This window comes from Phocoena sinus, chromosome 4 (genome assembly GCF_008692025.1).
Source record: "Phocoena sinus isolate mPhoSin1 chromosome 4, mPhoSin1.pri, whole genome shotgun sequence".
Lineage (NCBI taxonomy): Eukaryota > Metazoa > Chordata > Mammalia > Artiodactyla > Phocoenidae > Phocoena > Phocoena sinus.
The window spans coordinates 135,202,979-135,273,884 of NC_045766.1; the positions used below are offsets into that span (position 1 = coordinate 135,202,979).

General features: G+C 46.2%; 4 protein-coding genes across 9 annotated transcripts; 2 read left to right on the forward strand and 2 right to left on the reverse strand.

Annotated features, from left to right (window-relative positions):
• Positions 1-12,648: 12,648 nt before the first annotated feature.
• KCNE2 (potassium voltage-gated channel subfamily E regulatory subunit 2) lies at positions 12,649-18,369 on the forward strand. The gene is made up of 2 exons (XM_032631135.1): positions 12,649-12,752; positions 17,692-18,369. Exon 2 carries the CDS (start codon positions 17,704-17,706, stop codon positions 18,073-18,075), a length of 372 nt encoding a protein of 123 aa, XP_032487026.1. The 5' UTR covers positions 12,649-12,752; positions 17,692-17,703; the 3' UTR covers positions 18,076-18,369.
• Positions 18,370-22,678: 4,309 nt separating this feature from the next.
• Positions 22,679-45,273, forward strand: SMIM11A (small integral membrane protein 11A). 6 transcript variants are annotated; one of them, XR_004349756.1, is made up of 7 exons: positions 22,679-22,778; positions 25,329-25,431; positions 25,610-25,692; positions 26,323-26,425; positions 30,484-30,661; positions 42,373-42,467; positions 45,080-45,273. XR_004349756.1 is itself a non-coding variant. In XM_032631254.1 (6 exons), exons 4-5 carry the CDS (start codon positions 26,414-26,416, stop codon positions 30,646-30,648), a joined length of 177 nt encoding a protein of 58 aa, XP_032487145.1. In that variant the 5' UTR covers positions 22,679-22,778; positions 25,329-25,431; positions 25,610-25,692; positions 26,323-26,413; the 3' UTR covers positions 30,649-30,661; positions 45,080-45,273. The 6 variants fall into 6 exon arrangements, 5 of the variants coding, with proteins under 5 accessions (XP_032487145.1, XP_032487143.1, XP_032487147.1 ...); XM_032631254.1 differs by lacking the exon at positions 42,373-42,467; XM_032631252.1 differs by lacking the exons at positions 42,373-42,467; positions 45,080-45,273 and adding an exon at positions 32,935-33,113 and having other exon boundaries at positions 22,680-22,778.
• FAM243A (family with sequence similarity 243 member A) lies at positions 42,748-43,920 on the reverse strand. The gene has a single exon (XM_032631251.1). The coding sequence runs from the start codon at positions 43,596-43,598 to the stop codon at positions 42,828-42,830; it is 771 nt and encodes a 256-aa protein (XP_032487142.1). The 5' UTR covers positions 43,599-43,920; the 3' UTR covers positions 42,748-42,827.
• An 11,710-nt stretch (positions 45,274-56,983) lies between the features above and the next one.
• On the reverse strand, positions 56,984-62,335 carry SMIM34A (small integral membrane protein 34A). Its single transcript, XM_032629375.1, has 2 exons — positions 61,416-62,335; positions 56,984-58,184 (listed from the first exon to the last, which is right to left on the reverse strand). Exons 1-2 carry the CDS (start codon positions 61,471-61,473, stop codon positions 57,715-57,717), a joined length of 528 nt encoding a protein of 175 aa, XP_032485266.1. The 5' UTR covers positions 61,474-62,335; the 3' UTR covers positions 56,984-57,714.
• Positions 62,336-70,906: the final 8,571 nt, after the last annotated feature.

Below are 70,906 nucleotides of genomic sequence, written 5' to 3' on the forward strand. Positions count from 1 at the left end.
ACAAATTGGTCACCCTACTCAAAACTTCAAGACGCAAGAGGGAAGAGATATGGGAACATATGTATATGTATAACTGATTCACTTTGTTATGAAGCAGAAACTAACACACCATTGTAAAGCAATTATACTTCAATAAAGATGTTAAAAAAAAAAAAAAAACTTCAAAGAAAATAGAACTAGGAAGAAGAAAAGCTCCTGGAGAGGAAATATCTGAACTGGGAAAAATGGGAGGTCGTTGGGACATGCAGCATATATGTAGCAGTTGTATTTCTCCTTTCATGTTTTAGGAGAACAAAGAAGCAGAAAGTAATTTATCCACATAGAAAGAAACAGGGAAATTAGTAGGTTAGGAGGAATTGGGCATTGACAAGCAAAACAAGAGAGCTTCAGTTCTTAAAATATTCTCAAACAAGCTCCACAGTAAACAAAGCTACAGATAGGTTTTAATTTCATCTCCACAGAAAACTGCAGAGAAATCATGGCTTTTAATCACTCAAAATGCTGTACGTGTCTGCAACAGTTACCCTTGTCTCAGGAACATTCATATAAGGAAAAGTTGTAGTTAAAATAAGCAGCAATTCAAAGCAATTAATGTTTAGTGTGAACGTTCTATCTTCTACCTATATGCTGTATTTCTTTACTTTTTGCTGTAAAGTGCAACCCTTTTAGAATGATGCGTGGATGTTCATATTTAGTGATTTGAAGAAAGCAAGGATGTCTTCTCTTTTAATAAAGAGCTTAATGTGCTAGAAATACTATAGTTGAGTGGGAAGCACAGGATTTGAGAATCAGTGGAGGGCTTCTGTGAAAAGTCCAGCTGGTCCACGCAATGAAAAAAAGCTCAGCTTTGGCGCCACCTGGTGTCAGCTACATAAATAAGCGTGAGGCACGTTGTTCATTTAAGCTCGGAAAATGACAGGAAAGGCCATTTAGATCACCAAAAACATTTCATGAATTTTTGTACTGTAATCAGTTGTGCAACAGAATGACCCAGACCTGGTTCTTTCATTCTAAAACTTTTGAGTCCAAGATTATGACTTCTGGTAGCCATTTTTTTCTCATCTGTCAGGTGTCAGACGGGGCTTGCAGGTTGGGGTTAAGACCGGAAGTGCCTTGTACATTTCCTGGCACACAACAGGTGCTCAGTAAATGGGAGTAGCTGAGCTAGTGACAATGGCTGTTGACATTATTGTTGGGCAGGGGACAGGGTGAACCTGGGAAAGCTAACTGTGGGCTGTGACTTCAGACCGTATTTGAGCTTCGGTGATGTTAGTAATTTCCGAAGCGAGGTTAATGCAGTGGTGCATTAGAGCCGTGTGAGAATCTTTAAGTGCAGCTGGAGCCGGGTTTCATCAACGGCAGCAAAGCCGAGGTTGAACTTCCCAGGCAAGACTTTTCCCTGAGGCTTGAACACAGATCTTCGGTCCTGCTCTACCTTTGACAAGTTTGCAGAGACATCAGAAACGTGAGACGGCTCTGCCTGAGATTGTCAACGGGGCAAACAGGGAAGATGGTAATAATAAGAGAAGAATTGGAGGAAGGGGAAATGATGTCCCTTCTCAGCGTCTTGGTTCCTCCCTGTGTAGAATCAATGTGCTGGACTAGAAAATCTTTAAGGTCCCACATGGTCCTAACGTTCTATCCAGGGTTCATAACCATGGATGCAAAAACAAAGCTTTGCTGGTGAGGGTACGGAGCAACTGGAATTTTTACGCATTCCTGGCTGGAATGTACAACGACTCTGGAAACTAATTCAGCAGTTTCTTCCAAAACTAAACAAGCATCTACCATATGACCCAGCAATTGCACTCTTGAACATTTATCCCAGAGAAATGAAAACTTATGTTCACACCCAAACCTATATAAGAATGTTCACAGGGCTTCCTTGCTGGCGCAGTGGTTGAGAGTCCGCCTGCCGATGCAGGGGACACGGGTTCATGCCCCGGTCCGGGAATATCCCACATGCCGTGGAGAGGCTGCGCCCGTGAGCCATGGCCGCTGAGCCTGCGCGTCCGGAGCCTGGGCTCCGCAGCGGGAGAGGCCACAACAGTGAGAGGCCCGCGTACCGCAAAAAAAAAAAAAAAGAATGTTCACAGTAGCTCTGTTCACAATAGCAAAAACCTGAAAACAATTCAAATGTCCTTCAGCAGATGAAAGGTTAAATATTCCTATAACACTTCTCAGAAATAAAAAGAAGATAGCTGTTGATATACAGAGCAACTTGGATGGATCTCATGAGCATTATGTGAGTGGAAAAAAGCCAGTCTCAAAAGATTATTTACTGTATAATCCTATTTTTAGAACATTCTCAAAATGACAGGTTTATAGAGAGTGAGACCAGAGGGTAGACAGTGGGAGAAAGGGGTACAAGTGGAAAGTGGAGTATGAGGGAGTTTCTTAAAGGTGAGGGGGCAGTTCTGTACCTTGATTGTGGTGGTAGTTCCATGAATCTATACATTAGAGGAAATTGCACGAAACTATACACACACACACACACACACACACACACACGAATGTAGGTAAAAACGGCGAAATCAGAATAAGGTCTGTGCTCCAGTTAACAGCATCATATTGGTGTGGATTCGCTGATCTTGAGACTTTATTATATATGGTTATGTAAGATGTCATCATTGGGGGAAGCTGGGTGAAGGGCACATGGGACTCAACATTTCTGCAACTTCCTCTGAGTCTATAATGATTTCAAACTAAAAATAATTTTAAAAGAAATGTATAGAATGGTTGTATCCATCACACTCTAACATAAAAATTTTAAAAATAAATAAGCCCAAACCTTGTTAAGGGCTATTGGCAGTTAGATCAGGCAGGGAGGAGAGCCCACCAGCCAGAGCATGGCAAGGCTCTACCTTATGCCCAGAACTGACCACGGCTGGACCGGGCTGCTGTGTGAGCAGTTGACAGCACTGTGGGGACACAGTGTGGCCGTTCTGAGCACCCCAGCCTCTGGTTGAGATTTTCTTTCTCTGGTCTGAGCTGAGGAGAACCTATTAAAAACACCCTGCCTAGTCAGGCTTGGAAGACCATGAGCTAGAAAGTGGTCTTCGGGGCATTCTCCAGAGGTGGACAGCAGGTTCCTCTGGGCCATCCCTTTTTGGGATACTTGTAAAGCTGTGTTGTCTCCTTGAGGTCGCTAACTGAAAGCAAATTCTTTCGTTGTTCGTTTTATTTTATTGTCATAGGAACACGTAACACGAGATCTACCCTTTTAACAAAGGGTGCAATACATCCAATTGTTGACCCTAGGTGCAGCAGCTCTCTAGGGCTTATTCATCTTGCTTAACTGAAAGTTTATGCCTGGTGATTAGTAACCCATTTCCACTGCTCCCAGCCCCCTACAACCACCATTCCACTTTTTGATGCTATGAATTTGACTATTTCAGGTGTCTCATGTAAGTGGAAGCATGTAGCATTTGCCTTTCTGTGACTGGTTTATTCCCTTCAGCATAATGTCCTCAAGGTGCATTTGTGCTGTCGTGTGTCACAGCTGTATAGTATTCCATTATACGTATATACCACATATTCTTCATCCATTCATCCACTTAAGCTGTTTCCACATCTTGGCTCTTGTGAATAGTGTTGCAATGAACGTGGGAGTGCAGATACCTCTTCAAGATCCTGATTTCAGTTCTTCTGGATAAATACCCAGGACTGGGATGACTAGATTATGTGGTAGTTCTAGTTTTAATTTTTTGAGGACCTCCATACCATTGTCCATAGCGACATTGCCGTTTTGTTTTCCCACCAACAGTGTGCAAGGTTCTAATTTCTCCACATCATCCCCAGCACTTGTTGTCTTGGTTTTGTTTTTTGGTTTTTTTTTTAGAATAATAGCCACCCTGACACGTGTGAAGTGAAGCAAATTCTTTTTTCTTTTTTTTTTTGCGGTACGCGGGCCTCTCACTGCTGTGGCCTCTCCCATTGCGGAGCACAGGCTCTGGATGCGCAGGCCCAGCGACCATGGCCTCACGGGCCCAGCCGCTCCGCGGCATGTGGGATCTTCCCGGACTGGGGCACGAACCCGTGTCCCCTGCATCAGCAGGTGGGCTCCCAACCACTGCGCCACCAGGGAAGCCCGAAGCAAATTCTTAAAGCTGCCACACTTTGGAATCCAGGAGAGTCCTGGAGACAGTTTTCTCCCAGACAAGACAAGGACTTGTTCTAAATGTTCAAGGAGATGGAATTCTTAGAAATGATTTCTTAAGGGAGCAGGTGCTTGGGTTTGGTCCTCCCTTGAGGTCTGACCTGAGTGCATCAGGAGGGCAGAAGGGCTGGGAGTCCACAGTGATAGGGCCGGGGTGGGGTTGGGGGTGTGCTTCGGGGACTCTTCCTGAGCTGGACACTCTCCATCCCAGGCTTCTGTCTTTGAATCAGACACAAAAGTTCCAAAGAAAATCCACTGAACAATCTTCCTAAACAAAGGGCTCAGGAACAAGGAGAAATGTGGTCAAGGATACATCTGGAACAAGTTTCACTGGATGCGTTAACAGGAAGCTGGTTTCTAAGCAGAGACCAAAAGACAGGTCTCATTCCTGGCAAAACTGGAAAACAGACAAAGTTTGCTGGTGAGATCCCCTTCTCTCTTCCCTGGTCTGGGTTGATCGGCTTTTCCCTACAAGGGTCCATGGGCCTCCCACACCTTCTAGGGGAGAAGAAGCCCCCGAGGCTCTACCTTCTCAGCTTTCCATCCACTTTCAGTCCCACACACCTGTGGCCCACATGCTGAGGATTCTTTTCTCTTTGTTTTGTTTCTCTTCCTCTTTGAAAATCATCTTTGCAAAATAACCCTGGTATCACAGTAAGGTATCGTGCACTCCAGATTAACGCACAGGGGAAGAAATGCTCCCTGAGACCATGGGGTGAGCTTCGTGCAGCCCTCGTTATCTGCTCACAGAAATGAAAGACAGTACCCTGCCATTAGGCCTTGGTGCACTTGGACCTCACTGACACTGAGTAAGGTCAAGGGAAATAGAGCACCATGAAGTTGAGGCGTCCTCCGGCTTTACGTTCCAAATCAGGCTCGCAGCTTCTGGGTGGCAAGATTCTCATCCCCAGAAGCAAAGCTTGGAGAGCACCTTGGGTCAAGATTCCACATAAAGAGGATAAACTTTAACAAAACTCGGTTTGCTCTATCAGTAAAGCAGCATCTCCAAGGCATCCTACAGGGTTGCTTCTCTTGTTGCTAGACCAAAGAATGTCCACATGTTTGGGGAGTCCTTGGTGAAGCCTTCTTTGTTGGAAATGGTCAAGTTTGTTTGTGGCTCAGAGAAGAAGAAAATTCCACTAGTTCCTCAGTCAAATAGTGTCGTCCACTCCAGAACCATTGTCATCTCCTCTAATATTCTGCAGCTGGGCAGAGAGATCTACAGCTCATTGTACAGCTGCATGAAATGCACAGTGTTTCTCAGCACAGCCAGCTTCAGCTTTTCACAAAACCATCATGGTCACACCAAGACCATCGATGAAAACCTCCTATTTTATGAGCTCCATCTGGAAACTTCAAGTACTGTTAATGTTTCTGAAACGGTGAAGAGTTTTTATTTTTCCAAGAGTTTATTTTTGACTGGAAGAATAACCTTGATACCTTGTAAACAGGTGGGTTTTGATTTCATCAGAGGTGAGATCTAGAATTGTTACCTTTTCCCATGAATCTGGAAGGCACTGAGAACTGTTGTTCAACCAGACCCAGGATAAGCAATACAGACAAGGTTCCTGCTGTCATGGAACTCAAGTTCTAGTTAGAGATGGAAAAAAGAAGCAATAGAACAGGATAACTTCAGAATTCAAAGATGCCATCATGTAGGGTGGTGGGCATCAGTGTTACAGATTGGGTGGGTAGGGAAAATAATTGTCTGAGAAGATATCATTTGAAGTGAAGAAGAAGCAAGCTGTGCTAAGATCTGCAGGAATATCGTTCCAGGCAGAGGCAACAGCTGATGCAAAGACGCTGGGCAGGCTGAAAGATGGCCCCTCGAAGATGTCTACCTCCTAACCCTTGGAACCTGTGAATTAAGTTAACTTATATGTAGAAGGGACTTTGCAGTTCTGATTAAATGAAAAGCCTTGAGGTGAGATTATTCTGGTTGATCTGGGCAGGTCGAGTGCAATCACAAAAGTCCTTGTAAGAGAAAGGCAAGAAGGTCAGAGTTACTGGTAAGAAATGTGATGATGAAAGCAGAGGTTGGAGTCATATGAGGAAGGGGCCATGAGTCAAGGAATGGGGGCAGCCTCTAGAAGCTGGAAAAGACAAGGAAACAGGTTTCCCCTGCCAGAGTCTCCAGAAGGAATCAGCCCTGCTGACACCTTGATTTTAGCCCAGTGAGACCCATTTCGGACTTCTGACCTCCAGAACTTTAAGATAATAAGTTTATGTTGTTTTAAGCCATTACGTTTGTGATAGCGTATTGCAGCAACAATGGGAAACTAATACAGATGCTAAGGCAGAAACAAGAAGAGCGGGGAAGCAGGATCAGGCTTTGAGGCAAAGATGAGATCGGAGAGGGAAACAGGGGTCCTCTACGGCCTTCTGAGCTGCACTAAGAGGTCTAGATTTTATTCTGAAGGTGATGGGAAATCACTGGAGAGGTTTTTTTTGTTTTTTTGTTTGTTTGTTTTTTGCGGTACGCGGGCCTCTCACTGTTGTGGCCTCTCCCGTTGCGGAGCACAGGCTCCGGACGCGCAGGCTCAGCAGCCATGGCTCACGGGCCCAGCCGCTCCGCGGCATGTGGGATCTTCCCGGACCAGGGCACGAACCCATGTCCCCTGCATCGGCAGGCGGACCCTCAACCACTGCGCCACCAGGGAAGCCCCCACTGGAGAGTTTTAAGCAGGGCAATAGCGTGTCCTGATTTACGTTTCTACAAGGTCATGCTGGTCGCTCTTAGACGTGGATGAATGAGGACAGAGAGTGGAAGGCTGAAGGCAGAGAGCAAAGCCATGACCCAGTCCAGCCAGGAGGTGGGAGGTTCAAAGTAGACTCAGCTGGGATGTGTTTTAAAGCGTCAGCAAACCACTGACCACCACCGAAAGCACCAAAGCAGTAAGAAATGAAGCTGAATCTATTGCTTGCCAGACAAAGGGACATGTTCAAAGGATCTGTCTGTGCAGAAATAAGAAGAATGAAGCTTAGGGCGACAATAAAAAATGTGCTACAGGAAAGGGCACGTTTCTGAGAAAGGGTGTCTGATTGGCTCATGAGACGGATTGTAACTCTTCTTTGCAATTGGCCATCACACTAGTTTACAACACGGAAGCCCAGGCACAGTTTCCAAAGAGGTTGAGCTGGGTTGCTACAGTTCTGGCTGGTTCAATATCACCCAGAGGGCAGACTCACACATCCATGATCAAGATTTGGAGAGGCTTTTCTTTTCTTTTTTTCTAATCTTTATTTATGGCTGCGTTGGGTCTTCATGCTGTGCGCGGGCTTTCTCTAGTTGCGGTGAGTGGGGGCTACTCTTCGTTGCGGTGCGCGGGCTTATTGCAGTGGCTTCTCTTGCTGCGGAGCACGGGCTCTAGGCGTGCGGGCCTCAGTAGTGGTGACTTGCGGGCTCTAGAGCGCAGGCTCAGTAGTTGTGGTGCATGGGCTTAGTTGCTCCACAGCATGTGGGATCTTCCTGGACCAGGGATCGAACCCAGGACCCCTGCATTGGTAGGCAGATTCTTAACCACTGAGCCACCAGGGAAGTCCCAGAGAGGCTTTTCTTGATGGGAGTCAATCAACAATATCTGCGAATGGATTGGATGCAGGAGGTTAGGAAAAGCAAGGAATCGAAGCTAATTGTTAGGTTTGTGGCTTAGGGAACTGAGAGGATGGTGGGGACCCTTTTACTGTGATGGTGGGAGGAGCACATGTGGTGGGAGGATTAAGCATTCTGTTTGAACCTTTGAAGCTGAGATGACAGTTAAACATGTAAGTGGAAATGTTAAGTAAGCATTTGGACATTTGAGACGAAGTTTAGAGGAGAGAATTGGGCTGGAGGTATAAATTTATAAATATGGATATTTAAGATATCAACTTTATTGTGGTATAGTTTACATCAAATTACATGTACCCATTTCAAGCGTACAGTTCAATGAGTTTTGACAAATGTATTCACCCAAGTAACCAAGACCACCATCAAGATACAGAACAATTCAGTCACCCCCAAAAGTTCTCTCTCCATCCTTTGCATTCAACCTTCCCCTCCCCTGGCTCCAGGAAACAACTGGTCTGCTTTCTATCACTGTAGATTACTTTTGCCCCTTCTGGAATTTCTAGAAATGGACTTACACAGTAAAACCTCTTTCCTGTCTGACATGTTTTGCTCAGATAATGTTTTTGAGATTCATCCATGTGGTTGCATGTATCATTAGTTTGTCCCTTTTTATTTTTTATTTTTTTGACAGTACGCGGGCCTCTAACTGCCGTGGCCTCTCCCGTTGTGGAGCACAGGCTCCGGACGCGCAGGCTCAGCGGCCGTGGCTCATGGGCCCAGCCGCTCCACGTCACGTGGGATCCTCCCGGACCGGGGCACGAACCCGTGTCCCCTGCATCGGCAGGCGGACTCTCAACTACTGCGCCACCAGGGAAGCCCTGTCCCTTTTTATTTTTGAGCAATATTCCATTGTCTAGATATGCCACAATTTATTTACCCATTTGTCTGTTGAGGGATATGTGGGTTATTCCCAGTTTTTAGCTATTACGAATAAAACCGCTACAAGCATTGATGTGTAAGTCTTCGTGTGGACATACCTTTTTCATTTATCTTGGGTGAATAGCTAGAAGTGGGATTGTTGGGGGCCTTACAGTAACTTACTGGGAAACTGCTAAACTGTTTCCAAGCTGTGGTACTGCTTTACATTCCCTCCAGCGACGATGAAAGCTCCAGTTACTCCACATCGTCAACGACACTTGGTGTCGTCAGTCTTTTTAAAATTTAGCCATTCTAGAAGGCATGTGGGGCATCTCACTGTGGCTGTAAGTTCATTTCCCTGCTGACTAATGAGGCTGAGCCACTGAGGGCCATAGGAAGAAGTTCAAGGATAGCGAGAAAAGAAGAGAAATAATTATCAGCTCCAAGAAAAACAAAAATTTGTGTAGGAAAGATGTAATTACAGCCCACTACGTGGGTCATCAAAGAACAATGTTTCTATCATCATAGAAATGCATACTCTGAGGTTGGATTTAACCCTAAATTGTGATGGAGCTGTACTGGGAGGGTGTGGATGTAGAGTCACCTTCCATCACAGGAGGTCAACAGACAGAGTCTGTGCAGGATATCTCTCCTAGCAGTATTGAGGCAGAGGCACTAGCTGATCTGAGACTCTCCAAAGACAGTTACCAACCCTCTACCTTCACCATTATCTGTTACCAGAGTTACGTTCTACTTAAGGAGGGTTGTTAGCCCTTGGTTTGTATCCATAGAGATGCTCGAAGAACAATGCAGGTGACTTGAAAGGCAGACTTGATTCTAAATAAAGTCTTCCACGCTCTTCTCTTTCGAAGGAATTTTGGGTTTTGTAAGTGCTGGATATCAGACTGAATAACATTCCATTTAAATCCAAAGGCAGACTCAACTCACTAGATTTTAAAAACATGCCGTGTGTAGGCAGAGGTAAGTAAAGATGTATGTAAAGATGTGGGTTGCAATTTAGTTTTGAAAGAGAACATTTGCTTTTACGTGGCTCGCTTTCTGGGCAGATAGCATTTTACTGTTGGGGACGATGCTGAGTGAGTCTATCGAGAAACTTCTGCAGAGGTCAAGAGGGCTGATGCCCATGGGGGAAACAGGAGACAGCTCTGTCCCCTTTCTTCTTTCTTCTCCAGCCTGTAACAGATACTTGGGTCACATTTACACTCTGCTTCTGAAACCATTTTGTCAGCTCCCCACCTGATTGCAGTCATATGAATTGTATATCAGGCTTCTGGAAGAGCTATGTAAAAATTAACCATTAAGGAGCTACTCTTCACCAGGCGCTAGGAAGCTCTTTTCCTTAATAAGGCTGGTCAAGCTCTGCTTCTCACTGTCACGTCCCCTTGTTTATTTCTCTTAAAAATAATAACAAAAGCTAGTATGTGTAGGGCACTTACTCTCTTACTATGTGCCAGGTCTGTACTAAGTGCTTTATGTCCTTTTTCTCATCTACTTTTTATGACAACCCAATGAGGTAGAAACTCTTCTTCTCTCTATCTTACAGATGAAGAATCCACAGATCAGGAACGCTACGTAATTTGCTCACCCGGTTTGTCAGCCTCCAAAGCCAAACTCTTAGCCTCCAGGATATATGGCCTTTCAGTCCTGCCCTAATTACCACAGCGTAGACTTGCACACTCTTTTGACTCTTCTTACATTTGCTCTTAGGAGAATTCAAGATGTGCCGTGAAACGGCCAGGGCTGCCTTAGGAGTGAGATTGAGCTTCTGTTCCTTGTTTCACCAGCAGGGGGCACAGTCACCTCAGTTGAATTTCCCAGGGAGCCATTTGACTCTCCTGCTTCTGTTTCTACGGAGGCACTTTCAGTCCAACTGGACCATCGAACAATTCCTTTCTGGTCGAGTTTTCTTAGTCTTGTGCAGTGAAGGCAATTTTAGAGAACAAATGGTGTCATGAGAAGCTGGTGCAGTTTTAGAAATCCTTATATTTCTTCAGCTCACACCTAATATTTACATTAACTACTATACTTTGTAGGTAGTTTTAAATCCCAGCCATCTTCCTCTTGCCACCTAGTGTACTGCAAACCATACTGTACAGATCATCATTTAATGAGAAAATCCAAAATGAAGCAAAGTTAACCTTCCTTTACACAGGTACATTACAGAGTACTGGCCAGCCCCGTGACCTTCAAGTGACTTTGGTGGTGTGTAACTTCTGCAGCTGCCATTCAGGAACCGGACACAAATCCTGGTTCTACTTCTATGTCATTCTGACCTCTTGAGCTCACCGTGCCTGCGTTCCTCAGCTGTAAGGTTCATAGTACCTTCTACACTGGGTGTGGCAATGATCGCACAATGCTGATACAATAAAAGCGTTTGAGAAGAACCTGGCGCATGGTAAGTACTCAGTAGGTGGGTGTCAGCTTTTATTAAGTCCCACTCTGACCAATTCCAAGGACTCCCACTATGATAGAAAAGGATCTTTTCGTAAGTAGAATTTGTCAGCTCTTTGTATACTTTGCAGACTTGCTTCCATCTCCGCCATATAACACCTTTCTGTGGCAAGTTTCTATTTTACCAGACAGCCGTGTAGTTATAAGTCATGTGGAAATTGTCCTAGAGAGGACAATTAAACGAAATTTGGCTTATCAGGAAGTGGTCAGAATAAGGATGCTTGCCGTAGATCATACTGGCCTTCTCAACACACACCAACCGCTCAGAGATGGACATATTCGTGTCCACTGTCTGTGACGCTTTCCCTCCCCACGAGGTCTGCAGGGAAGGGTGCTGTCCACTAAGACTTGTCCCAGCCTGGGCGGCTCCCTGTGCCCCGGCACTGCCCCGGCTGGAGCTGGCATCACTGTGCCTTAAGAGGGAACTTGTGCCCAACACCAGACTCCACGCAGGCACACCGCCACCGGCACCAAGGTTAATTCCCAACTGCCGGTCAGTATTTAACTTTCCTCGTAAGATTAGATTAAATATTTGGGTTCATAAAAGCCTAGGATTGCAGACTGCCGTGAGCGAGGGCTCAGCTGGGTGCTGGCTGAAGCTGCCCACAGGCCAGGTTTACGCAGCATCCTTCGAGCTCCTGGCGTCAGCGAGAAGGTGCGGGACTGCCTGACTCTGCAGCGAGGAATTCCCTACTGCTGCGCACCGCACAGGCAAGCTTCCACTGAAAATACTTTATTGTTTTAGGAATTAATTAACAAAGCTATTTTTTTTTTTTACAGAAAATTATAAAAGGAATGATTTTCCTGGTACAAGACCTGGCCTTTCCTCCCTTCCCTTCCCCATCCCCTCTCCCTCTCTCCCTCCCTCCCTCCTTCGCACCTTCCTTCCCTCCTTCCTCTTTTGCATACTTTCTGTCTCTTTATTTTACTTTTTTTTTTTTTTTGCGGTACGCAGGCCTCTCACTGCCGTGGCCTCTCCCATTGCGGAGCACAGGCTCCGGACGCACAGGCACAGCGGCCATGGCTCACGAGCCCAGCCGCTCCGCGGCACGTGGGATCTTCCCGGACCGGGGCACGAACCCGCGTCCCCTGCATCGGCAGGCGGACTCTCAACCACTGCGCCACCAGGGAAGCCCTGTCTCTTTCTTCTTCTCCTTCTTTTCCTCCTCCTCCATCTTCTCTTTGTAGTGTTTTCCTTACTCATCTCTTCAGTAATTGCCTTTGGATGAAAATTTTGAGCATTTATTTTTTTAATGGGAGTTTCATAGTAAATGTAGATAATCATCTGGTTCTATTCCTGTTGTAACAATGGAAGACTCTGCTGCGTTTGTAGGTCCACACGATGCTAGTAATCCACAAGCTCTCTAGAAAAGAGAACTCTGGATTTGGGGATCAAGTGCGTGTTACTTTCCTCATAGCGTCAGATTGCCCTTGTCATGAATTACGCACGTTTGTGACAGGCACAGCTGGAATCAGGGGGTCATTATGTGTCCTGAAGATAGGGCACAATCAATTGAGTACATGGGCTCGAGCCTTGGTCTTGGTCTTGTTTCTTTTGCCCAGTGAGCTGACCGGTCGCAGGCGATGGAAGCAGGGAGTTAGCGGGCTTCATGACCTCGGCTAAGACAGAGCGGGGGCTGAGCAACAGCCTGGGTGACTTGGGTTTCTAGACTTAGCACTATGACCTTGGACAGGGTATTTAAGCTCGCTGGGCTGTAGTTACTCACCCTGCCAAAGGAGCAGACCAGCCCAAAGGATCTCCAGGGGCCCATCCTCTTATTTGACCAAGCAAGAACCATCTATTAAAAATGCCTGAAAATGTAGAACCACATGTATTAGTTTGAACTATATGGGACATTGCCAATATTTGACCATTTTTAACCTCTGTAAAGGGCAACTTCAAATGGTTCAACAGAACATGAATAATAGTTGCCTTCACATTCCAAGGGTGAATGCCTAGTGTGGTATATTCTACTTAGAGGAGGGGTAAGTGTTTATACCAAATGTGGTCAACGTCTATCAGTTAAATAGCTATTCTGGGTAGCAGAAAAGTTAATCTGCTTGTTTTAGCAGAACGTCCGTCAATGAAAGAGCTTTCACACACTGTGATTTGATTTTTGCTTGTGGACGATGGGCTGCCCAGCCATGCCTCACGCGACAGTGTCCGAATAGTGACCCGTCCTTGGACTCCACTTTTGCAGGCTGGCCAGGGGTCAGCACTTAGGCAGTTAATCCCCATAGGCCCTTTTCAGCTCTGTGATTAAGTGTTATCAGAAGGCACCTCCTGACCTGCTTAGCAGTAGGCCTTTGTCCATATTATATAGAAGAGCTGAACAGGTAATCCGCAGTATTGGCTCTAACAGGCCCGTGCAGGCTGCCTCGCCCACACCTGGAAACAAACCCAACTTCGGGGGATCTCGGTACTGAAGTCCTTCATCTCAAAGACATTTCGAGAGATTTTTGATTGGGCTTTAGGGGCCCCAGGAGTCCCCTGAAAGTGAATGCAGAGCTTCATATGTACATATGTACAATTTTCTGGGGAAAAATAAAGTCAAATTGTTTTATTTTGTTTTTCAAGGAATCTAGGGACCCTCCGCTCCCCACAAATAAGTTAAGAATCACTATTGTAGTTTCCAGTTGAATTCTGTAGAACACAGGAGAGGACCGTTCATTCATTCACCCAACCTGTAATAAAGGTCTGCTATCCATCAACCCCAGTGCAGTTCCGGGATTCGAAGGTGGATAAAACAATCTCAGCCCTCCAGCAGCTCAGTGCTTATGTCATTTGGAATCAAAGGACTTTCTCTCTAAACATCAGTTTCCTCGTTTGTAAAATGGAGGTACTTGCTTACATTTTAGAGTGGTTTTGAGCATCCCATGAATAGCACACAATAAATGGGAAAATTGAGGACAGGCAAGCAAACACACATGACCGTTTGCAGGAGTAACACGGAAAAGGGATCTCCAGCCCATGCTGGGAGGTCGGGGAGAAGCTTGTGGACCGGGAGACTGCCGACCTAGGTTTCTGAAACCATAAGGGCAAACCATCTTTTTAAAATGTGTGAGTGTGATGGATAAAGAAGATGTGGCACATGTATACAATGGAATATTACTCAGCCATAAAAAGAAACGAAACTGAGTTATTTGTAATGAGGTGGGTGGACCTAGAGTCTGTCATACGGAGTGAAGTAAGTCAGAAAGAGAAAAACAAATACCGTATGCTCACACATATATATGGAATCTAAAAAAAGAAATTGGTTCTGAAGAACCTAGGGGCAGGACAGGAATAAAGACACAGACCTACTAGAGAATGGACTTGAGGACACGGGGAGGGGGAAGGGTAAGCTGGGATGAAGTGAGCGAGTGGTATGGACTAATATATACACTACCAAATGTAAAACAGATAGCTAGTGGGAAGCAGCCGCATAGCACAGGGAGATCAGCTCGGTGCTTTGTGACCGCCTGGAGGGGTGGGATAGGGAGGGTGGGAGGGAGAAGGGCAACCCAGGGAAAGTCCTGGAGAAGATCAGTGCTCTCCCCTCTCTCCCTCCGCCCCACTGCCCCTTCCCCTCAATACTTAAAGTGCCCATCTACATTCCAGCGTGGAAAGCTGGGGCTTCCCATGAGGCACCCTGTCCTGGATGGTCTTGCTAAGCCTCAGAAGATGCCTCTCCTGTGTCCGCTGTGGTCTCTCGGAGCCCTGAAGGAACAGGCCCTGGCCCAGAGTTTTCACAGGTGGTGAAAAGCTAAAGAGTCGCTTTGATGAAAGCATTCGCAGAACGATGTTGGCAGTGAGCGTGACCCTGCTGTCCTTCCCCCGTAACACGGGGACTTTACTCCCTCCACTCAGGGGCGCCACTAGAATTCCAAGCGCAGCGGCACAGCCACGAAGGAGATGCACGGGAGGTGGGCAGGCAGAAGAGCTCAGAGCACGGAGGAGCTCACGATGCGCCCTCCTCTCTGGGGAAACCCAGATCCAATGTGGCCTCGTGTAGCCCAGTGCATGCTGGCCTTGCTTCAGAGAACCGCTGTCCAATGAGCAGAAATAAGTAGACTATTTCCCATCTTGGCAGGAAGAACACGAAGGGGACCCAATTCTCTGCCCTGAGGAGGTCCCCTTCTTCCCCTTCTCAGTTGCCTCATACTCCACAGTCCCTTGGGGCCTTCCACCAGACCGAACTTCCCTCATCACCCACCAGTCTTTGCTTTTGTACACTTAGCTCCTCTGGGATTCTTGTTTGTTTTCATTCTTTGTTTGGTTTTTTAGTTGTCTCTATGTTCTACCCATTCTTCAATTTGGCTTCACAGAAGGAAACTGAATTCTCTCCAGAGGGTGCAGCAGGGGGATATATAAGCTGGGAAAATCACGGTTTTCTTTATTGGATGAAGCTGTGGGAAAGGGTTGGCAGAAACAGAGGGTGAGGGCACTGGTGGGTGAAGTGATCCGGCCCCATCACGTTTGTAAGGTGAGCCCTACAGACCACGGGAAGCCGGGGGGGGGGATGGAATTTTTTGGATGGATGAAACAAGTGTGAGCTCCCCCCAGATGAGTAGACCTGGGCTCTTCAAAGGTTAAGGAGCCAGTGGTGAAGTCTTGACTCGGATTAAAGCCGGTTTAGCTATACTCTTTCACAGTGAACTGTGTTATTTTAAGGGGGAGAAAGCGTGCCTCTGTCACATTGCTTGGAAAATATGCTTGGTGAGTACTTTGGGGCAATCTTACCTATTTGTTAAGTTTCTTTTCCACCCGCTCTGTTCACACCTGTTACAACTCTCTGCACCTTGCATGGTCGTTTGTTTGCATCTCTCCCACTACACCGAGCTTCCACAGGCAGAATTCTCGTACTCGTCATCGCTGCATTTCCGATGCCAGCGTGTTCCCGGCACATTCATTTACTCATCAGACATCCATTGTGTGCCTACTGTGTGCCAGTTTAGTTGGTTTAGTGCCAACACTCACTAAACCAAGGTAGACAGAGGCGATGTGAGCCCTGCCCTCACAGACATCATGGTCGAGTGGGAAAGGTGAGACCATAAGCCAATCATCACACACACACAGCGACATATACACAGAAGCATGTTGGGAAGAGTGCTTTGAAGAAAAGTAATAAGATGCTATTGGAGAAAAGTGATGATTGGGGGTGGGGTTTGAGAGCAGGGCTGGGGGAGTTTTCTCAGAAGTGACAGTTAAACTGGGCCCCAAAGGGTGAGGAGGTAGCAGCGGGAAGAGAAGGGGAAAAGTATTCCAGGTTGAGGGAACAGAATGTGCAAATGTCCTGAAGCAGGAGAAGGTTTACTGATGTGGAGGAAGACAGGCCAGGAAGACCAGTTGCCACGAGCGGAGAGTAACTGGGGAGGTGGTCAGGGGCCAGCCAGGCCAGGCCAGGTAAACCTGTTAAAGAATGAGGATTTTATTTTGTGAACAGGAAGGCATTGCATCATTTTAAAAACAGGGTAATGATGTGCTCCAATTTCCCTCTTAAAAAGAGCACACCGACTGCTGTGCAGGGCAGAGAGGGGCAGATGTGACCCTGGGGAGGTAGTTTTGGGGAGGGCTGTATTGCATTGCATTGTATCAGCCAGGTGAGAGATGCTGGTGGCTGGGCAGTGAAAGTGAGGATGGAGAAGAGAGTGGGAGTTGAGAAATATCAATGATCTCTCAGGTTGTTCCTTTGTATCACTTGCCTAAAGTACTTCTTTCAAATATGGCTACACATACTCATCTCTTTGGTATAACTGGAAAAAGCACTGCCTAGACATAGGAGATGGAGCAAATTGCAAAGTCTGTCAATGCCCCTTGCAAGCTTCTGACCCATAAGTCTCTGAGAACACAGAACATACATCAGTCATTGCTTCATTCAGTTGATGTCTGTTGAGTATCTGTTATGAACAAGACATTGTGCTAGCCATTGTGAGGTGACCGACCTATTTAGAAACAAAGTAATGAATGCAAGATTATTGATGAAAATTTTGAACAGAAGAAAAATATAAGGAAAAAAAAATCTGTGAGTATACCATCCACTATTTTTTTTTTTTTTTTTTTTTTTTGTGGTACACGGGCCTCTCACTGTTGTGGCCTCTCCTGTTGCCGAGCACAGTCTCCGGACTTGCAGGCTCAGCGGCCATGGCTCACGGGCTCAGCCGCTCCGCGGCATGTGGGATCTTCCCGTACCGGCGCACGAACCCGTGTCCCCTGCTTCCCTACCATCCACTATTAACACTTTGAACTATTTATTTATCCAGTCTTTTTTCCATTTTCATCTGCATGTATATTTATTCACATATTTAAATTGGGATCATAACACATATAGTTTTATGTACTCCATTAAACTTTTATTGTAAGATATCATGAATGCAAACAATGCATCAAGTTAAGCTGGGCCCCAAAGGGTGAGGAGGTAGCAGAGGGAAATATTTAAAGAAAATTTAAAGAATAACAAAGTATGCACTCACTCAGTCACCAGCCAGGTAAAGAAGAAATAATATTACTTCCCCCCCTTGCATGCCCCTCGCGCCATCCCTTAAGGTAGCCAAATGCAGAAAGAATTCATTTTCTTAAGCTTGTTCATATATTTTATGCTTTAAATTGCAGCAGGAGGGAAATATGCCTACTCCATCCAATCTGACACAGACACTGGAATATGTCTTCAAAAGGATTTTTGTGACTTATATGGACAACTGGCGCAGGAACACAACAGCTGCACAAGAGGCCCTGCAAGCCAAGGTCGATGCTGAGAACTTCTATTATGTCATCTTGTACCTTATGGTTATGATCGGAATGTTCTCTTTCATCATTGTAGCCATCCTGGTGAGCACAGTGAAATCCAAGAGACGAGAACACTCCAATGACCCATACCACCAGTACATTGTGGAGGACTGGCAAGACAAGTACAAAAGTCAAATTGTGAACCTGGGAGAATCAAGGGCCACCATCCACGAGAACACTGGTGCAGAGGGGCTCAGAATGTCTCCTTGATTAGCGAGAGAGGCATACAGCCAACGTCTGATATGCAAATATGGAGAGACGCCAGTGTCATGGAGCCAATCCAAGTTGCCATGCTTAGAAGACACTAAGTTCCTCGCTCTCTGTTGAGAATTTTCACGGAGATCAGGTGGCTGGTCAACTAAGCCAGGGGACATTTCCATCTCAGTGATTTATGCTTGCTCACTGGAGCAGTAATTTATGCTGAAGACCTCTCTTCCTCCTCGTGCAATGTCAATGTCATTTTAATCAATGTCAATAGTGAAAATAAAGCCAAATTGGAAGTAACATGCCTGGGCAGTGGCAGTGGGGCTAGAAAGGAGAGATTAACAAATCATTGAGTCTTCTTCCTCATGAAACATTTTGTTTGTGACTAAATCAATTTATAAATAACCCAGGTGTATTACCCAGAAGCTGGGGTTCAAAAATCTGTCACTTGCTCACTGGATTGATGTAGGAGCATTTATTTATTAATTCATGAATGTAGAGTCTTAAGGGATGAATGACTAGAACCACGGGGCTCCTTTATGTGTCTTGTTTCCCTAGCATTGAGCTTATTTGGAAGTCTGAAGACAGAACAAAATTTCACAAGGGCGAAGAGTCCACACCAGAGAAATAGAATCTTTAAGAACCACCTGGTGCAACAGAAACACACCTTTTAATTAACATTTAAAATTTCACCGAAAACTTTTAAAAGTCCTTGTTATTATAGAAAAAGTAATGAAACTTTGTAACACTGCTTTATAAACAACTCTTTTCACTCAATTTATTTTCCCTATTTACAGTTACTTATTTCCACTTAGTTTCAAGAAACTTATTGTCACTTACATACTGAAAGTGGCTGAATTGTTGCTGTCTGTTGAAGAGCTAGACTGTTAACCGCTTAGTATTTTGAAGCTTGGGGTTCACAATATCACAGAATGTCAGGGCTGGAAGACACCTTGGAGATCATAGCATTCTTTTTTTTCTTTTTTCGTTCCATATGTCTAGAGAGTCTGGGTGCTTTAATACCAGAAAATTAGGCACAGGAAGAAACAAACAACTAAATAAATAAGCCTAGTCAAGAGTTGGCCAAAGACTGTCAAAACATACTCCTTAAGAAAATAGCCTCTGTGCTTCCTGGGAAGTTATTTGCTAATGGAAACAGTTGTGTCAACATTAGTCTTGAAGCAACCATGGCTGTAAGGCGTAATTTACAAGAAAGTGCATGTTCAAAGAGCAGGCACACCAAGGGTTCATGGGTTATCTCAGGACGGTTATGAGCGGGTCTGGAACCGAAGGTCGGCACCATGCTGGTTCCTAACCCTGTATTAGATTCTTACTGCTGCTGTAACAAATTACCACAAATGTACCAGCTTAAAACAAAGAGATATATTCTTCCACACTTCTGGAGGTCAGAAGTCTGAACTGGGACTCACTGGGCTGTGTTCTTCTAGAGCTTCTAGGGGAGAATCCATTCATTTGTAGACGGGAATCTCCAGTCCACAGATTAGGCGACTTCATTCATCAATTCAATCAAGCATCATTTAATATCTATCTACTTGGGTCACTGGCCTAGACCCCAGGAGTATAGAGATGAACGGGACTCCCAGAGCTGCAGGAACTCACTCAGTCGAGGCAGAGTCAGACACGTGAACATCAAAACGATATAATGTGACAACATTATAACAGAGAGCAACACAAAGGGGGCAGAGCTAGAGCCGGGACAGAGGCCCCGCCTACGTCGGGTTAAGGTCTAGAGAGTAGCTGAGAGGAGAAAGCCAATGGCAAGACAGACTTACGGGCTGTAGCTTCAGGAAGCTTCATGCCCCCTTACACTCTTCTCTTCCTCCAGCTTCCCACCTACTCAGCCAAGCAGAGCAATTGTGAGCAGAGCCTCAAGTCTCAGGGCACTAAGACAAAATTCAAAACAGGAGTCCTTCCTCAACGTCTTATATGGATTACAAGCTTTGTGTCTTTAGAGTGAGATATATACAAGGTCTGTTTCCTAATAACAAAGATGCAATTATGCTAACAGAAGCATTAAATACAGTTTTGGAGAAAGCCATTCACGTTCCAAGAGCAGATACGGCAAGAGTGGTTTCCCTCCTTAGATCAGAAACCCAGAAATGCTGTACCACACGGAACATTCTCACCAGTGTGCCCAGAGCAGCAACCCAGGCTACAAAATCTCAGCCTTGGGTCTGGATCCAGACAGGAATCCAAGGTTTCTACCATCTGACAACGACTATGTCTTTGACCAAACTCTGGTCAGGCTCCTCTGAGCCTTCTTCTTGACTAGACCTCTTGCCCTATAAACACTGCACATTCTTGGCAAAAAAGATATCATCCACCTCCCCACATCTGAACTAACACTACCATAGTTTCTAACAGCTCTAGGTTGCGTCCCTAAGGGGACCCCAGCCCGCTTTAAAGTGCTTGCCTAAGAAAACTCAATTTACTTTTTGTGCCAGCCAAAACCTGATGGTAGGCAAATCAGCCCCCTGAATCCCTCCTAGGGCAGCTATTTTAGAAATCTTACAATTATAAATCCTTTGTCTCCCCCTCTGAGGTGTAAATCCTTACCACCCAGAACTGTCTTGTCTCTTTGAGGTGCCAACATTCAAGGAGTAACTCTCCCCAACCTGTGGGCACGTTGCTCTAACATGCACCACTGCGGACAGTCATAAAGATCGAACTTTGTTTCTCCTCCGGATAAGCGTCTGTTAACAAACCCAGGTCAGGTTGACCAATCCCCTCTGCTTTTTGTAAATTTCCACTTCCCTGACTCTGCTCAAGTGCCTGCGGCCCCAATCCCTCCTTCCCCTTTTAAAATGCCCAGTTACCTCTGGCAAGACAAAGCTGAGTTCAGTTCATGCTGGACTCTCTCCCCTATTGCAATAGTTGCTTAATAAAGTCTATCCTTAACACTTGAACTGGTGTCCAGCTTTGTTTATCTTTGACACAAGGAAACAAATTAAGGGGGGAAAACCTAGGTTTTCCTAATTAAGTATGTTTTATTATCATCACTCAAGTATATGGGGCCAACACAGATGGTTATCAGTACCAACTTTACTTTTGGGGAATGGGAGAAATGCCCAATGTTTACGAGCATTCTGGGTATACAGTTGCTGCCACTTGTCCCCGTTTGTCACTCCAGTATCAATTTGCACCAAACCCAGGCTTGCCACTTTCAACCTGGCAACTGAAAATGACAGTTCAAACAACTTGCTAGTTTTCTTTTCCACCCCGTTTGCTCTTAGAGTTCCTTCTGCTTGGTCTACTGGCTCCAAATGACCTGAGCCCCATTTACTTCTTACAGCATAGATCAGACGCGATTTGAAAAGGAACCTATGGACTATAGTGGCTGCCCTGAGAGAGTCTAGCTCCAGATTACCCAGAGTAAGACCCCAGCTCTGGCGCTTGCTGGTTTTAAAACCCTGGACAATTTTCTTTTTTTTCTTTTCGGTACACGCGCCTCTCACTGTTGTGGCCTCTCCCGCTGCAGAGCACAGGCTCCGGACGCGCAGGCTCAGCGGCCATGGCTCACGGGCCCAGCCGCTCCGCGGCATGTGGGATCTTCCCGGACCGGGGCACAAAGCCGTGTACCCTGCATCGGCAGGCGGGCTCTCAACCACTGTGCCACCAGGGAAGCCCCATCCCTGGACAATTTACTTTAATCAGTTTGTGTCTCCATTTCCTCATCTGTGAAGTGGTTACAGTCATATTATGTCCTTTATAGGCTTGTTAGGAGACTTCAATTAGAAAATTGCCACAAAGTGCTTAGAACAAAACTATTTTAGTTACTTTCTCCAGGAAAACTTCACTTGTTGACAGAACTAACCCCCCTCTCCCCAATCCTCCAGTTTGTCCTTTCCTCTGCACTCCCTAACATTTCGTTCTTCACCACCACCAAGATGTCCCAATGGGATTCGGAGTTAGCCTGCCTGGGTTCAAATCTAGATTTTGCCACTCCAATTCACACGTTGTCTTGCGCCGGCCACATCATCTTCCCTTGCCTCAGTTTCCTCAACCAAAAAATGGCGAGCCAAGCACGCAGTAAGAAGTCTGTGAACCTCCCTCTCGTTATTCTTGAACTGGGGGGGGGGGGGGGGGGGCGGCGGGGGGAGGGTGGCCAGTCTGCGCCCTCCCGTGCCACAGGGACTGAGTGGACTCAAACTCCGCTCCGGTTTTCTAAGCGCTTGTTGAATGAAGGAATCTGGGAACCTAGTACCGGGCACCCTACTGCTATCCCAAGGGAAAACACACGTATTTTGGACAAAGAACATGAACGCTAAATTTGGAAACTTCTGGGGAGCCACGTGCCCTCAGTCGCACACAGCGAGGAGCGTACAGGGATGCGAGACGGCTGAGCGGCAGGAGCCCCCGCGACGCCCGCCCTCCGACCGCCGTCTTCCAGCTCAGGTAAGTTCAGAACGAGAACCTGCCCGGGTCCAGGCCGATTCCGCCAGGTGACCCACGTCACGGGCCCCCGAAGGCCGTCAGGCCCAAAACGCATGCGCGACGAGCGGCGCACCCACCCAGGCGGCCCGGGCCCACTGCGCCGGCGCGAGCAGCGGCGCACACTCCGAGGTGGCCGGAGCCCACTGCGCCGGCGCGCGGAGCGGCGCATTTTGGGACATGTAGTTTTCTCGCGGCATTGTGGGAGTCGTGGTTCGTGTTCTGGCGGCGAGCTGGATCTTCCGTGGCCTGGAGTTGTAAGTGGATGGCGTCCGTGTCTGCCGAATCCTGACCCGAGACCCGGCAGCTCTTTGGGGGCGCTGTGGAGTTCGGCGGCCCGCCCCGCTTTTGCACTTTCTCTGCAGGACGCTCTCCAGCGGGCCCCCGGGGACCGCGGGGTTGACAGCGGTCACGTCCGTCCCACCCCCCCGCCCCCCCCGGCAGAGCGTCCTGCCTAGCTAGGTTGTCCAGGCGCCGCGAAATCGGCGGATCCGGCGCCGGGGGCGGCGTGTTGAGGCTGGCACGCAGGCCGAGGCGGGGACCCAGAGGTGGTTCCCGCCAGAGAGATTTGGGGGCGTGCGAATGCCCTGGAATGTTCTGTAGAATGGGAGGGGGGGCGGGGAAGCAGTGGTCGCCCTTGGTCCTCATCCTCGGGTCTGAGCGGGGCAGGCGTTGCTCCCAGGTATCGCGGCTGTAGCGGACCCTGGCCCGGCCCTCCGGCTACGGAGGAGCCGAGGCTCAGCCCGTCGCCCTGGGAACCCCGGCTGACCCGGGCGTGGGGCTCAGAGGTCGACCAAGTGATACCCAAGGTTCAGCTGGAACCTTCTCCTCCCCGCACCTATCTCTACTTTCAGATGACTGTGTGAAGGGTTGAGGTGAAAACGGTAGAGACGGGGAATGAGAACAACTTCGGACAATTCAAACTAAGGACACAGCCTAATGAGTGGCTGGAATGAGACACCCAGAGACAGACCGACCCTTGGGTGTGTTAGGTGTGCCAAGAAGAAAATTGTAGACTACACATTGTCCATATTGCTGTAATTGGCCTAATCAAAATAAGCCACTGGGTCTTCTGTTTTTTAGGAGAAATCTGGCAAAGGAGAAATCAGGATATCTTTGCAGTGAAGGAAAGAGAATTATTTCTTCCTAAGCCATTGTTATTTTTGGGTTTTAAGCTGAGACGGTGGATAGTTCCAGGGGAAGCTTAAAACTTCCTGCACTTCACAGATTTTATGCCTCTCAAAATTGTCCCGGTCTTGTTGGCTTTTGCAGTTCAGCCCTCAGATGCCAGCTGCCTCCTGGTTCTAATATTGCACCAGGTGTACATATGGCAGCAGAGCAAATAGCCTGGTGATATTTTTAGCCTTCTCAGTTGTTCTCATTTGCTGAAGTCCTGCAGGGTGCTACAAAAATGGCTGAGTTGGAGCCTGTAATTTAAGGGAGATGGAGAAAAGTTATCATTTGGAGGCAGTGGGTGGGGATGAGTTTGATTGATTTGCCCTCTCATCTCCCACCCTCAATGCACCCCTTCCACTGCTTTGCAGATGGACTTTAAATATGTTTCTTTCCTAAAGAGATTGCATTTTATTACTCTAGATATGATGTTGAGGCAGCTGCCAGTATATTTTTAGTCAGATTCTGTGATATCAAAGAGTGGTGACTTAGGCATTTCAGTGTTGCAGCGTTGTTCTTTGGGTTCTGGTTTTTAAAACGATAACACTTTGGTTTAGAGAGGCTGATGGCTTGCCCCAGGTCACATGCCTTGCCACTGGTGCCACCAAGAATAGAGTCCATTTCTCCTGGTTGCCCAGTGGCGGTTCTTTATACCCTGCTGTCACACTTTGCCCTGGATGCCACTTGCTTGTGTCCTGCAGCTTGACATGTCCATTAGTGGAGAAAGGTATTTATCATAACAGTTACGGTTGATAATTTGTTCAGTGCTTTTCATGTGCTGAACATGGTGCTCAGTGTTCATGATCCAATCTTTGAAGGAGAATTTACAGACAAGGGAGCTGAGGCTTAGAGAGGCCCAGTGACTCATCCAAGGTCACACCGCGAGTAAACATAGTACATGTTTACCAGAGGGCCAGAGCCCCGGGCGTTCTTTTTATTTCCCCCATAACCTTTTTGGACCTACTCGTGGTCCTTGACCTTGGGGATTAATATCTTACCTACTTCAATTCACCGAGTATGTAATTTGGGCTCAGAAAATGTGTGGGGAACAGCCAAACGTGTCTACTTATATCTGCAGACAACTCGGTAAAAGCAGGAGTTGTAAAAATAAAATTTGCACAACCTTAAACATTTTAATTTACAACATGGCTGATTCCTGAGATTATTAGAGATTATTCCAAGTGAAAATTCCAGCAGCAGGTTATAACCTGGTAGGAACATATTTCTCCAGTGCAGGGCAGAATCTGCTGCTACTTAAAGACAAACAGGCCATTCATACGTGAAGGTAATGCACACCTTCAGTCATGGTCATCGCATGTAAACAGATTTATGGTGTAAATTCCTGTTGTTAGCTTATCTGACTTTGAAAAAGTCACGGGGAAAACTTGGCTATCTTGTGCCAACTGCTAGCTTGTTTTCAACATACTATGACCTTGAGTAAATGAGGTCTGAACTTTCTCTATTTAGATGTTTTTGTAAGTGAAAATTTTAAAAACCGTCCTCCCTGAAGTTTATCTCATCAGCCCCATTCTAAAGGCCTGTGAAATTGTCTGCTTTCTTGATTCTAATTGTAAATACATTTAAAGAGAAGCATCCCCATGTTTTTTTACCGCAGAGCTCTCTGTCTGCTTTAGGATAAGACTCCGGAGCCGCACTGGATGTGTTCGAATCTCAGTCCCCACCGTGACTCTGGACGTGTCACAGAAACTTTGTTTCCTCATCTCCAAAGTGTAGACGGTAAACTGCACCTCATGGGGCTGGTGTGAAGACTAGCTGAGTTAACGCATGTAGTGCACTTCAGCACAGCCGGGCCCAGTAGAGCGAAACTGTGACTATTACGCTGAAAGTCGCCGAACTGTAAGAAAAGTAGGGGCCCCAGAGCCCATCTAGTTGACACCCCCATCTTCACTTGCAGATGGGACGGAGGCCCCCAGAGGGAAGTCACTTACCAGAGTGTGTAGGCTCTTCATCCAGAGCTCAAGTCTTCTGACTCTTGGGGTATGTGTCATATTCTAAACATAGTGACGCAGGAGGCCTCAGAGCAAATCCTGTGCTCCAGCCGTGTCCCTGCCTTGTCACCTCCCGCCTCACCTTCCCCTAGGTCTCTCTCACGTCTTAGAGGGCATTCTCGATTTGAACGGCTTTCTTAGGATATTGTTTTCCCCCATCACTGATTCCCTTCCCTTCAGATATTTTAAAAAGCCAAGATTACCTGAATTAACACTCAGAGGACCTGAGAAATAAAATGACACTCATCCACAGACCAGCTCTCATTCAAGGCAGGGCGTGGGAGGAGGAACAGATCCTGGACCTGGGCTCCTCCGTCTACAGATGAATGGGATGGGAGCCTGCGTCCCCTCAGGAGCAGTGCCGCCACCTCCACTTGGCTGTGCTCCCTTCCCCAGTGAAGAGCTGCCAAGGGCATCCACCCGCTCAGCAAGAGCTCGACCCTCACCCAGGCCTTCTGCTTTCTAGCAGGCTCTGGTCCCCTTGTTGGGGACGCTTACCCTCCTCTCTGCAGAGCTTGCCGTCTTTGTTCATGGGCCTTCTTTCGGTGCAAGAGAAGTCTTCCTAAGGTGGTCTGCTCTAGAAAGCCCACGCTGACCTGCTTCTTCTCTTCCCCACCAGGACAGTGAGACCTGCCGCTCCGGCCCCCTCTCCAACTTGCCTGAGTGGAGTGGCCCGCACTGACCAGGAGGGAGCTCCCAGTTGGCCCAGCATGAACTGGAAGGTAAGAATACCATTAAACATTGATGGCTTGGGGTTTTTCTTTCTCCTGCTCGTACAAATTCAGAATAGTAGTTCTGTAGGGATGGGTTGATTAAGAAGCAAGAAAAGAAGGAAGAAAAGTAGATTAAAGCAGGAATCATAATAATACATAATATTTTAAATGAAGACAGATAAATGTACATTTATGTGCCAGACTTTTGGAGGAAGGCTAGGCCTCTTCTTTGAGAGGACATCAACTGCCCTCACATGTGCCTCACTTTTCTTGCAAAAGCCATGCCTTTGAAGTTTCACCTATAATTTCACACTTTGGTTTCTTTAAAGTGGATGACTAAGATCTGATGAAGCAATCTGCATACAAGATCTTTCCTGATTTTTATGCTCTGCTTCTCTAATCTTTTACATTTGTGTTGCCAACAGTTGCATTTTTTTCCAGTTCAAATTGAGTCTTTCAAAGCATGCAACTTAGTTTTCATGGAAACAGCCTTTCCTTTACACAGTCATAGTTCATGAGTCTCGTGTTTAAATAAATTATCTATTATAACATCAAGTGCTACTTAAGTAAACTGGCTGCAGAATAAACACAACTGACCCCTGTAAAACCTTAGATGCAGTTGGTGGGAGCAGAAGCTCAAGGGCAACCAGAGAGTTTCCTGTTAGCCGCAAGCATTCAGAGGGCTGTGGGCATAGTCAGCACATCTTGGAGAGGGAAGGGGAGTGTCACGTTACCTCCCGGAAGGAGATGGAATGGGGTAGGTTGGAGGTTGGCTAAGAGCAGTCACGAAAAAAGATGCTTCGAAAAGGATCAAATCAAATCAAAATCATGTGTCGTCTCACTATCCAGAGATGGCTACTATGAACAATTTTGGTGTATTTTCTTCCCGTGCTTTTTCCACATATATGTGTAATGTGTGTATTTTCAAACTCATCGTAATTTTTCAATTATCATAAGCATTTCCTTGTTCAGAACAGCCGCTGGCTTTCATCGCAAGAAGTGGAAAGGTCTGGAAGCAGGATCAGGGAGGTGGGAGAGTACAGACCCCCCTCCTTCCCCAGCTCCATGGGGCTTGGGGGGCCCTGCGGGAGGGCTCTGGGGACTGAGCCTGGTTGAGATTCAGCAGTCGGAGTGAGCATTCTGTGCAGGGCTTGGAGATGCGGGAGCATTTGTTTCGCCTGTGTTGGGGTTCCAGCGCTGCCAGTAGAAAGGCTGGGAAGGAAAGACAAGGCAGTAAGAGGGTGTGGGGTAGGGGAAGCAGAGAGCAGTGTGGGGTGAGATGTAGGGAAGGCTTTTTAGCCTCTGCAGAGCCTGACGACAGGCGGTAGCTGGTACCAGAGGCCACGTCAGCCAGCGAGGGTCAGACCATGTGCTTGGTGCTGCGAGGCCACAGCGTGTAGCACGACCACCATGAGGACTGGTTAAAATACGGATGTGGCCCCATGCCCAGAGTTTCTGATTGCGTAGGCCTGGGGTTAGTGAGTTCCCAGGGGATTCTGATGTGTACCGGTGAGGCACTACGCAGAGAAAGTTTTCTTTTTAATTGTGTAGTGACATCGACCCACTTGACCACCCAGGCCAATCCTGCTTGTCACAAAAGGAGTCCTTTCCTGTGTCAGGAGCAAAATCTGCCCGTACCTTCCCAACTTCGGGCAGACACACAGCTCCAGGGCTACCGGGGAGCAGCTTCATGTTTAAAGGGGGGCGCCCTTCCATGTAGTGTCAGAAAGGAATGGCCTCTCCTGCCCTGATTGCGGTGACCCCCCGGGAGGTTGAAGGATTATGGAGGCCCCGGTGAATCCTGTACTTCCCTTTCTAGCTCGGTCGGCCTGTGGCCATCAGCGAGGCAGCCCTACTTGTGTATTAGTACCTTAGCAACAGAGTGCGTTTAAAAAGTCAGTCATTCTCACGACACAGGTATTGGGAATTTGTTTAAAAAATTGTTATAGATCTAATCCACCCAGCTATATTTTACTCATTTACTCCCTTGAAGATTTGCAGGTTTGGGGAGTTAACGTGAGGGGTTTGTTAGAAGGAAATCAGAGGAGGAGATTTAACACGACTGAAGATTTAGCAAAACTGTCCAAGAGTGTTGCAGGAACAGGGGCCCTGAAACCTTTCGCTTTAGCCCTGTGGTATCCTTGGCCTCCACTACCACTGCTATGCCCCTTCTCAGTCCCGAAACTTCTGCCTTCTCTCCACAGCCTTTCAAAAGAAAGTAAATACTGAAACCGCTTACCTGGGTCCATTTGTTGTTGTGTTTCCATTTCAGTGGGTTTCTAACTTCTGGTTGCAATGATGTACATTCCTGTAACTGCCACAGCTAAGTTTTGGGTTTAGGTCACGGGAACCATGGGCTGTGATGGGGGCTTGGTTATAACAGGACTCCAGAGGCTCACCCATAGAGATTGAGAGAATTGGAAGAGGGTAACTTTTGCCAGAGCAAGCCAGGGTTCGGTTAGCCTGGGAAGTCCTAGTGGACGTAAAAAGAAGTTTATATCTCCAAGCTGGTGGTCTTTGCCTCCAGGGAGGTACAATTTAGCAACCTTTTCTTTCTTAGCGGGCTTATAAACATAGAGCCAATCCTCGTCCCTAAAATGTGAACCTTCAAGAAAGTAAGTGAGTTAGAGGGTTGCTGGGGGGAGGTCGGGGAGATTAGCCATAGGTCTGAGGCAGGAAGGACCCGGACACCACATCGGTACTCTAAGCTGCTTCTGCCCGTCAGGATAAGAGCTTTCACTGTTGTAGCACTTTTAGTCTTTTACACTGTGGCCAGAGTGAGCGTTCTGAAGTGCACGTGTTGTGCGTATTCTTTACCTTAAAATGATTCTGTGGTTGAAAACCATTATCTAGTCACTCAGGGTGTTCTTGGGACATAACTTGTTGATTTCATTAATTCCACTACATTAAAATCAAGAATCAGTGGAAGGACAACTGGCGTAGGGCTTGGAACGTTCTGTTCCAAGTCTGGCCTCCTCGTGAGTTAGCCGTGTAACGTGGATGGGCCTCTCAACTGCCCTGAGCTTTACTCTCCTCGTGTGTAGAGCAAGGTATAAACCAAGTCATCTTTAAAATCCTTTCTAGCCCTCCACGTCTGCGAGCGTACTGTTCTCAGCTAAAGGTTTCCCTAACTAGTTTCAGATGAGCTTCAGTTAGATCATTGGAGGGAGGGACTAATGCACTGTCCGTCGCAGAGTCTCACATACCTTTTCACTCTATTTGGGAAGGAATGTTTAATCACACAGAGAGCTCATCGTTATCACTCAGGTCATACTAATCATGTTTACAAAACTAGTGTAGTATTTGCCTTGAGATCCTTGTGGTATACAGAATTTCATAATAAAACCTGCTGGTGCAAAAAGTGAGTAATTCCAATCCCTAGTTATTCCCCAGACTTCATTCCAGCCAATGGGTTAAAACTTCCCTCCGACAGGAAATGATAGGAACAACAAACAAGTAGCTAAGTTTTAATGTTTTAAGTTTTATTGTATTTTATTTTTATATTTATTTTATCTTCAAATACCAGTGCTCATGAGTAGCTGGAACCAAGAGAAAATCACAGCATCCTGTAAGGGTGGAGAATTCAGAAGGAAGTTTTGGTCCAACCTCCCTTTGCAGGTGAAGAGGCAGAAGCTCAGGAAGGTCACGTGACTGACCCAGGTCGCATGGTCTGTCAGTGGGTCAGTCAGTGGCAGAGCTGGGCTGGGACCAATCCCCTGGCTCCGGCTTCTTGCACTGGACCGAGCTGCTGCCTCAGACGCAGGGGGCCAGCTGATCGGCAGAGTGCAAGGTCAGGTTGTGAGGGAGCAGAGCTATGACGTCTGCAGGCCACTGGTGGTCCTCTCTGTGAAGCCAGCAACAAGGGAGTGATGAAGGGCACCTAAAACTAGACTGTCAGTGACACGGGGACAGGGACCTCGTCTGTCCTACATCAGTGAAGCTCTAGCATCTAGTGTAGTGCCTGGTGCATAATAGGTGCACAGGAAATGTGTGTTGAATGAAGGAACATGAGAGAAACCTTCCTTGTCAATTATAGATCATCTAAGATAGTTTCTTTCCTCTTTAAGGTTCTTGAACACGTGCCCCTGCTGCTGTATATCTTGGCAGCGAAAACATTAATTCTCTGCCTGGCGTTTGCCGGAGCCAAAGTATACCAAAGGAAAAAATTGGAAGCAAAACGGCAAAAACTGGAAGCTGAAAAGAAGCAGCAGTCAGAGAAGAAGGATAACTAAAGGGAAATCAAAGGTACCGGGACTTTGCAAATGCAGACTGCACAGTGGGTTAGGGCGGGCCTGTCCTTGCATGTGATAGTTCAGAGAATTCCGGATCCCTCCGTCTGAAGGCTGTGGGCGAGCGCGGAGCCCCACCTGTCACAGGAGGTAGAACAGCTGTGTATAAGGTGCGGGCTGCAGGTCCTGACCCTCGAGCCCCGTCTGCTGGGGAGCCTGCGCAGGTTCCCCCTCGTTGGGAGCAATGGTGCTTAACAGGATTTGGGTCACAGGACTCTTGAGAATTTCATGACAGTTGTGGACCTTCTCCCTGCAGAAGCTCACATACTAGAAACACCTAAATTGTACATAAAATTGCAGACAGGGGTGGGGAGGAAGTGGGGTCACAGGTCATTTAAGACCCCTGCATGTACCTAAGATTAAGAAGCCCTGCTAACCTCAGGATAATGACTCCTAGGTATGGCATATAAATCCCTTCCCAGTGTATCCTCACCCCGGTCACGTTTGCCCCCTTTGCTGCCCCTCTCTATGCTCCTGCAGGCCATTCCTTGACCACGATAGACGTTCGTGCCCCTTGGCCTTTGCTGGTCGGTCCCCTGGCCAGAGGGCCTTCCCGATTGACCGCCTCACTGGGCACAAAGTCTTCCTCATTGTTGTAGCCCAGTGCCTGTCCCAGAGCGCAGGGGGTGCCCAGAATGTGTTTGTTGAGTTAAGGCACCAGGAAGTTATTAAACACCCACTTACAGATCGAACTTAGGACAATTAGCAGTTTCCTAAATTCTGTTGTGCTCACCCAGTTTCATCACTTCTCAGGTTGAGTTCTATGCTTTTCTCTAAAAATGAGAGGATTCAAATATGGTAGCAGGGAGTTCTAGATCAGTGGTTTCCAAACTTGGCTAATGATCAGCATTTGCCTGGGGTGCTTGTTAAAATGCAGATTTCCAGGGTCCAGCCTCAGAGAGGTTCCATTCTGCCTCTGGTTGGGTCTGGCATCTGTTCTTTTGAAAACTTTTTAGTTGATTCTTATGCTGTCTTCTCAGCAACAGGTCACTGTAGGAACCACTGGGTTGGTGACCTCCAAAACCTCTGTCCACTCTGAGACAGACTTCTGTAGACGTGAATTCCCTTACAATACTCGTAGACTTGTTGAGGCTAAGAAGCATACTTATGAGTAATAATTGTCATAACGTATTGAATGACTGTTCTGGGCTAGCATTTTGCTGAGCGTTTCACATACAGCGATGTTACTGACCACTCCTGACGGCCCTGTGTGGTCCATTCAGATTGAAAAGTGGCCCCCACTGTACATGGTGAAGAGCAGAACCAGAACTGAACCCAGGTCGAACGTTCAACCCCAGTGTGTCCCGGTCGTACTGTGTCCTGGTCCTGAATGCCAAGTTCAGGGAGGGAGCTGCGGGAAGCGCTCAGCTCCTGTTTCTCACCCCAGGGGAGGAGACCGTCCTCTCCCTGGTCCTTAGTGAGCTGGATGCCCTGCCAGGCCAAAGAAGTTATTGTTATGAAATCTTGCCTTTCTTTTTTTTTTTTTTTAAAAAAATGTTTTGGGGGCTTCCCTGGTGGCGCAGTGATTGAGAGTCCGCCTGCCGATGCAGGGGACGCAGGTTCGTGCCCCGGTCTGGGAAGATCCCACATGCTGCGGAGCGGCTGGGCCCGTGAGCCACAGCCGCTGAGCCTGCGCGTCCGGAGCCTGTGCTCCGCAACGGGAGAGGCCGCAACAGTGAGAGGCCCGCGTACCGCAAAAAAAAAAAAAAGATGTTTTATTGACTGAAATTCATGAGTAGGCACTAGAGGGGGAAGAGGGAGCACTTCAGAATTGAAGAAGGTGAGGGAAGGCAGTTTCCATTGAAACGCTGATTGGATTTCTAATCCACAGAGTCATCCTTTTGTGTGTTAACCGCAAAAAGAAAGAAAGGACGAGGTGCGAGGCCCTAATCGCTTCTTCCTTCCCACAGACTTCAGTAGAGGCCCGTCAGTGAAGTAGGGAGGGATGGCTTGTCCAGCTGAGCCTAGAACTGACCAGGGCAGCCCGTTTCCCCGTCCTAGGCTGGCAGCTTATCAAAGCTTGGCCTGGAGCCTTGTTTTAAACAAAAGGGATTTTTTTTTAGATGAAAGGAAATTGTGATGCTAAAACTTCATTCCTTAATAGATATGCTTCAGTGGTTTCTGTTTAAGTGTAAATGGCTGAACTTAAAGGTTGATGCTGAGCGAGTAAAATAATCACTCTTACTCTGTGAGACATTTCATACTTCTCCCTTTGGTCTTCCTTTCTAGATTTTGTAATTTAAATGTCAGCTTGAGTGGACTCCAGCTGAGATGAAAGATTTAATGATTGAATGGTATGTCAGAAGATAAACTCCCAGCCTATAGTCTAACTTAAAACGACGTGAATTTTTCTGTGCTTTTAAAAGAACCAGTATTTTGTTTACGAAAATAAAATACCTTTGTAAAAAGGGTGTCTCCAGTCTTTGGAATAAGCCAAAGTAGGTGTATGTCTCTCTCTCCTTCTCCCTCCCTCCCTCTCCCTCTCTCTGTCTCTCTCTCTCACACACACACACACACCCCTCTGTGTAGTGAGAGGAGGGAATTTTGCATTTCTAGCATCTCCTAGCTGTGGGTACCAGATCACAGGTGCACCTCCACAGACGACGGGGCCATAGCTGTCGCGTCAGCCTGCTGTCCCTCACCCACCCCTCCAGCCCTCTAACCTGCTGCCCTAGTGCCTACGCTCCTTTCCTCTTTCTCTCCTCCGAGCACTTCGGCTCTTTCTTGTGTTTTCATTGTTGGGGGGAGGGGCTGTTCGCTGCTCCAGGAGCATCGTGCGTCTGCTGACCCGTGAGGTCCTTGCAGGGAGGGGTGCGGGATGAGACCCTCCTGCCCCGGTGGGCACCGAGTCTAGGAGGAATTGCCTGTTTGTGAGGAGGAAAGAGGATCCCAGGTGTGCTTTGTCCTCTCCCCACCAGTCTGCTTGTTCCGATTTGCTGATATGAGATGAAGGGCGGGACATGCCCAGCAGACTGTAATATTTGAGAGGAGTGGGGGCCATAAGTCTTTTGACTCAGCCCCTAACCGACTGAGGTCTCTATTAAAAGGTTCCCGTTTTCTCACTTCTCTCCAGATACCACAGAGGATGGGGAATGAGGCAGCAGTAGCCAAAGCCACAAATATGGTGGAATGTTTGGTCTCGTTGCAGGCAGCCACGTGGAAAATCTGCGCGAGGGCATGTTAGTAGATACTCCCCCTACCTCCCCCCTGCCCCACGCCATCCTGGCCCAGGTTGGCAGAACTTGGAACTTTAAGCATGAGGAATAAAGGGAATTATGTTTTTCTTAAGTTTTACTGTGATTGCTCCTAATCACAATTTAGAAAACAGAATTTACACAGAATCAAAGTTTTAAATACGGGAGACTTTGACTCTACAAGCTACAAATCCCAAAATAGAAGGGGACTTTCCCTCGTGCTCGCACCTCAGCCTCCCTGCAGGATGCTGCTCTGGCCTTTGCCTGGGAGCCCCGCGGTGGCCTGGGTCCCGTGTGGCAGGAGCAGATGACCAGAGCAGAGGTGAGACGCAGCCTGGCACCCTCGCTTCCCTGACCCGCTCAGGTAGGTCCAGAACTGACCCTGGGCCGTGGCCTAGCCTTTGTCAGGGCGGACTCTGCCGCCTGGCGGGTGACCCCCCCACCCTGCTCTAGGCTCCTGCGCTAGGGCCTCGGCCTCTGCTTCCTCACCTCTCTGCAGGATGAGGGCATCGTGGGCTCCCAGCACGCCTGGCATCACACCCACTACCTCTGGGCACCCTTTCCTCATACGTACTTACACCTATATGCCTCGTAAATCCCAGGGCAGGGGATGAAGAGTGGCCTTGGCTTTTCACGGAGACCCTATGCCCATCTAGTAGAGGTTCAGGTTTATTTTAAACACAGGTGTGTTTCTAGGCTTTGGGATTTAGAACTCAGTTTTGGAATTTGTGGAACATCTGGCCGTCTTCTTGGAAAATTCGGTAGCAGATCATCTAAGGATAGGAATAAACCATTGACCACGCCCACAAGTTTTCTGTAACCGGTGTTTTGGGGTTTAAGTTAACCTTTCTGATATTCTCTTCTTCCACTAGGGGGAGATAATCACTATAGTAAGTCCCCAACATACGAACGAGTTCTGTTCTGAGAGTGCGTTCGGAAGTTCAATTTTGTGTGTACGTCCAACAAAGTTAGCCTAGGTACCCAACTAACACAATCGGCTCTATAGTACTGTACTGTAATTGGTTTATAATACTTTTCGCGCAAATAATACATAAAAAACAAACACGAAAACATTTTTAACCTTACAGGACAGTACCTTGAAGAGTACAGCAGTACAGCACAACAGCTGGCATATAGGGGCTGGCATCGAGTGAACAGGCAAGAAGAGTTACGACTGGAGGAGGGAGAGGAGGTGGGAGATGGTAGAGCTGAACGGTCGTCAGCAATAGGAGACCGAGGGCTGCAATTTCACTCATGCCTGACGTTGATGGCTCAGGTTCTGGTTCCTTGCTGGAACCAGATGCATGTTTGCATCTTTGAAAGTTTGAAACTTGAAGGTTTGTATGTAGGGGACTTACTGTAGTTGGAGTTATTGATACTCTTCCAACCGTGTGTACATGAAGTCAGTAGATTTTTAGCTTGACTTTTAATAAGTGGTTGGATGCATGAACACGTGGGTGGATGGAGCGATTGGTAAAGCCCACACCCAGGACCCCATCTGACTGCACCTACCCAGCCTCTCTCGGGACCATAACTGAGAACGATTCCATAAGACCACCATCCCTGGGCAACTGAAAGATGTTTCAAAGAACGTAAACTGGAATCTACGTCCTCCATGCACAAGAGAGCCCCAGGATCCCTCACACAGATATTTCGTCTTGTTAGATGGGCTCCTAACACGTTTTTGGTTTTTGAGCTTACAACATACTAGAATCAGATATGAAAAAAGGCTGTTGGCGGCAGAAATACCTCAGAGCAAGAGAGACGGTCTTTGAGCAGAGACCAGGCCTGAGAACTCGTCTGTACGATCGCCAAGCCCACACCAGGAACGACACCCATCATGACATTAAGGAAAGGTGAAACTGTCTTTATATACTTTGCTTGACGAGGCAGAGACGTACATAATATATCTCAGGAACTGAATATTTCAAACAAAAAATCTGGGGCGTTTGAAAAAAGGTCATCTCTTGCCCGTCTGTCACCAAATTCTCATCTCAGGGAAGCACACCTGCCTGGATGCGACCTTCCCAGCCTCCTGCAGGGGCCGGGCCTGCGCACGCACGGTACTGCGACTCAGCCGACTTGAGGTCCCCGGCTGTGCTGAGATGCCACGGGCCTCGTCCTTGTCGGAGGGAAGCCAGGGTGACGGAGAGTCTGGAGGGAAAAAGAGGATTGAGGCTGGGTTCTTAAACGTGAGCGCACACGAGAGGCTGTTTAAAGTGCAGACTCCTGGGCTGGGCCCCAGACCCACGGCATCAGAAGCCATGCGGGAGAGACCAGGAATCTGTGAACAAATTTGAAAACCCCTAGGGGATGCCGATGAGGTGGTCCTTGAATCTCCTTTGGAGCCTTAAACGATGGGCAGAGGGAGATGAGCCAGAAGCCGGGCTGGGAAGGAACATCTGGAGCCAGTAGGCTGGGGAGCAGGGGAGAGAACGTAGCTGCGAATCCTTGTTTAGCCCTTAACTATTCCTCCTGCTTTACATCTATTACCCCCAACATGTGTCACTGTCCCCGTCTCACAATAAGGAAGCCGAGGCACAGAGAGGTTAACCTCTCTGTCTAAGGTTCCCCAGCTGGCAAGAGGCAGAGACAGGATGTGGACCTCGCAGTTCAGCTCTGGGCCTGTACTCTTCACTCCCGTGCAAGGATAGGGCAGGTGGGCAGGCGTTCTTGTTCTTCCAAGTCGTGGGTCATCAAGTCTTCAAGACGGCAAGGTGAGGACAGAGGCCAGGCTGCGGGAAGTGGGGAGGGTATGAGGAAATAGAAACAGTGCCGTTTGCATCCTAATTTCAAGTGTGTGTGTGTGTGTGTGTGTGTGTGTGGTCTGCAAAGTCAGGAAACAACTTTTTGTCTGAGCAATATGTTAATTACAAATAACTAGTTAGTTTTCAAATAATTGGCTCAATATTTCCCTTGAGTTTCCAGATGTTTTGGACACTCTCTAATGTACTGATTTGTACTTTTCAAAGATTCACAATTAGCCCCATTGAATTAAATTTGGAGGGACTTCACGGCGAGCTGATTATTTAAAAATTGTAAAAGAAGTTCTCCCAACTTTGCCGCCTGCTGTGCACCTCAAAGGTGGGGACAGAGACATTGGTAGCCTTAGGGGAAGGCAGGGTTGAGGGAAAGGTTTTTCCTGAAGGAGTAAGCTTGAGCATGATCACAGGCTGAAGGAGGTGCCAGAGGAAAAGGGAAAGGAACCTGGCCGGGCTGGAGGTGGGTGGCATCTGGGGGCCGGGCACTGAAGGCCCCGGTACATGCAGGGCGAGGGGATACCCAGGGAAGCTGTGCTGGGTAAAGGCCTCGGTTTCCCCTTTAGCTTGAGGCAAGTCCTTCTGCTCTGAGTGTGGGAGGGATGCTGGGTGCAGTGGGCAGAGCCCGAGGACCTGGGGCCTGCAGTCCCCTCTCCCCTCTCCCTCCAGGTCAGCGGCCTGAGCCGTGGACTACAGCTCCCTTCAGAGACGGCAGGGCCCTGGCTGTCACCAAGTCTGCTGTGGGGAGGGTGGTGTTTGCCCCCATGAGCCCTGCTGGGTGACACCTTTGTAACTGCCTGCGGTCAGGCCTGGAAAACCACACATGGGTTTTTAACCAAGAGCTGGACTCCTTGGTGGGAAAACTTATGCTTCCACACCCTAACCCATCGTCCTGTACCACACCCTTCAGGGTCTTTCCTTTCCTTCTAGAATAGCCCAAACTCCTTCTCATACAACACGTTGTTTTCTTTTTCCATCCTGTCCCTTCCACACTTGCATTCTTCCTTTCATTCCACTCACACTGCTCCCTGCCCACCACACGCACACTTGCACGCACACGTGCGAGCGCACACTCACATACCCTGTGCCCTGGGAAGTGGGTAAGCTGGACACACTTGACCTCTTCTTCTACCCACTGTGATGAAGTCCTTGCTCTTCCTCTGGCCTCGGCTCCAGTTTCACCTCTTCCTGCCGCTCTGCCCCTGACTCCCCAGCCAGGCCCTGGACTCTGAGCCCTCACTCCCCACACCTCCAAAATCTCACTGACCGAGAGGTACTCCACACCACCAACCTGACTGCCTCCAGGGCCTGAGCTTACTTTCTTTGGGCCCCTGTCCAGGCCACACGTTACAGGCACATAGAAGGTGCTCGAATATTTGGTGAGTGGATGAGTGGTAGCACCCAAAGGAAGGGGAGCAGGGATTTTCAGCTGGCCACATCACCACCCAGAATAAAAACTACTTTTCCCAGCTTCCCTTGCAACTAAGTCTGGCCAGTGAGATTTAAGTGGAAGGTTTAAGTGTGAGACTTCCTGGAAAGCCCCTTAAAAGAAAAGGGATGAGCCCTTCTTCCTCCTTTTCTCCTTCTCTGCTACCTGGAATGCTAACGCAATGGCTTTTTCAGCAGCCATTTTGGACTATGAGGTGATGTTGAGGATGGAACCAAGTCTAGGACAGTAGAGGAAAAAGATAAGACCCTGAGTTCTTTATGATCGTGGATCCATCATATTAGCCCTGAACTGCCACCTTAGCATTTTTTGTTTTGGTGGGGGATGGGAGGGTACCTTCTATTTTATTTAAATCTCTGTGGTTAGGTCTCCACTACTCATAGCCTGACCTAATCCTAACTGACCCATAGAACCAGCTAGAGAGGGCTGTGAGGACTTCCTGATAGGAAGACGTGGATTCTAGTCCTGACCCTTCTGCCCCTACAGGTGGGCATCCCTCCAGGTGAGTCAGTTACCACTTTGTCTTCATTTGTAAAACGAGCTTAACGATCACTGCCCTGCCTATGTACAGGGGGTTATCTAAACTGAATGAGGCCAAGTATATAAAAATGTTCTGTACATGTAAAACAATCACAAATGGAAGGAGTGTGTACCACCTGCGGGGATGGGGGGGGCAACTCGGTCCCCTGATTGGCCAGGTGCAGCTCGATCAACTCAGTTGAGCCTGGACCTTCCTTGAGTGGTCAAGGCCTGAGCCAGTGGGCATTCAGCTCCATTAACCTATTTCCCTCTGGGCTTTTTCCAGGGCAGCACATTTTCCAACGCGCCACCTCCTCAGGGGGCGCCTGGCCCACGGGAAGGGAGTGGGCGTGTGGTGGTTGGTCCTGACGAGGACCAAAGTGGATGAGATGTGCCCTCAGCCAACCTCTCTGAAGGAGTCAGCGCCACCAACATCACGAAGGGTCTTCCAGAAGATGTGTCCACACCTGCAGGGCTGCTGGGCCTTATCACCCACTGTTTTTTGGGTTTTTTTTCTTTTTTGCGGTACGCGGGCCTCTCACCGTTGTGGCCTCTCCCATTGCGGAGCACAGGCTCCAGATGCGCAGGCTCAGCGGCCACGGCTCACGGGCCCAGCCGCTCCACAGCACGTGGGATCCTCCCGGACCGGGGCACGAACCCGCGTCCCCTGCATCGGCAGGTGGACTCTCAACCACTGCGCCACCAGGGAAGCCCTCACCTACTGTTTATTTCATACAAGTGCTGCTCCCAAAAGGTTCCAGGCTGTACTCTCCATCCTTGCTGTCCACACCACCAGAAGAGACCTCTTATCCTTAATTCCCTAACCTATCGCAGATGGTCTTAAAAGAAATGCCAGAGAAAAGAATTTCCTTTGATCAAAAGACACGTCTTAAGATGTGTCTACTCTGATTACAACCCAGTGATAAAAAGCGAGAATTTGCCACAGAGAGTGAAAGGGAAATGAGGAGCAACTGTGGATGCCCTTGCTGGAATCCCAGCCTGCACTGCAGTAACAGGAGCTCCAGTTTATTGAGCGCTAAGTCGGGGCTGGTCATGATGTAGTGGCTTGGTGTGTGCTAAGTGTTTAAGCCCTCAACTCTAGTTTACGAATGAGTTTGTTGAGCCTCAGGGAAGTAACTTGTCCAAAGTCTCATAGTTAACAAGCTGGAAACTTGCGATTGTAACGAGATCCATCCGATTCCCAAAACCCTGTGTACTTTCCACTATTTTCTCCTGGAAGTTTCCATGCTTGGCGTAAAGCAGCATTTCTTAATTATGAGTACAATATTACGTAACTCAGTTGCACGTTACCCGTGGCCCTTTGATCTCTGGTTATACCGATGTTCTCTTTTTCCCTACTTGCTTTCTAATGATTGAACAAGGCCTCGAAGGAATACAATCCTAAACTCGTTTTATTAGATCGTCTCGGTTTTCCAAGAAAAATAGCTCCTGTTGGTCTATCTTGTTCATCTGATAACCCAAAACCCTCCCATTTTTTTTCTCACTGCAAAATAATGTGTCTTTAAAAAGTACCTGCCTCTAGCTCAATATTGTACTGAAGTATGTTTTGTTGTGTCCAGTTGGAGGCAGCCACTTTGCCAGCCGATTGTCTGATGTCAGAGGCAAGCCTTACACCGTGTTTCAATAACCAAGCCAAGCATGGCGGCTGGGCACACGGGCTTAGGCTCTGACTGGCCTGAGTGTCACAGTCTCCTCATCTGTAAAATGGGAAAGTGATAGGACCTACCTGAGAGGTTGTTTTGAGGGTGAACTGGGCTGCTCGTTAGTAGAGAGGCTGTGTGAATAACAGTTCTACCTGGGAACTCTGGATTTGAACCTCAGCTCTCCCGCACTGGAGCAAGTTACGTATCTCTCTGTGCCTCAGTTTACCCTTCTGAGAAATGGAGACAATGGTAGTTCCTACGTCGCAGACTGTTGTGAGGATTAAGTGAGTTAAGCGTGTATAGCTGTTAGTGGTTGTCACTACAGAACTCTGGACAGGTGTGAGATAAATGCGACGTGGGGCAAAACGCACTGACATCCCAAACGCAGGCCACCGACACTGAAGTCACCAAGGAGGTCTGAGTCCTGTTACTTACCCTTAAGGAACATAAATCCTGAAACATACATGAAACAGGTAGCAAAAAAAACCACACAAAAGTACCATGCAGTGGACTTCCCTGGCGGTCCAGTGGTTAAGACTCCCCGCTTTCATGGCAGGGGGTGCAGGTTCGATCCCTGGTTGGGGAACTAAGGTCCCTCATGCCGCGAAGCATGGCCAAAAAATTAAAAAATTTTTTAAAATAAAATAAATAAAAGGTTTAAAAAAGTACCACGCAGTGAGAGCCATTTCACCAGGGGTAACTGTGTTACCCCTGGGAAATGTGGTGGGAAGTGAAGTATTTCAGTGGGAAATGCAGTATTTCAGCTGGCAGAAGAAAACCTTTAGAACCTGTGCTCAGCTGAATAATGGTCCCTAAATGTATGCAGGTCTGAATCTCTGGAACCTGTGAATGTTACCCTATATGGAAAAAGAATCTTTGCATGTGTGATTAAATTAAGGATTTTGAGATGGTGAGATGATTCTGGATTATCTGGATGGGACCTAAATGCAGTCACACATGTCCTTATAAGAGGGAGGCAGAGGGAGATTGGACACAGAAGAGGAGAAAGTAATGTGGCCACAGAAGCAGAAATTGGAGTGATGTGGCCACAAGTCAAGGAAGGCGGGCAGCCACCCAGAAGCCACAAGAGGCCAGGAATGGATTCTCCCTTAGAGCCTGTGGAGGGAGCGTGGGCCCTGCTGACACCTTGATTTTGGCTCAGCGGAACTGATTTCAGACTTCAGGCCTCCAGGACTGGGAGAGGATAAGTTTTTGTTGGTTTAGTGCACCAAGTGTGTGGTAGTTGTCACAGCAGCCACAAGAAACTCATACTGCACGGTCGGCTGTAAAGTGGGAGGTGCAGCTGAGAGTGTCTGGTTCCCAGTGGTTGGAGGTGGTAAGTGTGATTCATCTGCAGATAAAATGCATAAAAACAGGATAATAATTATGATAATAATCATAATTAAGCAGAAGTCCACCGCTTAGTTGCTGAAAAGCACCGAATATCTGTTTTCTGACAAAGTGTTTCTAAATAATCCAGGGAGTTTCAGGAAGGAATTAGGGCAGAAGACAAGCAAAGAATCTGATTTTTCTGTGCTTGGCTAGCGGGAACCTGGCCTCACCATCTGATATATAGGCAAGTCTATTGGGAGTTGGTAGCAATTTTCAGACATTGTTCTTGACATACCCCAGAATAATTACTTCTGCTATAAAATTACTGCCTGAACGTACATAAACAAGAGTGAATTTTGTGATATGTTTAATAGGAGGCAGGGCTTTTTTTTTTTATAAAAGTGAAAAATACCACCACAAATCCTTACAGCCACCATTAGCAGCAGCCCCAGACTTTAGGGTGCTGTTAGCCACAGGTGGCTCAGCAACCAGGGCCCCGAGGTGCAACTGCATGACGGGCTAGTGACCTCCCATTGGGATTCTTGGAGTTGGAATGGGAGACGGATTGGATAAGTGGGTTCTGTAGACCCTCCTGTTTACGTCACCTGTTCACCCACCAAGTCCAACTTGAACCAATCACTGTCATAGCTTTCCAGGTTCCTTATGGGGACCACCAACTTGCCTGGAGGATCTGGTTGGGGTTTAACTTCCTTGGATGTCTCTTGCTCACCCTCTGCCTCCTTGCTTTCAAGCAATGGAAGGGAAAGAGCCTGTTCAGCCACCATCTGGACCACATCTGTTGATGGCAAGCCGGCTCCCTGTGGATTATTTTGGTGGACTGAAACCGGTAGGCACACTAGTTAATTTCAGTTTTCTGTGAGCACACTCTTGGTTCTCTTTTTTTCCTCACACAACCTTTAGCTCTGTTCATCTCTCACTTCCCAGCTCCTTTGGGCTCGGTTAACTCTCATCCTCTCACTGACATAATAGCCCTCAGAGTGGCCTTAACCAGATGAGTCAAGATCACTAATTTACCAACAAGATTTAATGAAACCTTCAGCAAACCATAAGCACTTTGCCAATGCCCTTAGGAAGCAGTCCTCACAGCATCCCTGTGAGGTCATTGTTGGAGTATATTTGGCTGCAGTGGTCCAGAATCAAACCCAACAGAATTGGTAAAGATCATGCCCACAGCACGGCCCTGCTGTTAGAGGAATCGCACTTCAGAAAATTTACCAAGATAGTAGTTTTCCCATCTTTGTACTTTGTTAGTTAGTGTTCTCCATTTGCTTGGGTTTATCCTTTCAATCCCTTTGCTAATTAAATCACTGAAGAGTATATACTGGTAAGAATAGACACCATCAGTGGATTGCAAACAAAACTCCTTTCTGTAATTGATGACAAACCATTTCAGAGAAGACCAGGCTGAGTCTAGAGGGTTCAGATAACTGTAAGGGGAAGGCAGAGAGAGTAGTTTATGGCCATAGGACTTGGCCACCTCAGGACAACATGTGATGTTCGTTAAGTTAAGGACTGATGGGACATGGGCCTGGGCCTCGGATTCTGTGTCTTCCTTTGGCTTCATCTCATCCTGCTGCCTTCTGTCTTTGACCACAATGGTGCACTTCCCGTAGGTCTTCTTTGCCACATCACAGAACTCAGAGAAGAGGCTTTCTTCTTGTTTGATGCATAACTCATCCCTTAGGAACATCCGATATTTCCAAGGCATCCATCCTTGACTACCACCGGCATGCACAATACACCAAGTTGGAGTTGGCATGAAATGGCCATCACTAAAATCTTCCCCTGTTACAAGACTCTCAGGGATATAAGTTTCCCCAAAATATATAGTTGTAAACCCATCATATTGCAGTGTTCTCAGGGTTTTCAAATACTGGAGACATTGCTTCCTCTTCATGCTGTTGAATAGATTTCTGATAATAATGTTTCTTAAAAGAGGTTTTGCAAAGTGAGGCATGGTAGCTCTTCAAGTGTTTTTCAAAGCTTGAGTGTCTCCATCTGCAGAGATCTGGCAAGAGTGGGATGATGACCTCATAAAGGGCTTTCTTACAGCTGAGCTGGTCCCATAGATACACTTGAGATTTCAAAGCATCATGAAACACACACTCAGAACAATTCCTTTCTGGCTTATATGACGTGGGAATGGGAATGGCAAGCCATCCAAGATGTTACTTTGACATTGCATCTGTAGTAGGTCTGGAGAGAGATTGGCAATTGTATTAGTTTGCTAAGGCTGCCGTAACAAAAGAGCAGAAATTTATTTTTTCACAGTTCTGGAGGCTAGAAGCCCAAGATCAAGGTGTCAGCAGGTCTGGTTTCACCTGAGACCTTTCTCCTTGGCTTGCAGATGGCCACCTTCCCCCTATGTCCTTATTTGGCCTTTCCTCTGTGTGCCCACGTGTCTCTGTCCTAATCTCTCCTTATAAGGACACCAGTCCTGTGGGATTAAGGCCCACCCATATGACCTTATTTTACCTTAATCACCTCTTTAGAGACCCCGTCTCCAAATATAGTCACATTCTGAGGTCCTGGGGGTCAGGGCTTCAACATGAGATTTGGGGGAGACACAATTCAGCCCCTAAAGCAACCTTTTAACAGTGATGAGCCAAGTTCCTCACTCATTTCCATTTAGGTCATGAGGATGAAGTGTAATATATTTGTTCATTCAACCATTCTGAGCACCTACTATACACCAGGCATTGTGCCAGGCCCCAAGGGTACAAGTCATGATGTGTCCGGTGAGGCCTAGACACATATATGGTTTGTCTGTGTACACATGGACTTTGTGCCTGCTGCCTGTCCACTTTCACAATCAAGAGTGGTTTTTCCAGGCGGCAGAAAGGGTATGGCGAACAGTGAAAGAAAGTCAGCCTGCATACCTGTCTTTCACTGGGGCTGCCAATTCTTGAGCTAATTCAATACTCCGTCTACAAAGGACTTTAGTTTTATATACTCAAGGCAAAATGACAGTTTACTTCAAACTCTAGCAGCCTCTTTAATTTCCTTTGTATTTTCTTGTCTCCTTAAAGATCTTTCATAAATGTGAATAATGGGTTCCCTCAAATGAAGATGTGGACAAACTGATTTATTGGGTGCTTTTCTCTACTGTTGAATGGATGATTTTCTTCCCACAAAGTTTTCTTGGGACTCAAGTTTAAGCAATGCCAGACAGTAAGACTAACCTAGCATAGTAAAGTTAACATGAAGCCTGTGCTCTCCAAGCAACTTTCTCAGAGGCTAGAATCAGTGGGTCTGGGTTGATAATTGTGGCCATTTTCTCTTAGAATTTTTCTTCTGGTGGCAGGAACCATTTTCAGACCAAATTTGGTATGGATGCTAAATATGTAGAAGTGTGGCTGCTCGGTTGAAGTGGTAATGGTGGTCCTAGAGCCCCCCCCAACCCTGTTCAGACACCCCTTTCTGCCTCCTCTCCCATAGGACCCTGTGGCCTGGAGCGATGTGAAAACATTATATAATACTATGAAGTCAATCCCAAGACAACAATTGTTTGCTTCTCTCTCATCCAATCTTTAGTTATGTATGGACATGAGAAACATGCTCAGAAGTGTAGAAGAAAATGTATAATGTTACCTTTGTGTAAATATATGTGTGTGTATAAATGATAAAGAATATACATACTTGCTTGTATTTTCAAATATAAGCAACAGAAGAATAAACCTAACACTAATTAAAAATGCTTACCTATAGGGGAAGGGATAGAACAGGAGGGAGGAAAAAAAGTGAGAAATCTTTTCTGAATGTATCTTGTTTTATAGTTTTGACTAGAAAATATAAACATTTCACATTTTTTAAAAATAACAAGAGTAAAAAAAGAAAACTAAAACACAATGATCTCTAAAATATGCAAGAAAACGGAAACTAATGAACCTCACTGCTTATCATGTCAGAAACCAAAACAAACAAACAAACTCAGTAGCAATGTATACTCTACCCTCCAGATCATGGTCTCTCGATATTATTTCCTACTGAAGGAATCAGGGGTCCCCAGACTTTGATTGTAAGTCTGGGGAAGGAAATGTGCAAGATGAGCTTGGGACATCTTGTCCAGCCTGACAGAAAGGAAGCCAACAAAGACCACAAGCATCCACCCTCACTGGCCCAGGGAGAGGCCAAGTCTGCACCCGAGCAGGACCGAGAAGTAGCCTGCCAGTCAGTAAAGTGGGTGGGGTCTGGACTCAAGCAAAGCATTGCACCATGGGTGGCCAGAGAAACTCAGAGAACCCTTCCCTTCACTCCTTCCCCTGATGCTATGCCTTGTGGCTTTCCCCTTCTTGACTTCAGGTTCTGTTGGGAGATACTAAGGGCTTGGGAGAAAGAACAAAGCTTCACCTGGGTCACGTCCCACTTTGGAGAATGTGCAGGGTGACAGAAGGACCACTAGGAGGCAGTAGGTATATGTCTCCTTGATGACTTATAAGGCAACACCTTTTAAGTACCTCCCAGGACTCAAGATAGAACCTTGCTTTCCCAGAAGCCTCACACCCCACACCCCTTCCCAGTCACAACCTTCTCCCTTGGCCCTAAGAGTCACTACTATCTGCTTTTCTAGAAAACACTTCTGTACTTCTTTCTTCTCCACTGCCTGGGTAACGGATATTCTAAGGTAGAATGCTGTCATATGCTTAATTCATTGAAATTAATTTTGTATAACTGGGAGATCAAGTTTGTTCGGTTCAAAGATGGAGAGGAACAGAAATATTAACTCAGTGTGTAAGTATTAGTGTGGTTCTGTTGGCACACATGCCACAAATTGTGCTCGTCACCAAAAAGGGGGAACGTTTGGAAACTGGTTTCACCAACCGTAACCTCCCCCCACCAAATCCCATAAACTAAAAGAGTTGCCGCACATATACACAGAGGTGTGTTTACATGTGCTACTTCGAGTCTTATTGCACAAACTTGGTTGTGCAGGAAACATTATGCTTATTTTATTTTTGAATTTATTTTTTTATACAGCTTTTATACAGTTTCTTATTAGTTATGTATTTTATACATATTAGTGTCTATATGTCAATCCCAATCTCCCAGTTCATCCCACCACCACCCCCTGCCACTTTCCCCCCTTGGTGTTCGTACGTTTGTGCTCTACATCTGTGTCTTTATTTCTGCCCTGCAAACTGATTCATCTGTACCATTTTTCTAGGTTCCACATATATGCGTTAATATACGATATCTGTTTTTCTTTCTGACTTTCTTCACTCTGTGAAACAGTCTCTTATTGATATAAATCAATCACACTGGACTTGGGCATTGTAGAGGCTCCTTACCCCACCCTCAAGGCCAGAGCGTTGGCAGGATGCTGAGGCCACCCCTCCCTCTGCTCACTGTGGTCATATGCGGATGTGCCTGCATCCAACACTGTGGTCCCGGCACCTAGGCACTGCAGTCCTGTTGGGGCTAATAACTTCAAGGCTAGGATCCGGCCCACTGAGGTGTGTGCCCAAGGCCACTGTCCCAGGAGACCCAGCCAACTCCAGGGGGACAAAGAGTGAATAGGCTGAGGACCCCGCAGTTCCCCTAACCCAAGAGGCTCTGTCTGTCTGTCTGGCCCCAGGCTTGGGTACAGCTCTGCCCCCATTCTCTCCTTTAGGCAGCCCTATCCTCCCCTACCTTCTGCAGGACAAGTAGCACAATCTCAGCTACAGGGGAAGAGGGCCTGCCCTCAGGCTTTCGCCCTGGCATCCTGAATCTCCTCCAGGGCAACGAGCACAGAGCCCAGCGCCCCCTACAAAGGGCAGGGCAGGAAGGAAAAACTGCTGGGAAGAAACCCAAATTCACTGCTCAGCAGATGATCCACCACTGTGTGTGTGTACACGTGTGTATCGGACTTTTCATTGTCCCACAACCCACTGTTGGAGTGTCACCCCCAATGAGACATGTCTGTCAAGTGAGGTCACAAAGCCCCTGCTCTGTCGGTGAGTGGGGGAGATGATATTGTTCTAGAGCACTTAGTGCCGGAAACAGCCCTGGTACCTCAACATGAAGCATCTTGGTTAATCCTCGTGGCGACCCATGGAGCTGGAATGATTATCACCCCGCTTGGGAGACAAGTCGCTTGGGAAGAGAGGACGAAAGTGCCCCTTCACCTCTCTTTGCCAACCAGGAGAAGAACCCCTAGTCACCGTTTTTCCACACACACAAAAAAATTCTTTAAAAAAAATCCTTCTAATATACTTTCTAGAGCTAAGGAGAGTTGACCAGAACCAAGGGGGGGACTTCTCACACGCCTTGACGCTCCTCACAGCTGCTTTTCGTCACACGTAGGATGAGAGAATTGGACCAGACAAGGGAGGAGTTTCATTCACCCCAAAATATGATCTTTCTCTTTCTTGTGAAACAAAAAAGATGCATGTGAGTATGGATGTAAGAGTGTGTGTGTGCAGAGTGTGTATACATTTGTGGAAGTATGTGTGTGTGTGAGGTGTATATATGGGGTAGATTTACACGTGTGAGTGTGTATGTGTGTGTGCACATTCGTGAGTGTATATGTGTGCTGATGTGTGTGTGAATGTGTGTGTCTGCGTGTGAGTGTGTGTGGACGGTGTCGTGTGTGTGAATTTTGAACCCGTGGGCCCCATCATCCCCAGCTCCCTGCCGCTGGGAAGGAGCTGGAACCATCAGGGTAATCACCAAATTCTCTTCAACCTTCCTCAGCTCGCTTCTTGCCTCGTTTAATGGAGGCAATTCTCCCACCCCCAGCTTCTCCTCCCGCCTTCACCTGGAAGGCAATAACCAGCCCTCAGGGCTTCAGCTGCTTCCTGACACTGCTTGGAACAGCACTGAGGAACTATCAGAGGAGCTTTGCTTATGCCTGGGCCCCGAGCTCAGGGATTCTGATGGAATTGGTCTGGGGCGAGGCCCAGGCATCATCAAGCTTTTTACAGACTTCTATGTAATTCTAAGGTGAGGCCAAGTTGAAACCCCCTTTTGAGAGCAAGGCCTGATCAGAGCCTGGTGGGGACCTATGGGTGTAGAGCTGGCAGGGACCCCAGAGTTACTTTGAAAGGGAACAGAACAATTTTTTTTCCTCACATAAAATTTATAGACTTCTTTTTAATGTAGAAAGGTTTGAGTTTTATATGAATGAAAAGAATAGAATGTAGGGAATGGGACTGACCTTTCCTCAGTCCTGCGGAGACCTGAGGAACCTCCGTGGAACAAGGAGTCTTAGTCCCTTTGTGCTGCTGTAACAAGTTACCACAGATGGGGCTTAAAAATAACAGACATTTATCTCTCACAGCTCTGGGGGCTCGGAAGTCCAAGATCAAGGTGCCTGTAGACCCAGTAGATACAGTGTCTGGTGAGGCCCACTCCCTGGGCCCTCAGACAGTCATTTATGCAGGGTTTCCTCACATGAAGAGGGCAGAAATTGGAGGAGGCAAGCCCTCAGGTCACTTCTCCTAAGGGCACTAACCCCATCATGGGGGCCCCACCCTTATGATCTCATTACCTCCCAATACATCACATTGGAGGTTAGGATTTCAACATATGAACTTTGCAGGGGACACAAACATTCAGTCCTTAGCACATGGTTTGAGAACCTGGGATCTGGTTCAATTCTGTAGTAGCCACTGGTACTCTTCCTGGATTGTTTGGCTCTGGCCTTCCAGGCACAGGGTAGGATGGCACTTCCCCACCCCCTTGTGGTTGGGAGGACCATGGGCTACTTTAGCCCATGAGTCGGAGGCAGGTGTGATGTGCGTCTCTTCCAGGCTGGAGCATTTAACCATCCAGGTGAGACTCTCTGGATTTCTTCCCTTCAACACCAAGACCAGAGATGTTTCAAACAGTGGCTGCTCCAGAAACCTGAGTCTCAGAGCAAGGACAGTAATGACACAGAGCAGAGCCCCAGCCAACCCACCGTGTGCAGGGGGCATGAGAGAGAAATGAACCTAGCCCAAACCAGTAGCCTTCTCATTCCTCACCTTGGATGAAAATAAAGGTATATTTTGGACAAATAATTCACAGAAATATCACATGGACCTAGCTTTGAACTTCCTGCCCACTGTTTGACAATATACAGGTTTCTTAGCCTCTCTGCACCTCAATTCCCGGATAGCACACACCTTGTGGTGTTTATAAAGGGATCACCCAGCTAGTGTACATCAAGGCACCCAGAGTTTGGTAGTGTTCATTAAATGTTAGTTTTCTTCTCTTCCTACGGCACCTTTAATGGACATATGTTTGCCTCCCTGCTTCCATTTTCCCGACCACCCCCCCCACCCCGCTCCCCAACAGAGCCCTGAGTTCGGTTCCAATGTTCACCTGTCTCCCATGAAGCTCAGGTTCTTTTGGAGGAAGCCATGTCAACTCCTGCTCCAAGCTTAAGCCAATCAGCACATCCCACTCCCCCAGCCACTGCGTGGTTCAGGGAGTGCTCATGACATAAGCAGCCCCCAGTAAATCTTGGGGCTCTTGCCAGGACTTCTGGGCCCTCAGGACCTGAGAGGGGCCCAACCTTACTTCTCTCATCTCTCCTTCCCCAGGAGGAGATCTGTCCTCTGTCCTTCATGCAAAGAGCCTCGCTGACACTTGCTCAGACACATCTGACCCCAGCAGGGGACCTGATGTCCCCTGGGCTCCAGCTGGGACCCCCCCCCAAATTGTTTGTTTTCTGCTAATTAAACTTCCTAATATAACTTGTGCTAAGTGGGTTTACAAGGCAGGGGGTGTGGGGTAAAGGGCCCTGCCAGGCCTAGAGAGGCTCCCCTCTGCACTTCCTGATGATAAAGAGACAAATGCATGAAAGTTCTTGTCTGGGATTGGTGGCAGCTAAGGGCAGAAGGCATGAGGCAATCAGGGTTTCAAACAACCCAGGAGGAATACAACTTGGGGGCAGACAGCTCAGCATCTCTCCAGCAAATAATAATTACAATAATAATACTCTCCAAAGAACTTCAGGATTTGTGCACACATGAGAGCAACACAGAAATCCATGTCATGGAAATGATGTGGCTTAATTTGACATTTACAACTTTTATTGGAGGCTCATCAACTTGTTGGTTTCACTTCATTAAATTTTCCAGTGTGTCGAATTATATTGCTAATGCTGATGGTGGATGACATAAATTTCCTTTTCTGCTCTGATCTGTGGTTTATTGATCAATTTTGCAGTTCTGTTGTAACACATTGTCCCCAATCACCCACACTTTATACATGCTTCTTTTACGAAGAGTGCATGACCTGTGTCTTTCTTCCTATAAGGACGCTAATCCCATGGTAGGGGCCCCACCCTCATGACCTCATCTAAACCTAATCACCTTCCAAAGGCCCTATTTCCTAATACCATCACACTGGGGATTAGGGCTGCAACATATGAATTTGGGGGTGGGAGCACAAACTTTCAGTCCATAGCGCACTACCAATGGCCTAACTCCCCCACTGGCTGTCCACTAGCCTGTGCTGGCCTCTGTCCTGGGCAGTTGTTTTCTGCAGCCTTCCCATCGTGGTGCGGTGCACAACAGACTATGTGGTACCCTGCCCGTGAGTGGGCTCCCTATACCCCAATTCTCTTTATGCACCCATTCATCAGCCTTGGTTCTGCTGGGCCAGGGAAATTGTTAACTGCTGCCCAGAGACTGTGGCCCAGGCAACCATGTGAACCTCTCCACCACCCAGTGGCTGCAGCCATACCTTCTCCAACGAGCTCTGCTCCTCAGCCTTAGGGAGGGGACCCCCTTCCAAGTTTGTCCTTCCCTGGGCACTCTCCCTCAGACCCTGGATATGCTTTAGAGTTCTCTTTACATCTTCATAGTTTCTTCCCTATTGTCATTTAATAATTCTTTATATGAAACTTCCTCTGTTCAAATGACTGCATGGTTTTTCTCTAGCTTCATTGGTGGGTGTTAGCATAGAGGCAGCATAGGACCTGGGGATGCAGAGAATGGGTAACAGGCACATGAGATAATACATGTAGAACATTTAGCAACTGGTACACACCAAGTCCTTTTATTTTAGCTGTTATTATTTTTAAATGAGTATTGCTATTTTGGGGGGCACACCTGTAGGAGACTGGGCAAGGGGAGAAGGCTTTCTGGAGGAGAGGATATCTGAGCTGGCTTGAAGACAGACTAGTGAGTCAGACCTACGGGTGGAAAGGGAGCCATCAGGGCCAAAACCAGGAACTGGCCCACCTCCCATGGTTGTTATAAGGACTGAAATGAGATAGAAAGATAAGTGTATTTTGTAAACATGGAGAGAGATTATAAACAGTAATAATCCAACTCCCTTTGCTTGCTGGAAGCAGACCTTAAGGACAACAAGTCCCCTGTGCAAATTCCATGCTCATTATATTTTGTCTGAGCACTGGACATTTCCACCAGGAGAAAGTGCCTAGAGAAAATTGTTAGTACCTACTGTCCCAAATGGAATAGCACCCATTGTAAATAACTAAGTTGACACACTTGCAACATTCACTCATTCAGCAAATACTTATTGTGTGTTTGCAAGGAGTGAGTGATGTCAAAATTAATAAGATGTTGTCCTTATTTTTAAAATCATATTCTCATGCGTCGGTGGGGGACACAGACTGCAGACCAGTACTTGTAGTCTTATGTGATAAGTGCTCTAATAGATGGACCAAGTTTTCAGGTGCCCCCCTCAAGCACTCACCCCACCCTCCCTCTTCCCCATACCCACTCTACAGGGATTTGGTTAAAGTTGGTACCAGCTTCTCCATGACTTTTGTTACTTCTTGATAGTTTAGCTAAAACTAAACTGGAACTAAAGCGTTCCTGTCCCCAGCATCCCATGTCCACCTGCTGCTTCAACTCTACCTGCCACAGACTTGACACATCACCCAGTCCCTTCACGGTCTCCCAGACCACTCACTTCAAGCGTTTGTTTCATGAGTTTCCTAACATTGTAGATCAGAGCTGGTGGGACTGGTGGTGGGCGAGTCATTGGAGACATTTCTCAGTGTGTTCTGCCATCAAGCTAGATCCCTTAATCACCCCTCTGTCTTTTCCTCCCTCCACCTCTCTTGAGAAGCAAATTCTTCGCCTGGTCTCCTGTAGAATAGTTTTACCCATATTCAGCAGCCTCTGGGGTCTCACTTCCTGTACCAAATACTTGGTAAACAAATGCAGTTCTCATCCTTGGAGAAATTCTGTTAAATAAAATTTTCTCTTTGACCCATCCAAGTGTTTACCAAGTGCTATGGCAGCCCTGGAGGAGCAAACAGGTCTGCCTTAGGAGTCAAGAAAGTTCCACAGAGGCTGATATCTGAGCAACGGTTCTTTTTTTTTTTTCACAGTTCTTTTTATTTGCATTTTCTTCCTAGACTTAGTGCCTTCATGTCACATAAGGGAGCTCATGACCCAGCCTCAGCCAGTCAGAGCTCTCCACTCACTGGGTCCACCCTCAGTGATTGGTCCAAGGGGTGGGCACCTGCTATACCTGATCCAATGCAATGCTGTCCTCTGACATCTGAAACGTGAGCAGAGGCACAAAGAGACAGCATGGGAGCTGAGCCATCTTCTGGGAGGACCCTAGAGAGAAAGTTCTCCAGCTGAGGGCACTGAGTGAGGGGCTTGAGCAAACTGACCTCTCTCCTTCCTGAGGCCTGGATAAGCTGCTGCCCTTTAGATTCTGTGAGCTAGCTCAGTTGCCTTCTCCCAGATCCTCCCCCCGCCGCCCCCATTTTTTTTTTTCATGAGTTAGCTAGAGTTGGTTTCAATTTTGCCAGGAGAAGAAAGTCTAACTGTAATTGAAGGGTGAGTTGACCTTCTTCTGCTCTCGTGGAAGTCTAGACAATCAGAATCAGTTCTGAGAATCAGAGCCACCTGCCACTCTGCGAAAGGCTGGGTAAATACCAACAAATGTTTACCCTCTAAATTCTTTTTTAAAATCCTCTTTTAAAATCTTGTGGTAATTATATCACACCAGACAAATCATAGTGCAGCAGAGCTGATAGACTTTTATTTAGAAGAGATGTGTTCTGATCACCCAGGAAAGCTGTGGTAACCTTGATTTGATTTGGTACAAACCCTGGTACCATCAGCCACAAATCCCAGAGGAAGCCATTCTTGGAGACAGTGAACCAAACCCATTCTACATTGATTTTAATTTTAAGTTTTTAAATTTTTGGCTGGGTTGGGTCTTTGTTGCTGCACACAGGCTTTCTCCAGTTGCGGCGAGCGGGAGCTACTCTTCGTTGCAGTGCACGGGCTTCTCATTGCAGTGGCTTCTCTTGTTGTGGAGCATGGGCTCTAACCATGTGGGCTTCAGTAGTTGTGGCACGTGGGCTCAATAGTTGTGGCTCGCGGGCTCTGGAGCACAGACTCAGTAGCTGTGGTGCACGGGCTTAGTTGCTCCGCAGCACGTGGGATCTTCCAGGACCAGGGATCGAACCTGTGTCCCCCTGCACTGGCAGGCAGATTCTTAACCACTGCACCACCAGGGAATTCCCTCTACGTTGATTTTAAATAATTCCCATTTCAGAGGAAGGCCTTCATCTGTCCTGATCTGCTAATCTTGGAGAAAACTTACTATAGGACAAAGAAAGAAAAAGTGTCTGAATCTGGGACTCAGTTTGCTCTGTTCCTGTCTCCACCAGGGTTGATGAAACATGCAAATCTCTTCCGCAGTCACTGACTTGAACACACACTGTGGTGCTGGAACCTCTCCCTCCTAGTCCAGCTACATAGGTTTTGCCCAGACAGTGATTAATTGCTGTGAGCCTAAACATTTTAGATTTAAGGGATTTTGCACAAAATATTCTTAATACCTGAAGTTCTTTCCCACCAGTCTAGCTTATAATGGAGCCTACATGGATCTAATTCCCACCCAAGAACACATCTCCCTGGCAAACTCTCGGCCCAGCTCCCCAGAAAGTGGGTAAAGTTGAATCAAGCAGGGAAAATGTCCTCAGATTCCACGTAACTAACTGTGTCTGGGTGTCAGTGGGAAGACAGTGGCTTTTGCTCCTTAGGAAATACCTTTGGAGCCAGTCCTGACCTCATATCTAACATGGCAAGCCCTCTAAGGAGTTTCCACAGTAAGAGTCAGGGATTAAATGGAACAAAATCTCACTGAATGCTCTTTGAGAGGTCAAGTTATGAGAAATCTTGCAAGTGACTGTTGAGCTGACACAAGCATACCAAATCTGTGTTTTTCCTATAAACACAAAATCCTATAAATATAAAAATCTTTGTGAAAGAAATGATCCCACCTTACCACATCACATTGCTTTTTTTTTTTTAAATCAAATTCCACTCCAAGGCCCACTTCCTCCAGGAAATTATTTCTCCAGTGATCTCATTGAGGATATTTTTGGTTGAGGGAGACAGAAAGCCTACCTCCAAAGGACTTACTAAAGGGAATTTACTGGCCCATAAACTAAAACATTCCAGTGGGAAATTAAGGCTTTGGGCACAGTCTGATCAGGACTCTAGCCTCTGTAATTTTCTCAGTTCTCCTCTTTATGTTGGCTTTTGCCCTCAAACTGGCTTTTCTCACGGTGAAAAAATGGCTCCAGCAATTCCAGACTCAGATCTGTGTTTAACACCATCCAGCACAAGAGAGGGCATCTGTGTTCCAGAAGTCCCCCATGGAAGTCCTTCCTGTCACTCTAAGGCTTACTTAGGTCATGGGTCCAGCTTGGCCCCAGTCAGTGAAGCTGGAGATAGGATGCACTGATTAGATTAACCTAGGTCTCTTATTTCAGCCTTGCACTGGGAGTAGTTTCAGCTTTCTTAGAGCCATATGGATTCCCAAATTCAAATTAGGGGGTGTTGGATTAAGGAAGAGAAAAATGCATAATGAGGAAGAAACCAACAAGAAAGTATGTATTTTATCTTCAAATTCACTTAAGTTCTGATGTTTTGCTCCCATTTTAGTGCATTCTGCATTCCTATTCACTGTGGATTACATTTTTATCTATCTTTGTGTCTACTGTTTTATGCTGCCCTGTAAGCATCTCAAATATATGGATGAAGCCCAGCCCTAACTGTATAAACAAACCAACACTTTTGCTGGAGAGTCTGTGAGATGATGATGTGGAAAATATGAAAAAAAGAAAAGTAGCTGGAAGTCTATCTCATCCTCTCAAAAAAAAAAAAAGCTTGGCATTTAATTCTAACCTTTATTAAATCATTGGGGCTAGTTGCTGACCACTGTCTGAAGACAGGGAAATACATTTTATTTGTAATCCAGGAGACCCCTCCAAAAGCGAAACTAGATAAACTTCACAGAAGTTGGTATAAAATATATTTTTCTCTTTGCCTACTGAAAGCCACTTGTAGAAATTCAGTTAATCACAATCTCTCTAAATTAATCAGTCTGGTAGGCAAGATCCTATTTCTCTCTCTCTCTTTTTTTTACACACATACAAACACACCACATCCTTTTTTTTTTTTGGCTGCGTTGGGTCTTCATTGCTGCACGCAGGCTTTTTCTAGTTGGGGCGAGCCGGGGCTACTCTTAGTTGCTCTGCATGGGCTTCTCATTGCACTGGCTTCTCTTGTTGCGGAGCATGGGCTCTAGGTGTGCGGGCTTCAGTAGTCATGGCACATGGGCTCTAGGGCACAGGCTCAGTAGTTGTGGTGCATGGTCTTAGTTGCTCCGCGGCATGTGGGATCTTCCCAGACCAGGGCTTGAACCCATGTCCCCTGAATTGGCAGGCGGATTCTTAACCACTGCACCACCAGGGAAGCCCAAGATCTTATTTCTTTTTGAAGCAGAGACAAGAATATAAGTAACAGATTTGAAAAACATTTGAATGAATCGTTTTATGTCTAAGGTAACAAAATCTAAAAGTGACTGTTTTGTCTACATATACAACTTGAATTTCATGGACTTGATTCAGAGCACAGAACATCAACTGTTATGCAGATGGGCTCTCCTGTAGAATAAGGTAATACAACCATTACTTATAGCTATTACCAGTAGACTAATCATTTCCTGATCCACAATAGCATCACCACCACCACCATCAACATCAACCACCACCATCAGCATCAACCACCACCACCACCATCAGCATCAACCATCACCACCACCATCAACATCAACCGCCACCAACATCAACATCAACCACCACCACCACCATCAACATCAACCACCACCACCACCATCAACATCAACCACCACCACCACCATCAACATCAACCATCACCAACACCATCAACATCAACCACCACCACCATCAACATCAACAAATACCAACACCATCAACATCAACCATCAACCACCAACACCACCATCATCAACACCAACCATCAACCACCAACCACCACCAATACTACCATCACCACCAACATCAATCACCACCACCACCACCACCACCACCATCAACCAGTATCACCACCACCACAACAGGGCTTATATTTACATATTTATTTTACTTTCCAAAATACATTCATATGCATGATCTCATTAGCTCTTATCTACTTTGTAAGATTGGCAGAAAACTGGCATCACTATCCTCACTTTATCTGTAAGGAAACTAAGGTCCAGAGGGGTGAAGTGATGTGTGCAAGGACAACAAAGTGGTCAATAGTCAAACTCAGACCAGAGTCTGGTTCTTCTGACTCCAAAACTAACGTTTTTTTCAATGGTCCCCACCCTCTCAATGAAAATGAAGAACTTCTGAAAATGAAGATGTTGATACTGACAACTTTGGTTCGATATTCCAGTCAGAGTTTTTAGAATTAATGGCCCTCTGGGACCATATTTCCCAACGCTCACATGTTCCAGATGAGCCACTAGCCACTCAAAGTTCATGTGACCCTCTAGAAGTTGAATTTTCATCCAAGGGATTTGACTCCAAATTCAGCCTTCTTTCCATGACAAGAGGCCACCTTCACATATACACCAAGAGTTTCCCAGATTACTCTAAGAACACTGGATGTCCCATGCCCTTTCCTGGAGCACAAGCTTTTCCAGTGAAGGTTGAGTTGGGCTGGAAGCCACTACCCCTGCTCATCTCAAAGCACCAGAAAGCCTGAGAAGGAAACAGGATGCTGGCTTTTGGTCACAACCCCATCCACCAGTGGCTCAGTGATGCTCTTCCAGCCCGACTCAAGGGCTCGACTCCTCTCTCAAGGTTCCAGTTAAATCCAAAGCTGCTCCCCAAAGCAAGAAGTTTGGGCCTTTTCTACGGAGGCCTGCTTGCCTAGACTTTCAAGGGATTCCTTGGATTTCGGTGTGGGGCTGCTGTTTCCACACATTATCCCCAGGCTGGCCTGGTTGGGCTGCAGGACAGCTCCGTTGCTAACGGGCAGTAAAGAGCATTTGGCTGCCTTGCTCTGGAGCCCTTTCTTCTTGAGTTCAGAGGTCAAATTTGAGTAATAAATATCTTCCAGGGATTTATCGTTCTTTCTGAGGATGTTGCTGGCCAGTCGGAAGAGGAAAATCACTCCGTAGATGCCAATGATGATCAGGATATACCAGGCGGCACTGGTCCCGTCTGGAAGCTTCAGGGCCCTGGTGGAGTTGGTGCTGTTCCTTCCTTCCAAGTGGTCCCTCAGCAGGTGCCCCAGGACAGGGCTGGCCTGGGTCTGGTTGGGGGCTCCGTGATCCCCTGAGAAACAGAGAGGTCCAGATGAGACCCAGCATTCTGGGCTAAAGTTTGCCTGACCAAGCCAATAGCAGTATCTTTACATCAGTGGGAAAATGGGACTGCTGAAAGAGGCTTTCTCTGTTCAATGGGCAGAAGCCTAACAACATACGTGTCAATATATTCCTTTTAGACAAGAGAAAATCACACAAAAGTTTAATAACATGTATACATGGGGAAGACCGAGGAAAACTGAGTAACTCCCATGTCAATATATTTTTAACAATCAAGAGAGTTCAAAACACCAAATTCTTGAATAGGAAATGCAACATCATAAAGATGTCAATTGTCCCTAAGATCATCTACAAAACTAACATAATTGCACTTAAAAGATCAGTAGGATTTCTTTGTGAAATAGACAAACTCTGCATACTGAAAAAGTTTTCCTAATTAGGAAAACTCTGAAAGAGTGATCAGTGGAAATAAGTTTAGCCAGAAATTTAAACCTAGCCAGCCAGAAAAATGTTTACTATTTTTTGAATGAATGAGTGCTTTATTTGCCCACAGCCCAGGTGGGGCTTACTGGGCTTTGCAAAGGGCATGAGGGGCTCTTCAGAACCAAGTACAGCTTTCCCTAAAATGTCTCCCTATAAAACTACAATAGCTAAAACAGTGTGACATAATACATAGACAGGAAGACCAATGGAACAGAGTAACAACATCAGTAGAGTTGGAATTGGAATTTGGTAGATAATAAAGGGGTATTTTTGATCAGGAAGAAAAAGATGGATTATTCAATAAGTAGCATTAAAACAAGATAGCAGTGAGTTCACATCTCTCACCTCATGCCCCAAAACTGTCCAGATAAATCAAAGATTTTAACATTAAAAAAAGAAATAATTTAAAGTACTAGAAAATAACATGGTAGATTTTTTTTCCCCCTTATCATGTCAGAGTGGGATATCCCTTTCTAAGTGAAACACAAAAATTCAGAGGTGGAAAAAAAGGAAGAAAGAAAGAAAATGCTAAATTCAACTACCTAGAAAATTTTAAAGTGATTGCATACTCTAAAACCAGAAGACAAATGACAAACCAGAGAAAAATGGAAATTTATGCCACTAAACTTCTTAATAAGCTTCAGTTCTATAAGAAAAATCCAAAACCCCAGTAGAAAATATGCAAAGGATATGGGCAATTAGGTCGGAAAAAGAAATGGACCTTAAACATAAGAAAAGCTTCTCAGTATCATTCATAATAGGAGAAATGCACATTAAAACTGCAGCAAGATAACATTTTGTTATCTATCAGGTTTGCAAACTCATGATGTCTCAGAATACACTGGATATGTCTGCAGGGTTGTCAGGACCTTGCTTAATTGCTGGTGAGAGCGCAAATTTATACAACCAATATGGAAGGCAGATTGACAAGGTCTATTGACATTACAAACGCATGTACCTTTGACATAGCGATTCTACCTGTAGGAATTTATCCTAAAAATACGCTGGAACATGCCCCAAACCATGCATGTTTAAGGTTAGTCATTGCAGCATTGCTTGTGATGACTAATGCTTAAGAACAGCCTGAGTAGCATCAATTGGAAGATGGTTTAATCCATTTTGGAACATCCACACAGTGGAATACTATGCAGCCGTAAAAAGTAACAAAGAATTTTCTTGATACTAAATCTTAACAAATAAAAAAGTGTATAGTGATATAGCTGATACGATCCTGTGTATAAAGGAGGGTATGTTATTTGCTTGAAGCTTATATACGTGTAAAATATCTCTGGGAGAATATACAGAAATTGGTACCTGAGGTTTCCCACGGGGAAGAGAGCTGGGAGCAGGGGACGTACTTTTCACAGATGCCCTTTTGTACACTTTGTACCATGTGTATTGTTTTTTGTTTTTTGTTTTTTTTTTGCGGTACGCAGGCCTCTCACTGCTGTGGCCTCTCCCATTGCGAAGCACAGGCTTGGGACGCGCAGGCCCAGCGGCCATGTCTCACGGGCCCAGCCGCTCCGCGGCATGTGGGATCTTCCCGGACTGGGGCACTATCCCGCGTCCCCTGCATCGGCAGGTGGACTCTCAACCACTGCGCCACCAGGGAAGCCCATGTGAGCCATGGCTGCTGAGCCTGCACGTCCGGAGCTTGTGCTCTGCAACGGGAGAGGCCACAGCAGTGAGAGGGCCGCGTACCGCAAAAAAAAAAAAAAAGAAAAGAAAAAAGAAATTAATTTAAAAATGGAAGAGTACAAGTGGGCACTTTCCTGATCTCATTGGTGAAGTGCCCCTGGGTAAAGACACTGTGTGCCCTTCCAAGACCAGAAGATTAAGATCTTAATTGCTGTTTAACTCAAAACTGTTTTCTGTACTAGGAGAGCCAGTGAAAATGAAATGATAAAAATCAGAGAAGTAGTACTGTGAGACATTTTCCAGCTGTTTTATAGGTTCAAATTCTCATTTCTTGCTCTATGTGAACACAGATGTATCCAGACATGTCATAGGCTAAATCCCATCACCTGCTGGGTAGACCAAAGGTGCTCCATAAGTGCTTTCTATTTGATATTCACTTGTTGTTAATTCATTTTGCTAATGCAAGGCTCAGAGAGACCAGTAGTTTTATTATAGTTAATTGTCGAATGAATAATCTATTACTTTGAGATTAAGGGAGAAACCATTTAAAAATAACTGTACAAACCACATGTGACACAGCCCAAATTAACAGATTTCATTATATAGAATTTGTCACTCATAAGAAACAGTACAGTGATCTGGAATTTTTTACTGCTGTTGATAGAATCGTTTGAGAACTTAAACGAGGAAAGGGAAAATGTTCCCATAATTATTGAAAAACAAATCAACCCAACAAGAACCTCACAAACTTTAATTAGGGCAAGAGAACTTGTTTAAACCTGGAATGCGTGTATAAACTTATAGACCTTTTTGTGGATTGTTATAGAATGATGTAATATGTTCAAATGCATATAAAATATATCCAACTAAGAACTACAGAACATTAAATTATTTGAAAGCCAGTCCATTTTCCACATGAAAGAAACTCAGTATTTTAATTATTGCAGTACATTGTTCTTTACCTTTCTTTTTAGATGTATAAGTTAGATGGTATCTTCTATATCCTATAGAAGAGACAAAGCTTTTTTCGTCTGTGCTGTTTTGCACTTATAAATTAATAATGTGACATATATAAGAAATTCTAGAACTGCTCATCCTTGCGTCAGAGCAGAATACTCACGTTCCATGAGGTGGTCTTTTCCTTGACTCTTAAGGAGGCAAATATAAGCAGCTGCCATTGAAAGAGAATAACTTCTTTTTGCAAATGACCACAGTCCTACTGAAGTCAGGCTGCACTGAGGTTCAAGAGCAGATAGCAACGAGACCCCCAGAGAGTCTTAGGGCAGCACCAAGTAGAAACTGAGCAGAGAGAAACTGGACTCATTTTCTCTCCTTCAATTAATCAGAGGATCAAAGTCGATCTGTCATCTGTTGGCTCAGAATAGAAAGCACTTCCTGGCTTTGGCTTGCTGAGAAGATCCAAAGCATAGGAGTTGTTTAAAAACATGCTGGTACCAAGGAGCCTCCAGCGCTTGCAGGTCCCATCCAGGACAGTGGTGGCAGGAAGCTCTCCAAGGCTGGCTTACAGCCTGGAGGGTTCCTGAAATTCCCTGTTCTGCACCTGTTGCAGGTGTGGCTGATTGTCAGGTGTGGCAGAGACCCGTTGTCACAGGGCCAGGAAACTCCATGGTCAAGAGTCAGTCACCAGCTTCCTCTAGGACTGTCCCGGATGAGGAAACCCAGACAGGAAGGAGCCTGTGCAGGAGGACACAGCTGAGGGAGTTGGGTTCCCCTCAGAGATAAGTGGGCGATGGGCTCATGGGTCAGGCTGTGAGGAACGGGGCTTCTCTTTCTCACACCCCTGAATCACAGGCCACATTGGAATCAAAGCCGATTTAACTAGAACGGGTGAGAAGAAGAGTCCGGGAGCAAAGGGAATGCCGGGAGAAAAGGTCGGAAGACTTGGGCCGGTTCTGTGATGCAGCCATTGTTCTCTGAATCCTCACCAATGTGGCCCTGACCTGACTAACTCATGAGGCTCGCTGGCTTTTAAGATGTAATTTGATCAAATTTCCATCAATAAAGGACTAGATAAGTAAATTTTAAAATAGGCCATATGATTCAGGAATTCCACTCCTAGGTATATACCCAGGAGAAATGCAATCAAATATCTAGACAAAGACTTGTATATGAATGTTCATAGCAACATGATTCATAATAGCAAAAAACTGGAAACTATCCAAATGTCCATCAACTGATGAACAGATAAGTAAAATGTGGTCTATCCATATAATGGAATATTATTTGGGAATAAAAAGGAATAAAGTACTGGTACATGCTACAACATAGATGAACCTTGGAAGCATTATGCTAAGTGAAAGAAGCCAGTTACAAAGGACAACATGTACAATTCCATTCATATGAAAGGTCAAGAATAGACAAGTCTATAAAGGCAGAAAGTAGATTAGTGGTTGCCTAAGGTTGGAGTAGGTGACTAAGCAGTGATAACTAAGGGATACAGGGCTTATTTGGGGAATGATTAAAGTATTCTGCAATTGATTTGGTGATATTTGTGAACATACTAAAATCCACTGAATCATAGACTTTTAGTGGGTGAATTTTTTTGTAAGAAATCTGATTATTCAAATTTATTACCATCAGGAATTATGCAATGATGCTGTGGTTTTCTTAACAAATAGAAAACAGACTGTGTACAACAGTGAACTCTATAGCACTAGCATCCACGAGGTAAAAATGAATGTCTCATTCATGGGATGTGGATTGTATTTCAATAATATAATATAGGTCCAAAATGGAATACTACCCGGCTATGAAACAATGAGGAAGCTATTTGTGTACTGACGTGTAAAGATCTCCAAGATGTTTTGTTAAATGGAAACAGCAAAGAAGAGAGTATGTTACCATCTATATAATCATCCAGATCTGATTTTGCTCGTATAGGCATTGAAGAGCCCCTTAAAAGGATGCCTGAGAAAGTAAGAGCAAGAGGAACCTGGGGAGGCGAGAACTGGGTAGATGGAGGACAGGTGTGGGAGGGAGAATCCTCACTGTATATTCTTTATGAATATAAAGAAGTTTAACAGTGTTAAACACACCCATTCATTAAATGTAAATCTTTGTCAAAGCTCTATCTAGGCTCTTGCTGTCTCCTGCTGTGGGATGGCTGGACCCTGGTACCTCTGGCTCTGCCACAGAGACCGGGATGCTCAACAACCACCATGAGATGTGAGAAGGGGCAGATTGGAGATCCTTCATGATAAAGGGCAAATGGGAACTTCCCTGGTGGCGCAGTGGTTGAGAATCTGCCTGCCGATGCAGGGGACACGGGTTCGAGCCCTGGTCCGGGAAGATCCCACATGCCGCGGAGTGACTAAGCCCGTGCGCCACAACTACTGAGCCTGCGCACCTAGAGCCCATGCTCTGCAACAGGAGAGGCCACCGCAACGAGAAGCCCGCGTGCTGCAACGAAGACCCAACGCAGTCAATAAATAAAAAAAAATTTTTAAAGGGGGGGCAAATGGCAGTGAGGAGGGCTGGGAGTCAGGGCTCTAGTTCCCAATTTGTCCTTGTTGTGTTAACCCTGGGCAAGTCCTCACCCTTCCTGCAGTTTCCTCCCCTGCAACTTGGAGGAGCAGCAGAGTCAGTATCCTCTGGTCCCAGGGAGACAGGGAGGAAGCCTGGGGTGTAGGGAAGAGCTGCTCCTTGTGAGGGTGTCTGAACAGGAAGGCTGCCAGCACTGGCCACCTTGGGAGAGGGAGAACACGCCTGGGCAGCTGGTGCCCAAGAGGTGCAGGCTTTGGAGCGTGTGTCATCTGTGAAGTCAGAAGTTTTCGGCATTCAGTTCCACAGGATGTCAGTGTGGGACGTTGGGAAGGATAAGTACCAGAAAAATAGGGGAGATGTAAGGAAAGGTGGCCTTTGGTCTCATCCATACCACCAAGGGAGCACTGACATTAGGAAATAGCTCTGTGCCAGGTGCTTTCCTCCTGGATTCCATCTCTTAGAATTCCTGCAAGGCGGGAGTATCATTCGCAGTTAAAGAGGGGAACGCTCTTTCAGGCTCAGAGAAGAGATTTACCCAATGTCATACAGCTTGTAGGTGCCAAAGGCCTTCTCCTTCCACACCGCGAATGTCACCTTCAAACTGGACCCAGAGTCCCATGAATTCTCAGGACTGCTTGTCCTACAGGTTGACTTGTAGACTGTCATTGCTGAGACATATCCATGACTTTGAAACCCTCCCTGTTGGCCGAAATTAAACTGTTATGTTACAAGTCAAAGTAATAGGTACCTTACAGCTGAGGGTGACTAAAGGAGGCAGGAGGGGGGCTCTAGGGTGCTGGTCATGTCCCGTTTCAGGGCTTTGTTCAACTTGGGGCACGTCCCAGAATTGTGTTCACTTTTCTGCATGTATGTTCTACTTTATTGCACACCTCACCTTGCTGTTTAACACGGAAAGCCCTGATAGGCGATGGGAAAAGAAAGTTGAAGGCTTATCTAGAAAAATACAAATGCTGTTTTTAAAAAGGGTTCTATATTCTGTCATGGCTGTGGCCATATGATACCATCTAAGGAAAAGTGCCCTAGGGTGGGGATGGTCAAGATTATGGTCACAGGGACTGGGCAGCTGCCTGTCTTCTTATGCAGTGTGGGTGATGCCAACTATTTGTCATTCCTGAATGCTTACATAACAGCAAAATATACCACCACGTGGGCCAAGAATTTCCTTCCCACTTATGTATGTCTCCTCTGGCCTTCTGGTTCAGTCTAGACAAATACCAACCTCAAGGCAGTCAAGGAAAGCCACTCACCCAGTAAATAGTTGACTGAGCTGGGGCAAATATTCTCCTTCCTCTGGGAGGAAGGGCCCCAATACCCTCTGGCTCCTCTGACTTTAGAACCTGAACTCTCCCGGGGGCCATGGCTTTTTTTGTTACTGAAGAGCCAGTCAGTTTAGAGAATGGCTAAATTGGGAACCAAGGTGGTGGTGATATGGCTTTGACATTCCAAAACAGAGAAAAAAAGAAAAGAAACAAGTGCTTTTGCATTTCATGGGGCCAGAAATGGTAGTTTTAAAATGTCAATAAATAAATGCCTATATCCACACTTGACCTTCTTTCTAAGAAGTATTTTCTGGGTGTGGGAGGAAGACCCCACCAACCAAGTCTGACACCCTGCCCTGTGAAAGGACATTAAAGCTGATGTCCAGCAGTCGTACGGCCAAGAACACAGATTCCAGGTGTTTCTGCCTTTGCAGGGGGTACAACCTCCCAGAGGACTTTTAAAAGATGCTTTGCATATTTAAAAAAGTCTCTAACTTATATGTCACTCCTGCCCTTCCTTTCACCTTCCTTGTCATCTTCTAGCACTTAGGGACATTACTCTTCTCTGCTGTCTCCAGGGGGTTACAGAGGAAAGCTCAGAGCCTTTGCAATTGGAGGACCCAGGCTCTAGTTGGGGCTTTCTCACTTACTAATTGAGGGACTGTGGTCAAGTCACTTCCCTGACCTGAACTTCTGCTTTAAACAAAGGATAATAAATTGTGATGACATGAAGGACTCCAAGGGGCAAATGCAGTCATTTCTCAAATACACCTCATTTCTTCTCCCAATTAATTACTTGAGCCCTTGGTTGTCTGATTCATAGGAAATCTTATATTTATTTCCCTCTTAAGGCCTCCCAGTTGACCAGGACTGCCAGGAACTTTGTCCAGAGTAGGGAAGGAGGGCAGCCTGGTTTCCTCAGCCAAGCCCAGAGGACTAGAGTCTGAATAATCCTCTGCTACTGTTGCCTCCAGCTGCCACATGGGGTCGCTGTTGAACACTGACCTTGCACAGTCTGTCAGATGAGGATGAGCAAGTCTTCAAAGACTGAAAAAATGAACCCACAAGAGAAGGCATTAGCTCTAAACACCTGCCTGTTGCTAGTTCACACCACAGAACTGACAAATAAGACTGTTCTGCTCCCTCTCTGGTTCCCTTGCTTCAGCCCTGGGGAGGTCAGACACCACAGTAACAAGGCGGAAGTAGAAGCAGAAGAGCAGTGGCTGGAAGAAGGAAGAAGGAAGGAAGGAAGAAGGACGAAGGCTGTCCCCACTGTCCCCCTGCAGTTCTCCTGCCCCTGAAGCCTGAGCTGGAGACCGGGGAGCTTCAACCTGAGATCGAGCTCAGAATTTTGATTATGACATGAGACTGCATGATCTTAATTACCGAATTCAGATTCCCCAACCTGACTGTAGGGCAGGGGAGATCAAACGCCACACTGTGTAGAGCCCACAGAGCAGAATTAAAGAAGTGGGAGCACAAAGGTGTGTTACTATTATGTCCCATGAGTCTTGTCTGTAATGATGGATCCCATGCTCTGGGATGCAGAGCCAAATTTAAACAAGAGTTGGAAGAAAGGGAGATTTTATGGGTTCAAGCAAGCAAGAGAGAGGGCGGGATAGAGCTGGCTTGCAGGGCTAATGCAGGGAGGAAGGTCCATTTCTGTCTTCCTTCTCAGCCTCTCTCCATGTATTGTGGCATGTGGTGCTCAGACTTACACCCAAATAGTTTCACCACCAGATGGAAAAGGGGGTACTTTTCTCCCTGTTTAGCCAGGGATATCCCAGGGAATGGCTCTGATTGGCCAGACTGAGTCAGGCATCTACTGTGGGCAGTCAGAATTGGGATTGGGTCCAGTAATTAGACCAGTCTATAGCACATGCTCAGAAAAAGACAAAAGTCACCTGTCCTCGACCACACAGACTTCATTGTAGAGCATGGGTTGAAGAGGGACAGGATTGGAGGCAGAGAAACCAGTCAGGCAGCTGTGGGCTTAATCCAGTAAGAGGTTAGTGGGAGTAATGCTGGAGAGAAGTCATGGATTCAAGAGACATTCAGAAAGAACAGAGCTTGATTAGCTCATGTAGTAGGTTGAATGATGTCTGCTGTGAACTGAATTGTGTCTGCTCAAAATTCATTTGTTGAAGCCCTTAACCCCCAGTGTGATAGTTTTTGGAGGTTGGGCTTTGAGAAGTAATTTGGTCTAGATGAGGTCATGAGGGTGGGGCCCTCATGATAGGATGAGTGCCCTTATAAGAGAAGACACCAGAGAACTTGCTTCCTCCTTTTCCGTCCACCATGTGAGGACACATCAGGAAGGCAGACACCTGCAAGCCAGAAAGAGAGCTCTTACCAGACACTGAATCTGCTGGCACCTTGATCTTAGACTTACCAGCCCCCAACTCTGACAAATACGTTTCTGTTGTTTAAACCACCCAGACTATGATATTTTGTTATGGCAGCCCAAACAGACTAAGACAGTGTTCCCTCAAAAGATAGGTTCATCTGGAATTTCAGCATGTGACCTTATTTGGAATAATGGCCTTTGTGGATGAAATTTAGGTAAGGATCTCAATCATCCTGGATTAAAGTAGATTGCAAATCCAATGGTGAGTATCCTGATAAGAGACAGGAAGGGAGAAGACACACAAAGACACAGGGAAGAAGGCTGTGTGAGGGCAGAACAGAGATTGGAGTGATGCTGCCACAAGCCAAGGAATGCTTGTAGCCGCTAGAAGCTGGAAGCAAAGAGAAAGAATTCCTCTCTTGAGCCACCAAAACATGTGTGGCCCTGCTGATATCTTGATTTTGGATTTCTGGCCCCCAGAATTGTGAGAGATTAATTTCTGCCACAAAGTCAGTGGCAATTTATTGACATGGTGCTTGGACACGAATATAGTTGGATATAAATATAAGTACTTGTATCTATCATTATCATGATTATCATATAGGGAGTCATTGTTTATAAAATTTGGCTAGTTTTGTTCCATTCATTCAAACATACATTCAAAAAATATTTATTAACAGCCTACTATATGCCAGTCAGACACTGTACTAGGTAAATGATGGAGGTACAATGATGACAAGACAGATTCCCGGCCCTCAAGGAGCTTATATCTAGTGGGAAGAGAGAAAAAAAATATAAGCAAACAATATACTAATAAAAACTGGACTTCAAACCATGAAGGAAATAAATAAGATGCTGCAATAGGGAGCAAAGAGGTAGAGGAGGAGAAATTCTTTAGAAAAAATCATCAGAAAAGGTGGTCAGGATAGGCAGGACAATTAGTAGTATTCTAATTTTATTTTTATCCATATTAGATAATTAATGGATATTGTTCAAGAAACAAGATTAACCACATTATAAAAAGTATGTTTAAAAATAACCAGTGGAACAAATGGCCAACAGGCACATGAAAAGATGCTCAAAAGCATTAGTAATTAAAGAAATGCAAATCAAAGCCACAATGAGATATAACTTCACAAGAAAAGAAAAAAAGGAAATGATCATGTGTTGGTGAGAATATGGAGAAATTGGAACCCTTAAACACTACTAGTAAGAATGTAAACTGCTGCATCCACATCCACTGTAGAAAAGAATGTGTTGGTTCCTCAAAAAGTTAATCATAAAATTACCATGCTATCCACCAACTCCACTCCTATGTACATAACAAACACTCATACATGAATGTGTACAGCAGCACTACTCAAATAGCCAAAAGGTGGAAACAACCCATATGTCCACCAGTGGATGAATGGATAAACAAAATGTGGTCTCTATATACAATGTAATATTATTTAACCTTAAAGAGGAATAAGGCACTGATAGACTATACCACAAAGCTACAGTAGTCAAGACAGTATGGTACTGGCACAAAAACAGAAATATGGATCAGTGGGACAGGATAGAAAGCCAAGAGATAAACCCACACACATATGGTCACCTTATCTTTGATAAAGGAGGCAAGAGTACACAATGGAGAAAAGACAGCCTCTTCAATAAGTGGTGCTGGGAAAACTGCACAACTACATGTAAAAGAATGAAATTAGAACACTTCCTAACACCATACACAATAATAAACTCAAAATGGATTAAAGACCTAGATGTAAGGCCAGACACTATCAAACTCTTAGAGGAAAACATAAGCAGAACACCCTATGACATAAATCACAGCAAGATCCTTTTTGACCCACCTCCTAGAGAAAAGGAAATAAAAACAAAAATAAACAAATAGGACCAAATGAAACTTAAAAGCTTTTGCACAGCAAAGGAAACCATAAAGAAGACGAAAAGACAACCCTCAGAATGGGAGAAAATATTTGCAAGCAAACCAACTGACAAAGGATTAATCTCCAAAGTATACAAACAGCTCATGCAGCTCAATATCAAAAAAACAAACAAAGAGAGGTGGGATAGGGAGGGTGGGAGGGAGATGCAAGAGGGAGGAGATATGGGGATATATGTATATGTATTGCTGATTCATTTTGTTATAAAGCAGAAACTAACACACCATTGCAAAGCAATTATACTCCAATAAAGATGTTAAAAAAAACAATCCAAAAATGGGCAGAAGAACTAAAAAGACATTTCTCCAAAGAAGATATACAGATGGCCAACAAACACATGAAAAGATGCTCAGCATCACTAATCATTAGAGAAATGCAAATCAAAACTACAATGAGGTATCACCTCACACCGGTCAGAATGGCCATCATCAAAAAATCTACAAACAAGAAATGTTGGAGAGGGTGTGGAGAAAAAGGAACCCACTTGCACTGTTTGTGGGAATGTAAATCGATACAGCCACTATGGAGAACAGTGTGGAGGTTCCTTAAAAAACTCAAAATAGAACTACCATACAGCAATCCCACTACTGTGCATATACCCTGAGAAAACCATAATTCAAAAAGAGTCATGTACCACAATGTTCATTGCAGCACTGTTTACAATAGCCAGGACATGGAAGCAAGCTAAGTGTCCGTCAACAGATGAATGGATAAAGAAGGTGTGGCACATATATACAACGGAATATTACTCAGCCATAGAAAGAAATGAAGCTCAGGTTTTGTAGTGAGGTGGATGGACCTAGAGTCTGTCATACAGAGTGAAGTAAGTCAGAAAGAGAGAGACAAATACTGTATGCTAACACATATATATGGAATCTTAAAAAAAATGGTTCTGATGAACCTAGCGGCAGGAAAGGAATAAAGACACAGACGTAGAGAATGGACTTGAGGACATGGGAAGGGGGAAGGGTAAACTGGGACGAAGTGAGAGAGTAACATTGACATATCTACACTACCAAATGTAAAACAGATAGCTTAGTGGGAAGCAGGCGCTTAGCACAGGAGATCACCTGGGTGCTTTGCAACCACCTAGAGGGGTGAGATAGGGACGGTGGGAGGGAGACGCAAGAGGGAGGAGATATGGGGATATATGTATGCATGTAGCTGATTCACTTTGTTATACAGCAGAAACTAACACAACATTGTAAAGCAATTATACTCCAATAAAGATGTTAAACAATAATAAAGTACTGGTACATGCTAGATCATGGAAAAATCTCGAAAACATTATGCTAAGGGAAATAAGTCATATTATAAGACATATAAAAGGTCACATATTGTATGATTCCATGTCCAGAAAAGGTAAATTCATGAAGATAGAAAGCAGATTAGTGGTTGCCAGGGGCTAGGAGAAGGAGGAATGGGTAATAATGTTTAACGGGTATGAAATTTTCTTTGGGATGACGAAAATGCCTTGAAACTAGATAGAGGTGATGGTTGCACAACATTGTGAATGTACTAGATGTCACTGAATTGTACA

Bases quoted from the DNA above. Each gene is read 5' to 3' on its own strand.
- KCNE2 (XM_032631135.1), top strand. From the start codon at position 17,704: ATGCCTACTCCATCCAATCTGACACAGACACTGGAATATGTCTTCAAA.
- FAM243A (XM_032631251.1), bottom strand. From the start codon at position 43,598: ATGCCTCACTTTGCAAAACCTCTTTTAAGAAACATTATTATCAGAAAT.
- SMIM34A (XM_032629375.1), bottom strand. From the start codon at position 61,473: ATGGCAGCTGCTTATATTTGCCTCCTTAAGAGTCAAGGAAAAGACCAC. The intron at 58,185-61,415 runs GTGAGTATTCTG...TCTGTTTCTCAG, and splicing joins AAAAGACCACCTCATGGAAC to GGGATCACGGAGCCCCCAAC.